Raw genomic sequence first — 72,089 nt, forward strand, 5'->3', positions numbered from 1 at the left:
TATGTAGTCATACAGTTTGTACAAAACTGTATGACTACTTTTTCTAAATTTGCATGGTTCAAATTAAATTTTCAATGTAATTTTTCATAATGATAATTTACACTTATCATCCAAGCACTTAACTACATTTAACTTTAAACATGTTAAATCATGTTTCTGGGCATCAGCAACTTACCACCATTTGGGCGAACGGTATCAAGACGTTTCGTGGCTAAGGCGCTTCGGAACAAAACGTAATTTGACACTTGCACGTTTCCAGACCTGTCATGATTCTAAATCAGTGGCGTAGCTACCATGAATTCTTATGTGCCTGAGCATGCACATCATTTGGGAAAAAAAGAAATTCAGTAAAACAAGAGGCCCAGGGGCCACATCGCTCACCTGAGCAACAATTGCCTTAATTCTGATCAAATTAGCATTACAGTATCAAAATATCTTGACAACTAAGTACAGTAGATCTTGCTAAAAAAAATTGAAAATCTGCCAATTTTTATCCACCTCTTCTTTTTTGGTAAATACCAAGCCCCTTTTGTTGTGGTACCTGTAAGAAGATTTTTCTCTATTCCTATATATCCCCCCCCCCATTTCGTGGCCCCACTTTTCTCTAGGGAATCATGGTTTCATCAAACTTAAATCTGCATAACCTGTGCTTTCACACTAAGTACCGAGTTTTGGACCGAAAACTTTCCGAGAAGATTTTTAAAGATTTTCTCTATATATAAAAAAAAATTTATCCCCCATTGTGGCCCCACCCTACTCCCAGGGACCATGATTTGAACAAACTTGAATCTACATTATCTAAGGATGGTTACACGCCGATTTGAGCTTTTTTGGCCGAATAGGTTTTAAAAGAATTTTTTTTTAAAGATTTTCTCTATATATTCCTATGTAAAACTTGATCCCCCAATTGTGGCCCCACCCTACCCCCGGGGACCATGATTTGAACAAACTTGAATCTACACAATCTGAGGATGCTTCCATTTTAATTTGAGCTTTTCTGACCTAATAGTTTTTGAGATGAAGATTTTTAAAAAATTTTCTTTATATATTCCTATGTAAAATATGATCCCCCTATTGTGGTCCCATCCTACCCCCGAGGACCATGATTTGAACAAACTTGAATCTACACAACCTGAGGATGCTTCCATATTAATTTGAGCATTTCTGGCCTAATAGTTTTTTAGAAGATTTTTAAAGATTTTCTCTGTATATTCCTATGTAAAATATGATCCCCCTATTGTGGCCTCATCCTACCCCCGAGGACCATGATTTGAACAAACTTGAATCTACACTACCTGAGGATACCTCCACACAAGTTTAAGCTTTTCAGGCCGAATAGGTTTTGAGAAGAAGATTTTTGAAAAATATCAACAAATTTTCAACAATTCTCAATTATCTCCCCTTTAAAGAGGGCGTGGCCCTTCATTTGAACAAACTTGAATCCCCTTCACCTACTGGTGCTTTGTGCCAAATATGGTTGAAATCTGCCCAGTGGTTCTTGAGAAGAAGATGAAAATGTGAAAAGTTTACAACGACGACGACGACGACAACGACAGACAACGGACAAATTGTGATCAGAAAAGCTCACTTGAGCCTTTTGCTCAGGTGAGCTAAAATTAATTAAGAAAAAAATAAAGAAAAAAAGAATTCAAGTATAAAGATCCATCCTTAGTTATTCCATCAACCCGTTTCCGTCACCCAGTTCTACTTTATCCGGAATCAATCCTAAACAAAGTCGTCTTAAGTACCAAATATAGGCACGCAATATGGTCTTACAGTACCATATTAAAGAAACAGTATACAGTTGTTGACTGGGGTCGAGGGCAACAGTTGATCTGTCGGACCGGCTCGCAAACTGTTGCCCGACTGTTGCTGTTGCCGGTCCGACAGATCAACTGTTGCCCAAGACACAGTCAACAACTGTTTTGCTATACCCCTTCTAATCAATAACACGTTTTTGCGAAATGTGACGTCACCGTCAACAGTCTTTTTTAACAGTCAATTTTAACAGTTCCAATCTAACATTTCCAGTCAAACAGTCAAAATGCTGGACTTTTTTTTCGTATAGAGTTATATAGTAACTGTTTTACAGGGGTATAATAATACACAATGCATGTACCTAATAAGGCAAAGATTTATTTTGTATTTGACATTAGTTTTACACATCATTTTAACCCCCCCCCCCCCCCCCCCCAAATAGAATATCACAGTTTTATTGAGTTATTCATTACCATAAACTAGGTGAAAATGAACTTAAGAATAAAATCTTTGAGTGGGTCAAAATCAAGCGTCAAAAGTTTTTTCTTCTTTTAGCTTTTAAGAGGTTTTGTGATTTTATTTTATGCCTAAACTATAACCAAAACAATTTTAACTGCCTAAAAAAGGTTTAAATAGCGAGCATTCCTTTCAATTTCTGCGATGATTTTTAGTTTTAAAAATCGTCAGAATCCATGAGCTTCCGGGGCCTTCACCCCCTGGGCCCCATCAGGCTTTCGCCCTGGACCCACTGGGGGCATTATGGCGGCCCCCACACCCCCTGCCATTTTAAGTATGCACTTTGTTTCTGGTCTAGTTACGCCACTGTAAATAGTTTAAATCTAATAATATTTATTACATAATGGTACCATTTCTAATCATTTGGAAATATTGTTCAAATATAAACTATTAATTTATTGCTCTTTGCTGATAGAAGTCCAATCGTTGAATAAATAATTTTCCCCCCAACATTTTATTACAAATATGATGAGTTATAATCAAATCGATATGCGAATTTATACTGGTATAAAATGTATTATTATTTGCATAACATATCTGTAAATACTTTACAAATATAAATATGATAATAAGTTTATTGTACCTTTTTGATAGCAGTTTGCAATTGACAGTACTGAACCCCCCCCCCCCCCAAAAAAAAAAAACAAACAAACAAAAAACAAAAAACAAAACAAAAAAAAAACAAAACAAAACAAAAACAAAAACAAAAAACAAAAACAACAACAAAAACAAAAAACAGATAACACATGTACTGTGGAAGTAATCATTCATTTCATAACATGAAGTATATTTCAACAAAATTTCATGTCAGCTAAAATTTTTAGGTCAACTCGTTTATGATCATTTGTTTCCTATTTCTGCGTAACAATTGATATTGTTATACTTTCATGTCATATACTGAAATCTGATTGGTTTAGACGCAGTTCATAATCCGTTCTATTACCCTCAGCGTTAGCAACGCACTTAGCAACGGGTAACATTACAAATTGTTACATGCGCAAAAATTATGCGCGTACGGTTCGCCGAAGAATTCACGTTATTCCTATGTAAAAGCAGTAAAGTTTTCTTCAAAATTAAGACATTCAGTATAATGAAATAAATAGTGCCTGTTTGGGAGGATAACAGTTGAAACTGACACCCCTCGAAAACCATTGTCAACCTCCGCTTCGCGTCGGTTGACAATGGTTTTCTCGGGGTGTCAATTTATATAATGGTGTTATTTCATTTTTTTTTCAACCTATTTCACGACGGAGTATGATAAAAGGCAAACATAGTCATCTAATTTGACTCAGAACAATGTATGTTTTGCATACAAATTTCAGGTCATCTAAAATTATTTTCTGGTCAATTCCAATTTAAAAGTCTTTCGCACTTCTGCGTAAATAACCGATAATGATGCTACTAAATGATATATTTCAACACGTATATACTTGGACATTAAAATTGAAGCATAACATAAAAATGTATTAATAAACGTTAATTAAATATATAAAATTTCAGGTCAGTTCAAAATTTCAGGTCAGTTCAAATTTTCAGGTCAATTCAAATTTCCCGGTCTTTTGCATTCCTGCGTAAATAACTGATAAGTATGATATATTTTAACACATATCTACCTGGGAATATAATAAAACTCACAAATAGACATTAAAATTGACGCATAACATAGAAATGTATCATTATATAAAATTTTCAGGTCAATTCAAATTTTCATGTCTTTTGTATTCCTGCGTAAATAACTGATCAATATGATATATTTTAAACATATTTACTTATAAATTTAACCAACAAAGTCATTTCATTTGACCAAAATCTTAGAAAAGTACGTACATGATGTATCATTTATATAAAATAAACAATAATAAAATAATAGGAAGATGGTGGAGATATCTTAAAGACACGCATATTAAAGCTGACATGAATTCATAAAAGTGTTTGCATGGTCGCCATATTAGTTTCGATCGCTCCTCTACTGCCACTGGGGTATATATACTGATCGAGAAAGTTACGGTCGGTTGCTTTTCGATCGAGGAATTCAGGTTGCACGGACTTCTAAATGCATCTACTACACATTGCAGTAAAATGTTTGCAATAGAGAATAAAGGAAACAACAATCAATAAAATACAAAATATATTTATTCTTTGATAGAATTTCCAAGGTACTAGTATCCGTTCATTTTGCACAGACAATGCTGCCTTACTTCACATGCACATCGAACACGTGTGTCGTCGATACAGATTGCACAACGTCTGCATCTTTTTGAAACCCCGGCGGCACTACATCCAACCCAGTAGCTAAATGATAATAAATCCAAGAAAGTAACAATGTAACAGCGACTCTTTTCCATCGGTTCTATAAAAACGCTCCGTTTCCATGCGATCATTGAAAACGTCTTTTCGTCCAAGGTAACGTGTTCCGGTGTATGAAATACCTGAATGCGGTGAAGCATGAATAGTGCTCTCGGTCTTATATAGGGGGTGTGTAGCGATGAGCAGAACAATGGAAATCGACAACTAATATGGCGGTAGTCGGAGATAAAAGGGAAATAATGCGTATTTATGAATTCATGTCAGCTTTAACTCATGTTTACCACTTTTGAAAGACATGAGAGATAGTGCATGGAGTTCTTGATTTGTCTTATGCTATCCAAAAAGAATGTCTGAGACTCTCATTCATGTCATCCACAATGCCCTAGAAAGAGTTATGGACACATTGAATTATCATAGAATTGGAAAACAAACACACTTTGTCCATCTAGTCGTTCATCCTTTTTATCATGTCCATTTCTAGTAATGAATGCTATATGTCATCAGGATAAAGAGGAATTCCAATATTTGTTTTGTTAATAAGGATTCCGTGCTCATTGAAATAAGTGCGAAACAGGAGATGAATCCCAGTTCATTCTTAGCTGTAACTCGTTGCAGCAAGAACGCATTCAATGTTTATCAAATGATGGTAAGTAGAAACGTTATCGCACTACTTAATATTCACCCTGAACCCTTCTAATTCTTAAACATCAACATTTAACACAACGCCCCGACGATTATATTTCATTTGCTGCGCACGCAATATTTTCCAATGGCGACTTTAAGGGTAGGTGATTTGGTTCTACCAAGCTTTCCACCCTATGTGAAAGACGCCCGCAAACACATTAGTGACATCGAGAACTTTCCTACAAGAAAAGATGACATTTTATTATTTAATTACCCAAAATCAGGTAAGTTTTGTTCACAGGAAAACTCCTGTTTCCAAATTCGACCTCTGTGTGATAGTAGATTTAAGCTTAGACGTTGATTTCTTTTTATTTTTCTCCTTTCATATTTAAAATACAAGTTTTGTAATAATATTTGAAATACCTGACGTTCGTATGGGTAAAAATTCAGTCGGTCACTGCATTCATTCTGGTTTTGTTTACATACCATATGGGTCGTGTTTGTACATAGAACCTAAGACAACTTTTGTGAAAAGGAAATAAAATGCATCAACTAGGTATTATACAACTGTATAAAAATATGTTTTGTGATATAATTATTCTTTTGTATTCTTATAGTTTTGTTATTTTTTGTTTAGAAATACCTTTGTCATTGATGGATAGAATTACATGATATTCATGCTTCGTTGCTAATATCTAGCAGAATTTAAAATCCTGCACTTACAAGCAGATATTTATAAAATCACATATTTTCGATTAACAACTTTAAAATATCAAAGTAAGCAAATATCTTTATTTATGTATTTAATCGTAAGGTCAAGATACAAAGCCGTAAGTACAAATTATCTATCAATTTCGAGACAATACATATGTATGTATATCGGTATATACGGAATACCTCGTAAGAACAACTCGTGCAGGATAGTTCGTGACTACGAGATGGCGAGCCGTACGAACAATATGACCCAAGGCGCACAAACAACAAAACAAGTTGATGTTATAACGCGATTATAAGTTTTAATATTTGCATTTTTCAGTGTCTTTGCCTGTGACAACACTACGTACTTTCGGTCAGGGCTTTATTGGATTTGATCACGCCCCGACCGAATTTACCATCATATAATACTCAAAGAATGATTCTTAATTCCTTAAATAATGCAATATGTAAGTACTAAATACTAAGTCGTGAGAATGAGACTAGGTTGTACCTAAGAGACACAGATCGCACAAACGATCAAGTCAAATTTACGATAATGAATCATACAAAGAATAATCGAAGTACTGAAGAACTGAAAGCCGGGCTCTTTTGGCATGTCTTTATGCATACTTTGTAGTAAAGACTGAAAATCTCTCTCTCTCTCTCTCTCTCTCTCTCTCTCTCTCTCTCATGCTTTTAATATTGGCAAAGCGTCAGTTAGCAACCAAATTTTGTAATCGGCCATTAACAAAAATATGTTCAAGGCAGTTGCTGCCTTTAATTTAAAACAAGCGTTATATATTCAATCCCCATTTCTCCTACGGTCAGCAAAGTAGTTCATGGAAATTCATGCGCATTGTATATGTCCAAAATGCATAGTCTTGTTTTTAAAACACGTTATTAATAAGAAAACTAAAAAAGATAGACAATTCTCTCAAAATTAAAAAAAAGAAACAAATGCCAACACTTTTGACAAAACTTGGCTCTTTGTGTAACTATTTGGTATGGCGGAAGCTTTTACTTTGACGCTGTTTGATTATTTGTTTACTTTTGAAGTTTTGCTATTTATAGTAACATTTGCCTGCCTACAGCCAGGACTCTGCTTTCAGCAGAGCCCGGCTAAAACTTTGTCATACTAACGACATAGTAAAAAAATATGACGAGAAAATGAATCGTAACAACGGAAATTTGTCACTAAGTCTTTGTTTTAAAAAAAGTACTAAGAAATGCATGCGAGAAATATCTAGCGGTTACGTTGATGAATGTCGCTTGAATGAGACACTAGGTATACAAACAGCCTATGATTTGTAGTAAAACGATACTAAAATTAATCTAGTCACTGTATCCCCCCTTCAAAAAAAAAGTCTTAATAACAAGATAAATGTCGTATCTCATGCGTAAAGTATATCGTATCTCGTTTGAAGGTCTTAATACCGGTATGTCGTACATACAAATTAGTTTATTTCGTTCGTAATATTTACTTTTTATGTTCATACATATAACTTCTATATGTATTTTTTGTGCCACTGAACATTATGCATGTTCAACTTTGCATCAAGTAATCTTGAAATAGTATCTCTACATACGGCTAGTTAAACAAGAGGCCCACTGGCCATGATGGTCACCTGAGATGGACCTGTCAGGGAGTCTCATAATTTAAGTCTTATTTAATAGCTGAAGACTCCTCAGACAGTAATATCCGCTTTTGCATGTATTATTTGATGTTTGCAAGCATCAATTCATTGATGAGGATGGAAGTGGGGGCAAGGGTGGGGGGGGGGGCAAGAGTAGGAGGAATCTGGGATTATCGATATCCTCGATCCATGGGCCAACTATTGTAAAATTTAGGTAAAAATGGCCTACAGGCCTTAAATGGTCGTTTTATATAACATTCACAGTTTCATTACTGGTAATAAATAATAATTACAACATGAATACAGTTTATTGCTACAAGTATACGATGCACATGAAATTAAAGTTTCAAAAAGAAAAATGTAAAATCGGACCGCACACGACCAACGGCAAAAGGTTAAACTAAAGTGACCTAAATATATGTTCAATTCATATCTAGAAATTAAGCTGCAACTTCATAATTTTTCCATGACTATCACAGGGAACCATTGGTTAAACGAGATCATACCCCGACTTCTACACAACAAACTGGATTCAGACCACATGCTGGATAAGAGCTTACTGGACTATGTGGAAGATCTAGAAAGCATGGACTCGATTCCCTCCCCAAGAGTTATGACGTCACACCTTCCTCCTCGACATCTTCCAAAGGATCACATAAAAAATGGTGGGAAAATTATCCATATTATTAGGAACCCCAAGGACGTGGCACTTGCGGCTTTCCACCACTATAAACAGGATCCTTTCGCGGCTGAGGTCCTTGGCGTCTCCAAAGATCTATCTGCATTCCTGGACTTGTTTCTGAAAGGAGGTACATGTACTACACCAACAATTACTTGATTAACATTAAGTGTAACTGCATATGGAAATTTAAAATTGTGATATAAAATTGTACGACTGCTATCAACTAATTATAGTATGACAGGTAGAACCTCAAAGTGGCATTGGTTCAACGTATCGTAAACAATTTTTTTTAGCTGATTTTTTTTATCTGGTGATTAGGTTTGAACATTGATAATTAGATCCTAGCATTTGTCACATTTATTTGATGTCGTCTAAACCTGAAAAATGTAACAAAAAACATGACCCGAGCTTTGTTTATATAAAAAAGCATTTTGGGCTCTGTGACTCACTTATACGCGCTAAAATTTTATGAGAAATGCCTTAATGAAGCATTGAAACATTAAATACGGAAAAAAGAATTCTATCAAAAGTAAAAGTATGATAAAATCGATTTGACGTGTTTGGTATATTACTGTTATCACATGTACATGTATCATAAACTTGAGGTGAATTAGTTACTTCCATTGAAGCTTTGATAATACTTTGCATGATAAATGGATTAATAACAGTGCATCTTGTTTTCATTGTTAAAATGTTATAAACATGATATATGTATATTACAGCGTAGTTGGATATTTGATAACAAACTATCAACGGTGTTTGTTCGTCCACATTTATTAGACTAGTGCAATGTAAGAAAAATATCCGGTATTTTATTTCATTTTATTTTCTTTTATATATGTGCGTAAACAGAGACTCTCTATGGCAGCTGGTTTGATCGAGAAAGAGAGTGGGAAGAAGCAGCAAAGAAAAATCCAGATAACTTGCTTGTTATATACTATGAGGACCTGAAACAGGTACATCCTAGCATTAACCCTAGCCCTGCCCACCCTAACCATAGCACTGCTAAATATACCCCTATACTTAGCCCTAACCCTAGCACTGCTAGCCCTCAACATAATGTTGGATACAACTACTAGATGGTTTGGATTAGGTCGTTGTTAGCTTTCGAATAGGATAATAATTTACTTTGTAAACACTGTTACTGGATATACTTTAAGGATAGGAACAGCGAATATCAAGTTCATATAAAATCGTAACTAGTTAAGGTTTGAAAAATGTGCCTAATATATAGGGTTGATATGAGAAATAGTAGGCTTATACAGGCATACTATGTCTAGGTAAGACAAGATTTACTAAATGTATAGGATTGTAGAGGCTTAGAAAGATATTGCCGAGTGCATGCTTCTTGTACATACATGTAGGATTTTAGAGATTAAACTTGCGCAAAAAGCATTTAACGTTAATAAAGATAATGCTTTGTTAAGAAAAGAAACTTATGTGCCGGTTTATCAAGCACTTTTTTTAATTATACGGTATATAGATATTCAATAAGACGAAATGTGTGCTGTTAATTAAGATCCGTATTCCGGTATTCTAGACATTTGTGAAAAATGTATAATGATTTGAAATTATAGAATGGAATGGAGAGCATGAAGAAATTAGCCACTTTCTTGGGTACAAGTATAGACACCGACTTTCTACAATCTGTTTACGATACATGCACTATCGAAGAGGTTAAAAAGAGAAAAACTACTCCCTTTGACAATATTTTCCACAGAAAAGGTAATCTAGAACTGATAAAAATTTATTGAATTTAGTTTAAATGATCGGTTAAATTTCGGTACATACAATGTACAATCATTGACAATATCTTCCAGAAAAAAAGAATTAAAAACGGATGGGTTTATTCTGATATGTTTACAATGCAATGCATGGTGTGTGAAATTTTTCTTTTTTGAAATTGATATCGATGAATAATGTAGAGGCGCAAACACGCGTTAAAGACATTATGACGCCTTTTCAAAGATGTTATTACACGAAAAGGCGTTATAACGCAAACAGGTATGAAAACGCTATTCTAAAAGGAAATCTTAAAACTTTCTTTAAGGTGTCATAACGCCTTTTTTTCGATGCCTTTCTTTGGTGATACATGCAGGATATGAAGGGGGTGACATTGCAGAGAAATGCCTAACCCGCGTTATAACGCCTTTTATCGCACTGTCATATTTTCCAAGTGTTGAGAATAAAAACTACAAATATCAAGACATGGATGAATTGCATCCTGTTTTTGTAATAGTGAAATATTTAACACATTTATTAAAATATTTACACTCTTAATTGATAGTTCAATAATGGCGCCTAAATTATAAATTGTAAGAAAAAAGTGTATTTTTGTTTCATATTTTTATATCCTTGATCACTGATTGAGAAAAGGTGTTGATTTAAACATTTCATACTAATATCATTTGAAAAATATAAAAACGTAAAAATAATTTTTAAAATAATATAAATAAATTTTTTCAACTTGCCTATTCTCAGTTCAGGGCCTAGTTTTTTTTATTTCAATTCCAATATTCAATATTTCAATATTTCCAGGTGTTGTGGGTGACTGGAGATCAAACTTCACAGAAAGTGACAACGAGAAATTTGATCAGGTTTACAAGGAGAAAATGAAAGATTCAAACCTTAAAATACGATTTGTTTAATATTGATAAACTATACACAATCATTTATACCAGATGGTGACTATAATTTTTATTGTGACTGTAAGATAATCGTCTGTTACAGTTTTTTAGTTTGGATCCCCTAACTCACCAAAGGGACGTTCTATTGGCGACCGTTTTCATTATTTGTTGTACGTATCACCATTTTGTATATAACAACTCGGATTATCTTGATCAAACGAATGTAGGATGTGCAAGAGGAATAAAGCAAATGAATCAATTAATGTAAAGAACGTACAAATGAATGCAACATATATGAATATTCATTATTACTTGACACGTAATTCACAAACCACTATTATATACCTGACCATGATAAAATCCCTATTTTGTCTGAAACAACTCTGATTATCTTGATAAAACGAATGTAGCATGTGTAGGTGGAATAAAACAAAAAGAACAAATAAGTGTGAAGTACGTAAAAATAAAGGCAATTTTTAAGAAAATTCATTATTACTTGATATATTATACACAAACGACTTGTATACACCTGGCCATGATAAGCAGTACTGCATTTACTATGATTCTGAAAATTACTAATGAAGAGAAACGGATTCTGTTGTTAAGATGGGATCATGAGTTGCTAGTAAATTCTTTCATTTGTGACCGTAAAGCCATTTGGGCCCTTTTTTTCTGTTTGATTGCCTCTACAGTGATGTTTAACTTTGTTGTTGTTTTTTTATTTCTTTAATGTATAAAGCTGTTGTAGAATTATTATTGATTACTTGATAAACGATTTTTGTCAACTATTACTCCGAAACAATTTGAGGAATTGTGATAATGTGATAATTGTAAAAGTTTGCTTGAAGTGAGAATATAGAAAGCTGCGAGAACTTGTGTTCAAATACATTCTATCTTACATGATAAAATGTGTCAAACATGTGGCAACATATGTATCATATGTGGTTGACCTAAAATTATTCACTTCTTTAAAATAAGGATAGACGATGAGGCATTTACCTTAAAGATATAAGAAATACAAATTGTAACATTTTAGGAAGTCTTAACGGATCTTCTCTAATTCCACAGTAGTTGGAGATGAACTGAAGGCATAGTAAAAATGTTCATGAAGCCCTCTTTACCAAATTGAGAAATTGATAGCTCCTTGTCAGTGGTTCAGACCATTTGGCGCGGCCAATATGGTCATATACTGAAGATGAAATTAATCTTAGAAAATATTCTAATTATAATAACTCCAAAACATAATACTGCAAGACAGATTCATCTGCAGACTGTCGGCCTTTTGTTGATTTAGAAATCTTGTCATATACTGTATATACCGAACAGGACTCGTTTTACATAAGAGCTCAGGGCGAAATCGTAAAAATTTACAGCCTCATGGAATTATTTTTTATTAAATAAAAATCATGTAAAATCTTTTCTTATAAAAAATCATATGAAACCATTTTTATTTATCTTGCAATTAAAATAATTTTTAAATCTTTAGTTCTTAAAGCTTAATCGCTCAATTAAATGGAAATACTGATCAGAAGACCTAAATAATCAAGTTTGATGAAATACACAAAGTTGCAAATGCTCGTTAGTTTGGATTTAACTCAATGTTGGAACATTTGTAGATGTTTTATAAAACAAACACTAGCCTATTGAATCGAAGTTGAAATCATTAATAAGGATCGTCAGGATGAGCTCCTTGATAGCTAACGTGATTTTCAGTTTTATAAACTAGACAGGTATATGTTTTCCTTTATTTTGTTATTTAAATCTGTAAGTTTATTTTAAAAAAATTCATGTCAGCTCAAATTTTCAGGTCAACTGATATATGTTCATGAATTTGTTTCATATTCCTGCATAACAATTGATAGTGATGATATGTCATAGTTTTTTTTTCAACTTATTGCACGACGGAGTATGATAAAAGCCAGACAATATCATCTAATTTGACTCAGAACAATGTATCTTTTGCATACAAATTTCAGGTCATCTAAAATTTTCAGGTCAATTCCAATTTTAAAGTCTTTCGCACTTCTGCGTAAATAACCGAAACTGACGCTATTTAATGATAGATTTCAACACGTATATACCTAGATATATGATTAAAAACTCACCAATAGACATTAAAATTGATGCATAACATAAAATTTATTTATTAACGTTAACTAAATGTATAAAATTTCAGGTCAGTTCGAATTTTCAGGTCAATTCAAATTTTCAGGTCTTTTGCATTCCTGCTTAGATAACTGATCAGTATGATATATTTTAAAACATATATACCTGGTAATATAATAAAAACTCACAAATAGACATTAATATTGACGCCTAACATAGAAATGTATCAATTATATAAAATTTCAGGTCAGTTCAAATTTTCAGGTCTATTCAAATTTTCATGTCTTTTGTATTCCTGCTTAAATAACTGATCAGTATGATATATTTTAACACATATTTACTTATGAATTTAATTAAAAACCAAACGAAGTCATTTCATTTGACCAAAATCTAAGACAATTATCATTTATATAAAATAGACAATAAAAGAATAGAAATATAGTTGAGATATCTTAAAGAAACGTATATTAACTCATGTTTACATGAGAGATAGCTGAGTTCTTGATTTGTCTGATCCTATCCATGTAGAATGTCTGATACTTTCATTCATGTCATCCATAATGACTAGAAAGAGTGATGGCCACATTGAATAATCATAGAATTAGAAAACAAACACACTTTGTCCATCGAGTCGTCCATCCTTTTTATACAGCAACCCAGAAGTATTTGGCTGTTACGATATAAAAAGGATGTAGACATAAACATTCTTAATATGTCTGAAAATATTCAGCCAACCGAAAATGATTTTGTAATGGGTTCATCTATCGAATTAATTTTCTGAAATTGCCTTATAGAGAGAATGCTGCCTCCACATCTATTGCTCCCAAGCACGTTACACGAGGCTATGGAACTTTTTTGGAACTTTATAACGTTTTTTTAAAATTTAACGAAGTTACACATTTTCTGCAAGAATAAAATCAGGAATGTTAAACACACAACACTACACTTTAGAGTTTTAATTTAATCTGCTCACACCAAGGTGGTAAAAAACACTTTTTAAAAGTCATGGGTAGTAATGGCGGTTATCACCTATAATTCTCAGCGCAAATTCTTTGCAGCAAGTTGAACATGGGGATACTATAAAAAATATCGCGTACAGAGCAATGCAAATCAGGATTTCAAATAACAACAAAAACAGTTTAATAAAACTAACGTGTAATCAAATTAACCTCTTTCAATCATAGCATATATAATGTTGTTTGTTATCATAATTATCACATTTCTGATATACTGAGATATCGGCTGATTAAATAATGTTGACATAACACACGACCCGTTTCTTAACAAGATTGGAATATAGTCAGAAACATTAATTAATAAAGCATTTCGCAGTAAGCAGTCGACAGTAAGCAGTTATCATAAAAGCTGACATGAATTCATATATACGCATTATTCCCCTTTTTTCTCCGACTACCGCCATATTAGTTGTCGATTTCTATTGTTCTGCTCATCGCTAAACACTCCCTATATAAGGCTGAGAGCACTATTCATGCTTCACCGCATTCAGGTATTTCATACACCCGAACACGTTACCTTGGACGAAAAGACGTGCCGAGACGCGTTTTGAACAAAAATGATATGACAACCACAGCACTGGCAAGGAATATCCAATGAACTACAAAATAAGACAGACTGAAATCCAGGCACAGATACTTCAAAATGTAGACCGTTTTCCTGTGTATGTTATAACATCGCACATGCGCAAACCACACACTGTGGCAGATCGAGCTATGCCACATGGATTTTAGATACGTTTTTGTAGAAACCGATGGAAACGATGCTTGGTTGTTACTTTCTTGGGTTTTTATTATTTAGCTACTGTGTTGGATGTAGTGCCGCCGTTTTTTTTAAAGATGCAGCCGCTATGCACTCTGAATGAACGAGACACGTGTTCGATGTGCATGCGAAGTACTTGGTAAGACAGTACTATCTGTGCATAAGTATACGGATACCTTGGAAATTCCCTCTACAAATAAATATATTTTGAGTTTTATTTATTGTTGTTTTCTTTATTCTTTATTACAAACATTTTGCTGCAATGTGTAGTCCATGCATTTAGAAGTCCGTGCAACCTGAATGCCTCGATCGGAAAGCAACCCACCGTATCTTTCTCAACCGGTATATATACCCCAATGGCAGTAGAGGTGCGATCGAAACTAATATGGCGACCAAATGCTTTTATGAATTCATGTCAGCAGTAAGCAAGTTGGTTATAGGCAGCAAGCAGTTGGCAGTTGACAGTTGACAGTTAGCTATTGTGTATGGAATTCCATAGTATAAAAATATGGGTAACTGTTAAATTTTAAAGCTAAAATTTACGTTTGAGACAGATCTGATGGTTAATCCACCAGCCTCCTTTAGAACCCTCTGTAATGTATCACACTAAAACTTCAGTCCGTTCCTACACAGTGATCACAGATGCACCGTATTTACTTTAAATTGAAATTAAAAAAAAAACCTGCATAGCTGGATATTTAGAAAAGGGATGAACATTTGAAACTGAATTAGATGATATATGCATGAACATGGCCTTACTTCTTTTTGTTGCTGCTGAGTGGAAAATGATTACAATAATGTTTTAAACCAGTGAGTGGGTATTTAGGACGTCATATGTCGATATTTTGTTCTTTAGGTCAAATTTCACTGATATTCTAATCGCTATTTCGATCTTGTTTATCGAAAATGAAAGTAGGTTTTTGATTAATTACACTGTAATAACTTATCAGTTAAATACAATTATACCATACGGACATCATCACGCATGTGTTGAAATACCAAAGGTGTAAGCAAGTCCTCTCGTGCAGGCATTTTGTAGTTTATTTACAAAATGCCTTAATTTATAAGTATAGATATATAAGTCAGCCTGAAAGTTTGGTATGGCTTGTCCTGAAAGCTTTTTATATGAATTGAGAACACTGTCGGGGAAAGTTGTAGTGTTTCAAATGAATAGTTGTGATTAAAAGTTCCGTGGTAAAAGAAAGTTGCGGAAGTTGTTATACAATGAGCATTTTAAAATAAAGTGTTCTTCAGTTTTAGTTTCGTTTAAGTCACAAAAGATTTGGATTCTATCGTTAAGAATGTCAGTACGAAACTGCCCAGTCTCCACGCCAAGGGGGAGTATCCCACATCAAATTTGCGCCAAAGTGGTTCTCGTGTTTTTTTTCTGTAATGTCTATAAGCACATAATTTTAAGAGAAAAAGTGTTGTTTTATTGGTATTCTAAGTTTCGCAGAGTTTTCGAGATTTGATAGCCATGTGTTTTCCAGTATTGATCAAATGTTGAAGGACAATAAATTGTTGGATGTCGCGGATCGTTGCGTTTTGGTATACATGTATATTAATCATATTCGTCGATTATAAGATAGATTTCATCTGATAGCCCCAACTTCTCTCGTTATCTAAATTTGTTTCCCAAGTGGAAACTTGTTTTATAATTCTGTTGTTATCCAATTTTATTAACTTATTCCAAAGACGAATCATACTTGTTTGTGTCGAGAACAGGCAGGTGCCACTCCACATTCACCTCGTATTGCTGATAACTGTGCGAATCTATGAGCTCCATGGGAGTACCGAATAGCGCGACCCTTATCTTGGTCCAGTGAGTGAAAAATTCTGATAACCCCCACACCTCACTACATTGATCGAGGACTGGCGCAACACAGCTGATATGAAATTTTCAAGAGAAAAATCTCATATCTTTCGAGTTATGAATTCTTTTATATTGACGATCTTAAAGCTCGCTCTCCTTATTTGGATAAATTTTCAGCGTTACTTTTGAAATCACTGTTTTAGTTCAATAAAACAACAAGATATTTGTAAACTTAAACATATTCTAAGCTGGTGTTACCCACTTGGAATGTAAATGTACTTCTTCTCATATTTCTCTTTCGGAAATGTATAAATTTTGACTTGGACAAATTGATTTGTAGATGCCAATTTGTACACCACTTAGTCACGACATTAAGAATTTCCTGCATATCTTGTTCATTTCTAGTAATTAATGCTATATGCCATCAGCATGAAGAAGAATTCCAATATTTGTTTTGTTAATAGAGATTCCATCATTAAGCAATTAAACTTCACCAGCAAGGCCATTAATGAATAAAGCTTATAAGTTCACATAAGACATGGGCATGATTACTTGAAAATGTAATCGATTGATAATCGATTACGAAGTGGATTTTTGTGTAATCGATTATTAATCGATTACACTCATTTTTGTCTTGTAATCGATTGTAATTGAATACTTTAAAACAAGTTATCGATTAATAATCGATTACTTCGATTACTTTTCACTAAAATGTAAATTACACATCTTCTGAACATAGTGTATAAACTCTTCAAGTTGATTTGGATTTAGAGTTATATAGGAATTTTCATTAAGAATGATATAAAAATTTGAGACTTCAATTTCAATCTATTAAGATAACATCTTATACTTTCTACTGCTTATTCAAATTCAAATGTCAAAGTATAATCAATACGGAAAGATCAGTCTGTTGAATTAAATTAATAAGGTTTTTTGGTATGGTTTAGGTAGAAACTTGACCTTGCACCTTTAACCATCATAATTCTGTTATTGGTTTCTTGATAATTAGAATTTGATTGAAATTTGATGATTAAAATATTATTGATAATATGCAAAAATAATTGAAGGAACCTTGTTTCTTGATTTAAATTAAATGTTTTTAGAGCTTGTAATTGTTCTAATTAAAATCTAAATTCTTATCGGGGCCCAAGTTTAATTGTTATCCAAACATGTAGATGGTCACACCTCATTATCTACATTGTGGATTCTTTAACTGACCAGGACAAACACCCTTATAGTGGAACTTATACACCCTTTGTCTCTTTCTCCGGCAAAATAGACACAAAATACATGTATACCCCCTTTTCCTCTCCGTTTCTCTCCCAATAATGGTCATTCAAAAAGCAGTTCTACTGAGCAATCTCTCTGTCTGTCTGTCTGTCTGTCTGTCTGTCTGTCTGTCTGTCTGTCTGTCTCTCTCTCTCTCTCTCTAATGGTTAATCAAAAGGTATATAGCTTTAGTGATTTATCTAAGACACATTAGGTTAAATAATGAAAAAATTTGCAAGGCGGAAAGGACACATACTGAACAACTGATTATATACTCAAGTTAACCAATATTTGTATTTTAAGTGAAAGAGGACATTCATACTAACTACATGAATATAATCAATTTTATTCTAATTATAATATTTTAAATAACTCTTGTGAAGTATTTTTTTCTATTAATATGTGCATTACAAAATATTCATGTGAAGAATAATTAAAAGTAATCGAAAAAGTAAATATAATTACACCGAAATTTTTAGCTGTAATCGATTAAATTACGATTACAAGTAATCGAAAATCTCTTCGATTACAGATTACTGGCGATTACTAGAAAAAGAGTAATCACTAAAATCGATTACGATTACTCGATTACGATTACCCCATGCCTGGTTCACATGACATAACATGATTAAAAAACATTTTTCACCAAAGATGAAATCAAAAAGTATTCATATTGTTCCTACGCTACCTGCATCATCGGTCAATTTTTCGAAAATAAATGTCATTCTTCGGTTGACATTTTTTCACCAATGAATATTGCTTATATTATTACTACAATAATATCACTTTCAAGATTATTGTTCGTTTATTACCACACAATCTCATCTGAGAGAGAATGCTAATTATTCATTGTGTATGATTGTATTTCTTTTCTTTTACTTTTTCTGAATTACAGAGTATTTATTCAACACCTGCACAGATATCTGATCACACCCGTGTAGACCTGGGCTGCAGCTGCTGCAAATGTAAAACCGCGACAAAATATAGTTCAGTAAGTTGTGCATAAATTGTGTAAATCAAATATCGTTTTCAAATACCTGATACATTTTAAAGCTAAAACTTTAGATTTTTTTTTATTAAATGTATTATACGGACAAGCATATCCCATGTTAAAATTTAAGGTAGATCTGACAGTTAATTTGTTGGATACCCAACCTCTTTAGGACTCTTGTGTTGTATTTACTTTTGCATAAAATTGAAATTGAAACTGATTATAAGAATATATTCTATGATGTGAATTCCTTAATTTTTTTTACCCTACAAACACTAGTAATTTTTTTAAAAGATACATTTGATCAGTGCTTACTGTTTTTTTTTTTTATTCAAGATATATTACTATAATTGTTAGGTACTCTACACACTCTACACTCTACACACAATTGCTCTGAGAAAAATATAGTCCATTCTTCGATTGCATTTTTTTCATCAATGAATGTTGCATGTATTATTATAAAGATTATATTTCTTTCTGTAACTTTGATGACAATTATTGTTTGTTATTACACAATCTCTTTTGACAGATAATATTAATCATTCATAGGGATTGAATGTTTTACTTTTCTTTTCTTTTAATTAAACACAATGGTTATGCTATACTTGCGCAGATTTTGGATCGCACTCCATTAGTGCATTTAAACATTAATTTGATACACTGTCAAAAAAGATTTAATTACTTTTTGTAGATTTCGAAAATGTGATTACCATCTACCCATTGAAACTGGACGTTGGGCGAAACAGGAGATGAATTCCATACCATTCTTAGCTGTCACAGCAAGAATGCATTCAATGTCTATCAAATGACGTAAGCAGAAACGTTAACGCACTACTTAAGGTGGATCTCTACACCAAATAAGTGTAGGAGATTTTCGTTGCATGCATTTGTTACAATACTAGGCACAGTATTCAACAATAATAGACCTCAAATACAATACACTATTTTCTAGAGAATTTTTAAAATATCAGTCTGGTTCCAGATAACCCCTTATTTATCAAATTTTTCAACATTTCTGTTTTAAAATTCTTATGAAAGTGAAATGTTATTAAGTATAGAAATGAAAAACAAAAAAAAATCATGAATGAAGTTTGTATGGTTTTTATTGGAATCCACATAAATATGAAACTAAAATATAAAAAAATTCTTTTAAGGCAAACTGCTGGGCAAAATCCCACAAAAACCTGAAAATATAAACAATATTCGTTGGTTAATGGGATGAAGAAAAGAAATTGAATGAAATTGAAAAATTAAAGGAAATACTCAATTATTGCAAAAATCTTGGTATGAAAGATCCTGTTTAAGAGTTGTCTTTCTTTATTTTACATGGTCTCAAATATCATGGGATCAATTTTTTAATTAATAAAAATCACGAAGAATGTTTAATGTCAAAGTTTCAATGAAAGTCTTTTACTGCAAATGTTTTTTTTTTAATTTGGAAAGTTAGGATCAATTCAAGAGATCGTACTACGGTACTTTCGTTTTATATTCATCATACAGATATAGTTTAAATGAAACTTTGACATCTGCTTACCTATATCGATAATCCGCCACATATGTATGATCGTCTGTTGCAGATGACATGACAAAAATGTATTGCCAATAGCAGCAGAGCAGGGAAACGGTATATTATTTAGATTCCACGTTTTCCGTACAAAACAGCTGATAATCAATGTTAGTTTTTTTTTTTTTTTTTTCTAAGTCATAATTTAATACAATTTACGAATAAACATGTAATAGGAATTGACAATTGTGAATATAGAGAATATAAAATGCTCAATTTTATCACTTATATATAAAAAGGGTTCTCTAGAAAAAATAGAAAACTACAGACCGATCAGTTTAACTAATATAGATTACAAGATCATAGCTTGTGTCTTTGCTAAAAGACTACAAAAAGTAATGGATAATATAATAAATGAAAACCAAACAGGGTATATCAAAGGTAGATTTATAGGTAATAATTCTAGACTTATATTAGATATTCTAGAGTACTGTGAAAATAATAACAAAGATGGCATATTACTTTTCGCTGATTTTCAAAAAGCCTTCGATTCGGTTGAATGGAACTTCCTATTTAAAACACTACAAAAATTCAATTTCGGGCCGAACTTTATAAAATGGATACAAATACTTTATAAAAACCCATGTTTTTATGTAAAAAATAATGGCTGGCTGTCACGGAAATGTAGAATGGAACGTGGAATAAGACAGGGTTGTCCAGTATCAGCCTTATTATTTTTATTCGTAATGGAAATATTGAATCTAAAAATACAGAATTGTGGAGATATAAAAGGGTTCAAAATTAGTTCGTTAGAAAAAGAAATTAAATGTATACAACATGCTGATGATAGTACATTTACATTGGAAGATCAATTATCATTGGAAAATGCGCTAAACATTTTAAAAAAATTTGGCAAAATGTCGGGCACAAATTTAAATATGACTAAAACGGAATGCATCATTTTAGGACCTCTTAGAGAAAGATTAGATCGCCAAACACACGTATATCAAGTAAGAATAAATAAAGATACTTTAAAATGCTTAGGTATATATGCTGTAAATTGTAAAATATGAAATAGTAATAACAATAATGTTGTATTATTAGTAATAGAATATAATGAACTAGAGGGCGACCTGGCTCTCGTACTTTTATGCGGTATAGGACAAAAAGAACTGTGACTGTAGAAGCAAGTCCTACCGCATAGTAATCAATGTTAGTTAAAAGCTTTAAACAGGAAGAAAATTGACATATTTTCTAAGCGTTTTGGTGATTTCATTCCTATCTCACCTCCTTAGTTAGAAGAGTTCAATTAAACGGTGCATAGCTATTTTGTACCACGACATAATGTTATCAATCCGGAACACAATGGCGTTTCGAACGGAAGTCAGACATGTTGTGACGATGTAGCCTTCCACCTTAATCTTCACCCTGAACCCTTATGATTCTTCAAATCAACATTTAACACAACGCACCGACGGGAATATTTTCCAATGGCGACTTTAAGGGTAGATGATTTGGTTCTACCCAGCTTTCCACCCTTTGTGAAAGACGCCCGCAAACACATTAGTGACATCGAGAACTTTCCTACAAGAAAAGATGACATTTTATTATTTAATTATCCCAAATCAGGTAAGTTTTGTTCACAGGAAAACTCCTTTTCCAAATTCGACCTCTGTGTGATAGTAGATTTGAATTTTGAAGTTGATTTCTAATAATTTTCCTCCTTTCATATTTAAAATACAAGTTTTGTGATAATATTTGAAATACGTGACGTTCGTATGAGTTAAAATTCAGTAGGTCACTGCATTCATTCTGGTTTTGTGTACATACTAAGTGGGTCGTTTTTGTGGAAAGAACCCAAGACAACTTTTGTGATAAGGAAATAAAATGCATCACTAGCTAATATACAGCTGTATTTGTCATTGAGTTATTCAATTTTTCATATTTATTATGATGATATCCGGCGATATTGAAGTCAACCCTGGACCAATGACTGACAATGTCCTTGACATAGTTCCTCTAAATATTAAAAGTATCACACCCTAATACTGACATTTTATGCTTTACGAAAACTCATCTCGACGTCACTGTGTCGAACGAAAGTCTTTCACTTGACGGTTTTGATACTATTTATAGAAAAGACAGGGGTTATGATATATGTTTCAAACATCTTTCAGATATAGGCGCTCAGAATACGAACCAGTCGGGATAGAATGTTTGTGGATAGAAATCGTAAACCATACCTGTTACTTTTTCCTCTGTTGCATACAGTTCCGATCAGACCCAACCTAACACCAGAGGAAACCCCAACTAAACCCCGGGTGTACCTTTGGGGTTTACTTTGGGTTTACTAAAGGTTTACGTTTTGAAAATGTGGGTCCACTCGGGGTTTACTTTGAGTTTACTCGGGGTTTACTTTGGGTTTACTCGGAAATTTCTTTCAAGGTCAACTGAAGACACTGAAGTGTGAAGTAGACCCATCTAACTTACCATCCTACTGCCTGTAATTCCTACCCCTTGTGTATTCTGAATACACAGTAAGCTTCTGCTTTCAGGGGATACTTCTGACCGGGTTTACTCTCTGTGTCGACTCTGGGTTTACTTTGGGTTTACTATAGTAAATCGGGAGTAAACCCAGAGTAAACACAGAAAGTAAACCCAGGGTTTAGTTGGGGTTTACTTTCTGTTATGTTGTGTCTGATCAGTACTGTATATCGTCCGCCTCACGTTGACAATAGATTTTGGACAAATTTTTTTTGGTCTTTTGATAAAGTTCGGGAAATATCTAACAAAATAGTAATAGTTGGATATTTAAATGTTGACTTTTCTAAATATTCCACAGTCACATCCAATTGTTGATGTTTTACGCGATCTATAGTTTAATTCACGCGAAGCAGGCACTATTGAAATTGACTCTACTCTTACTCTTACTCGACCATAAAGCTACACATATTTCGCTTGTTCTGAAGTATAATTTAAAGCGGGCGTACAGACGTAACGTTTGGGATTATAAAAGCGCTGACTTTGATAGGTTAAATCTTTTGATTAAGGATAGTAACTGGTCAACTCTTATATCTAAAGCCAGCAACGTCTCTGTCGCTGCTGAAAATTTTACCATTCATTTCCTCAAATGCGTACGTGAGTGCATTCAAGAAAAAACTTTTACTGTTCGATCTAGGGATAAGCCATGATTCGATTCTACTCTACGTAAAACAATTAGGGTAAGAGATCGTCTACGTAACATTGCAATGAAAACTGTTAAAAGCTGTGACTAGTCAAAGTATACAAAAGTTAGAAATCACGTCAACAACATGAAAAAGCAAGCATTCTCTAACTACTACGACAACATTGAAAATTTTATTGATGACTCCAGTAAGAGCAATAACAAATTATACTGGAAACTTCTTAAAGACGTTTTCCAAATAAAAAAACCCAGTGAAATTCCACCTGTACAATACACAGATGATAAAAATAATGTTAAAACAGCGTTTTCTGATGTTGATAAGACAAAAGTGCTTAACAGATATTTTTCATCTATATCGAATATTCTGATTACCGGAAAGGTTTTACCAGAATTGTACTTAAAATGTGATAAAACTTTAGAAAACATTTTTATTGAAGAGTTTGAAGTGACTGACATTATATCCGTTTTACCAGTCAACAACGCTATTGGACCTGATTGTATTAGTCACAAAATGTTAAAATTAACTATGTTTACAATATGCAAGACTTTATGTTTACTTTTTAATAAGTATCTTTTAGAACTGTTGGAAAATGGCCCATGTTCTACATGTACCTCGTTTTAAAAAAAGAACCCATCACTCTCATGTAATTTAGACCTGTTTCTTTACTAAGCTGTGTAAGTAAAATAATAGAGAGAACTGTTTTCAAACACGTTTATAATTATTTCCATAATAACAAATTATTTTATAAATACCAAGCAGGTTTTTTTTACCCGGTCACTGAACAGTGTACCAGTTAATTGAGACATATCATAGTATTGTTAAGAATATTGATGAGGGTAAAACATGTTGCATTGTTTTAAGTGATCTATCAAAAGCCTTTGACAGAGTTTGGCATGAAGGGATTCTTTTTAAATTACAAAGTTACGGCATTTGTGGCAATCCTTTTTCAATGGTTTAGCAGCTATTTGTGTAACAGATCTCAAAAAGTGATAAAGATGTATTATCATCCAGCTTAAGTGTAAATGCTGGAGTGCCACAAGGATCTGTACTTGGGCCCCTTTTGTTTTTAATTTATGTCAATGATGTTGCACAAAGTATGTTGTCCTTTTGTAGATTATACGCAGATGATGATTCAATCCATTATGCGGATAAAAACTTAAGAAATGTAGAAAATATGTTAAATCATGACCTTAGAATATTTGAAAATTGGTCCAAATATTGGTTACTAAACTTTTATCCTAATAAAACCAAAGTTGTATTTTTTAGCTAATCAAAACATAATGTAACCCCAGAACTGTTTTTTCAAGATTGTCAGTTAGATATTGTTTCTTGTCAAGTGGTGTGTGTACATTAATGATGTCGTGAACATCGCTTGTAAAAAGTTAGGACTACTCAAGAAACTTAAATTTACTTTAGGCAGAGACAAACTATCATAATTTTATATAACTTTTGTAAGGCCATTATTAAAATATGTTTCTGTTTTATGGAGTTGTTGTTCTTCCGCAGAAATTGAAAAGTTAAAAAAAGTACAGCTACACGCTGCAAGAATTGTAACGGGACCTCCAATTTTGGTCTCAATGGAATCATTGTATTTTAAAACGGGTTGGGAATCTCTATCTAAAAGAAGGGAAATAGCTAAACTAACGATTATGTACAAAATTCATTACAATCTTGTACCACAATATTTTAGTGATATTACTAACATTTATCGGAAAGATAATTCTCGGTACAATACTCGTTATGAAGAAAATTATATACCTCCTAGAGTTAAGTATGATACATATAAAAAATTATTTACTCCAGATGCTATAGGCAAATGGAACTCACTAAATTCGGAAATAAAAAAATCAACATCCATCCGCCAGTTTCAAAGAAGAATCTCTAATAATAGCAGTGATTTAAAAGTTCCTAAATATTTTCTTCATGGTAAAAGAGTAGCTAACATCATTCATACAAAATTAAGACACCATTGTTTACTAAATTTTGATTTACACAGAAGAAGTATTGTTGATTCTCCAAATTGCATATGTGGAAAGAAAGAAGATGCATATCATTTTTTATTTGTTTGCAAACTATTTTCTAATGCAAGGAATACCTTCTTTAATGAACAGGTATTATAGATTCGCATACTTTACTATGGGGCAATGACAACCTAGATTATAAAACTAATGTTAGAATGTTCACAGCTAGGCAGAACTTTATAATCAATTCTTGCTGATTTATATAAGCATACTATTTTGTACTTAACCATTTTTTGTCATTATATAAGTATATACCATGTTTTATGACAATTGCAAATTACTTGTATTAGGGTGAGAGCCTAGTAAGTTGCAAGAACTTGTGTTCGAACCCTTTGTATATTATATATACAATAAAATAAATTCAAACCAACCCAAGACAACTTTTGTGATAAGGGAATAAAATGCATCAACTAGCTTATATACAACTGTAAAAAATATGTTTTGTAACATAATTATTCTTTTGTATTCTTAAAACTTTGTTATTGGGTGTTGATTTTAATCAACTCTCCTATGCAGTTACTCTAGAAAACCGAAAGTGAAACAGTGTTTGGACCTAAGCACAAATCATCACCTCTGACAAGTTCTTAAAACTAATAGAAAAAAATTCGATGTAATGTATGCTGAAGCATTGTTTTTCTAGGAAACTTATCTATATATACTTTGAAAGTAGTCAAATTTTATATACTACGAACAATTTAGATACTTTTGTAGTCTCATGTATTCCTACGCCAGAGTTTATATAGTCTCGTTCAACCAAACGCTCGGCTGTCTTCGTAAATCTGCGACAAGCAGAGAGGTGGCAGTTTGATTTTAAATTTTGCACCAAAGCATGAATATTATGAAATTCTACCCATCAATAACAAAGGTATTTCTAAACAAAAAATCAAAGTACTGAGGTAATGACGGGAGTTGAGTAATATATCAATTTGACAACCGAGCGTCTAGTTAAACAAGACTAGAGTTCAATATCAATAAAGCTTAAATCCATACAATTTTAGATTTGTTTCGATAACTAATAATACTAGTAGTGAAATCTTTCTTTAAATATTACACAACATGATTCACATGGGGTTTCTTGAATTCTTGTCGGAAAAGTCTAAAAATTCATATTATAAGAAAGCGCGTAATTCAAATACAAACTAAAAATTAATTTCCATGTCAGATAAACTGATTTTAAGGACGTTGGATCCTGCGATCAAAAGTCTTTCAGTTTTTTCCTAAAGTTTTTTTTTAAATATCTACACACATATCTAAACCAAAATTCAAAACAAAATTTTGGGGTCTATATGCTCCTTTCGGTGCTACGATGTATTTAATATGACCTCTCTGCACTGAGAATGCAAATTGCACATAAATCGCTTTTCCCTCTTACATTTTTTATCGAAATGAACCATGATTTCAAATACAAATTTATATTATTTAGAATTAATAAAATTAAAATTATCATAACGAAAAAGTTTGCAATTTTTTCACCTTATTGATATTTTGACCTTTTTGCACTGAAATAATACTATTTTTATTCATAAACGATTAAACATGTAATTAAATAATTTAAAAGTCTCAAACTTTTTCTCAAATTATGACAGACTTGTCAAAAGAAACTTAAATATTCAGAAAATAAAACCAAAATTATGGGTCTATAATGTAAATTTTGAGATATGGCATGAAATAAGCTAATTTTAGGAGAAAATTGGAGTTAATTTTTTCTTTACTTTTATGAAATATCACTTAAACATGCTAATATATGTCGATAGAAATATTGAGATATTGTTGAAATATGTTCTTTAAACAATACGAAGATATCCCAGTGCATAAACTATCTGAAAATTTGGTCTGCACGGAAAATAAGAAAGCTAAAATTACGGTGCTCTAAAACAACCGAGTTATGAAAAATGTTCATTTTCTTCTTAAAAACCTTCCGCCACAAAATATAGTCCCTTATTACACTCTCTAACTATGGAATTTTTTCTTCACTATTTTATTCAATAGAGTTTATTTGGCATTGTAAAAAAGGAATTTACGAGTAGAATTCATATATGACACAGAATTTCCAGACAAGAGGTGACACAAAATGGCTACCCAAAATCAGAGGATCGAACCTCTTTAAAATAAATGATAATTGATAAAATCAACTCCCGTCAGTACTTCAGTACTTTGATTTTCTGTTTAGAAATACCTTTGTTATTGATGGGTAGAATTTCATAATATTCATGCTTTGGTGCAGAATTTAAGATCAAACACTTACGAGCAGATAATGGTAAAATTACATATTTTTGATTAACAACTTAATGTCAAAGTAAGCAAATATCTTTATTTTTTTTGATAATCGTAAGAAAAAGATACAAAGCCGTAAGCACAAATTATCTATTACTTACGAGACAATACATACATTTATATCGATATACCGATATACGAAATACTCGTAAGAAGGACACGCGCAGGATAAATCGTGACTACGATATGGCGAGCCGCACAAACAAGGCGCAATAACAACATGAGAATGAAAAAATGACAATAGCAAACCGTCAACCACCTCAAATATCCATAAATCGAAATACAAATTCAAAGCAGAGCAAAACGGACCTTCACAAAGACAGAGGTAGGATCAGATGCCTAGGAGGAGCATCCTCTGCTGACCGGTCACACCCGCCGAGTGCTCTTTGTCGTAATCGGGAAAAATTGATGTTATAACGCGATAAGTTTTAATGATGCATAACGTATGTACGAGATTCTAAGTCGTAACTACCAATAGCACGAACGATCAGGTCAAATTTACGATAATGAATAATACAAAAGATATAAACTTTGTCGTGCTGACGACATGGTAAAATGTTATAACGAGAAAATGAAACGTGATTACGGGAAATTGACACTTAATCTTTGTTACTAAGAAGTGCATGCGAGAAATATCTAGCAGTGTTGTTTGAACGAGACACTTGGTATACAAACAACCTAATGATTTTGTAGTAAAAAGATACTAACAGTAACCTAGTCACTGTACCCCTCCACTCCAAAAAAGTCCTATTTACGAGATTAATGTCGTATCTCATGCGTATAGTACACTGTATGTTGTTTGAAGTCTTAATATGTCGTACATACGACATAGTTTATTTTGTTTGTGATGTTTAGTTTTTGTGTTCATGCATGTAACTTCCGTATGTATTTTTTTGTATCACTTAACATTATGCATGTACAACTTTTCATGAAGTAATCTTGAAATAGTATCTCGACAATCGACATACGACTAGTTAAACAAGAGGCCCACTGGCAATGATGGTCACTTGAGTACCACAGCCCTACGATGGACCTGTCAGGTAGTCTCATATTTTAAGTCTTATTTTTTAGCTGAAGACTCCTCAGACAGTTATATTCGCTTTTGCAGGTATAATTTGATGTTTGCAAACATCAATTCATTGAAGAAGATGGAAGTGGGGGCAAGGAGGGGGGGGGGGAGGGGGGCAAGAGTAGGAGGAATCTCGGATTATCGATATCCTCGATCCAGGGGCCAACGATTGTAAAATTTAGGTAAAAATGACCTGTAGACCTTAAATAGTCAATTTATATAACATTCACAGTTTCATTACTGGTAATAAATAATGATTACAACATGGATACAGTTTATTGCTACAAGTATACAATGCACATGAAATTAAAGTTTTCAAAAGAAAAGTGAAAAATCGGACGGCACACGACCAAAGGCAATAGGTCAGACTTAAGTGACGTAAATATATGTTCAATTCATCTGTAGAAATTAAGCTGTAACTTCATAATTTTTCAATGACTATCACAGGAAACCATTGGTTAAACGAGATCATACCCCGACTTCTACATAACAAACTGGATTCAGACCACTTGCTGATAGAGCACTTTCTGGACTATGTGGAAGATCTAGAAAGCATGAACTCGATTCCCTCCCCTAGAGTTATGATGTCACATCTTCCCCCTCGACATCTTCCAAAGGATCACATTAAAAATGGCGGTAAGATTGTCCATATCATTAGGAATCCCAAGGACGTGGCGCTTGCGGCTTTCCACCACTATAAACAGGATCCTTTCGCGGCTGAGGTCCTTGGCGTCTCTAAAGATCTATCTGCATTCCTGGACTTGTTTCTGAAAGGAGGTACATGTACTACACCAACAATTACTTGATTAACATTAAGTGTAGCTGCATATGGAAATTTAAAATTGTGATATAAAGTTGTACGACTGCTAACAACTAATTATACAATGTAGTATGACAGTCAAAACTTCAAAGGGGCGTTGGTTCAATGTACCGCAAACAGTTTTTTCTAACTGAATTTTTCCATCTGTGGATTAGTTTTGAACATTAATTAACAGTTCCGAGCATGTCAGATTCATTTTAGATCTAAACCTGAAAAAATCAGCATTATGGGCTCTTTAAATCACTTATAACTCGACAACTGACCTCAAATTATACGAAAATGCCTTACGTAAGCTTTTTTAACATTGTAAAGACGGGAAAATGAATTTTAATCAAAAGTAAAAGTATGAAAAGGATGATTTGACGTATTTGGTATGTTACTGTCATCACATGTACATATATCATAAACTTGAGGTGAATTTTATTATCTCAATGAAAGCTTTGAAAACACTTCTAATAATAAATGGATTAATAACAATGCATCGTGTATTTCATTGTTAAAATGTAATAAACATGATTTATAAATATTACAGCGTAGAGAGATATTTGATAACAAACTTGTTTATTAAACTATTAATGGTTTTCGTCCACATGTATAAGACTAGTGCAATGTAAGAAAAATACCCGGTATTTTATTTTCTTTTATACATGTGCGTAAACAGAGACTCTCTATGGCAGCTGGTTTGATCGAGAAAGAGAGTGGGAAGAAGCAGCAAAGAAAAATCCAGATAACTTGCTTGTTATATACTACGAGGACCTGAAACAGGTACATCCTAGCATTAATCCTAGCCGTAGCCCATCTAACCGTAACCCTATTCCCAACCCTAGCTCTGCTTCATCTACCCTTACCCTAACCCTAGCCCTGCTAACCCTCAACATAACGTTGGCTACAGCTACTAAAAGGGTAAGAGATTATTTGGATTAGGTCGTGGTTTGCTTTAGAATAGATTATAGATTTACGTAGTTTACACTTGGTACTGAATTAACGTCAAGGCTAGAAACGGCGTACATGAAGTACATGCTTATAGGCTAGAAAAATTGTAACCAGCTAAGGTTTGATAAATGTACCTAAAATGTAGGATAAATGTGAGAAATAGGAGATATTAGGCTCATACAGACATACATGTACTATGTCTAGGATAGACAAGATTTACTAAATATATAGGCTTGTAGAGGCTAAGAAAGATATTGCTGAGTCCATGCTTCTTGTATATAGATGTAAGATTTTTGCGATTAAACTTGCTCAAAAAGACGTTTTTTGTGTTAATTAATGTAAATAAAGATAATGCTTACGTTTCAAACTTCATGTGCCGGTATATCAAGAATTTATTTATTATCAATTAAATATATATTATGCAGATTTTTAGTAAGACATAATGTGTTTTGTCGTAAGATCCGTTTTCCGGTATTGTAGATATTTGTCATAAAAGTGCAATGATTTGTATTTATAGAATGGAATGGAAAGCATGATGGAACTCGCCACTTTCCTGGGTACAAGTAGTGACCCCGACTTTCTACAATCTGTTTATGATACATGCACTATCGGAGAGGTTAAAAAGAGAAAAAATACTCCCTTTGACTATATTGTCCTTAGAAAAGGTAATCTTAACTGATAAAAATGTTCTAAATTTACGTTAAATGAGCGCTTAAATCGCAAAACATACAATGTATCTTCCAGAAAAAAGGTAAATTTAAAACCTGATGAGTTTATTCGGATTTGTTTACACTGCAATGCATGGTGGTTACCATTTTTCTTCTGTGAAATTGGTATCGATGGTATAAAAGTATATAAGTATCATTTATGTACATGTTATTGACAAAAAAAATAATGAAAGGCGTAAAAACGCGATGATGGCATTATAACGCCTTTTCAAAGACAAAAAATACAAACACAAAAAGGGCGTTTTAACACAAAAAGGCATGAAAACGCTATTCCTCATTACAATATAAAGCCTTTCTTAATAACGTTTTTTTTCGAAGGCGTATTCGAGCCTTTCCTATCATGTTATAATGCATTCAAAGAATAAAATGCTTTTTTTAGTAATACATGCAGGATATGAGGGTGTTGACATTGCAGAAAAATACATATCCCGCGTTAAAACGCCTTTTTTGCATTAATTATATTAATATACTATCCAAGTATTGAGAATAAAAACTACATAAAATATCAAGACATGGATAAATTGTATCCTGTTTATGTACTAGTGAAATATTTAAAACATTTATAAAATATTTACACTCTACATTAATAGTTCAATAATGGCGCCTAAATCATAAACTGTAAGAGAAAACTTAGGACCAAGGTGTATTTTGTTTCGTCTTTTTATATCCTTGATCATTGGTTGAAAAAAGATGTAATGTAAACATTTCATACTACTTTTGTTTGAAAATATCAAAACGTGAAAATCATTTTTGAAATAATTTAAATAAAATTTTTTAACTTTCCTATTCTCGGTTGAAGGTCTAGGGATAGTATTTTTGATTTCCATTATATTTTCAGGTGTTGTGGGTGACTGGAGAACAAACTTCACAGAAAGTGATAACGAGATATTTGATCAGGTTTACAAGGAGAAAATGAAAGATTCAAACCTTAAAATACGATTTGTTTAACATTGATAAACTATACACTAACATTCATACCAGATGGTGACTATAATTTTGACTGTAAGATAATCGTCTGTTATAGTTTCTTATTTTAACATCGCCTAACCCACCAAAGTGACGAAGTATTGGCGACCATTTTAATCATTCGTTGTACGTATCACCATTTTGTCTGAAACACCTCGGATTATCTTTATCAAACGAATGTAGCATGTGCAAGAGGAATAAAACAAAAAGAATGAATTAGTGTAAAAAACGTAAAAATGAAGGCAATGTGTATAAATTATTATTATTACTCGACACATAATACACAAACCACTAGTATATACCTGACCATGATAAGTATTACTGTATTTAATTAGATTTTGAAAATAACTAATCAAAAGAAATAGGTTCTATTGTTAAGATGGGATCATGAGTTCCTAGTAAATTGTTGCATTTTTGACAGTAAAGCCATTTGGGCCCTTTTTTGTTCTGTTTGATTGCTTCTACAGTGATTTTTAACTTTGTTTTTGTTTTTTTTATTTCCTTATTGTATAAGAATTTTGTAGAATTATTTTTTATTACTTGATAAACGATTTTTGTCAACTATTACTCCGAAACAATTTGAGGAGTTGTTATAATGTGCTTGTAAACGTTCTCTGGTGAGAATATAGAAAGCTGTGAGAACTTGTGTTCAAATACATTCTATCTTACATGATAAAATATTTCAAACATGCGGCAATATATATGTATCATATGTGGTTGACATAAGATTATTCACTTCTTTAAAATAAGGATAGACGATGAAGCATTTACCATAAAAATATGAGAAAAACAAATTGAAACATTTAAGGAAGTCTTCAGGGATCTTCTCTTCTTCCACAGTATTGGGAGATAAACTGAAGGTATTGTAAAGATGTTCATGAAGCCCTCTTTACCAAATTGAGAAATTGATAGCTCCTTCTCAGTGGTTCAGACCATTGGGTGCTATTGGTGCGGCCAATATGGTCATATACTGAACTTGTGATTAATCATAGAAGTTATCCCTCTGTGGTAACACATATAAATTGTTTTATGCAAAGATCAAAAAATAAGGGTAAGGATAACAGTCAGAAGGGTCTCGGGGAAGAGCTTAAAACTCAAAAACATAATACTCCATGACAGATTCATCTGCAGACTGTTGACCTCTTGGAAATAATTTTTTTATCTCTAGTTTTTAGAGCTTAATCGCTTAATTAAATAAAAATATTGATCAGAAGACCTGAATAATTAAGTTTGTTGACAAACACAAAGTTGCAAATGCTCGTTAGTTTGAATTGACTCAATTTTGGAACATTTGTTGCTGCTTTATAAAACAAACAGTAGCCTATTGATTTGAAGTTGAAAATATTAAATCAGGATGCATACTAGTGGTGAAATAAAAGTCTTGGGAGATATTATTTGGTAAGTTCTTATATAAAAACACAAGAAAACCTTTCTGTTTTAATTTCATCGCATCGTCGATCAGGATGAGCTCTTTGATAGCTCCTTGATAGCTAACGTGATTTTTAATTTTATAAACTAAATAGTTTGACTTGACGCAGCTGACGTCGGGTACCTCATCCGACTGGGACCCCCACACAACATCGTCTTGTCGGTTCGGAACATGAAACAGATATTTTGAAGATTCGTCACTGAAGATGTAGTTCTCCCAGTCTTCAGCTGTCAAGTGCTTGTGATCACGAGCAAATTTCAATTTTTTTTGTCGTTGTGTTTTCGTCAGAAGCTGATTTCTTGATCATTTTTTTTACTTTCCGTAAATAATTAAACACAGTCACATGACTTACATTAAAGCCCGAGTTTTTGAGTTCCTTGCTGCATTTTCTTGTTGATTTTCCTCTTTTGTATTTTATGTTCTCGACTTTCCTTTTAACTACGCCTACTATTTTCGACGGTCGGCCCGATCTCGGTTGGTCAGTGAGCTGTTTATTTTGCTCTCGTCTGCGTCTCCACTTTGTTACCCATCGCTCACTTTTACACAGTTGTTTAGCCAAATCCTTCACACCGATTCCTGCATCTGATAAAGCCAAAGCCTGGGCTCGTTCGTTGACAGTATCGACACTTGAGCAAGACGTCTGCTTTTTCACCGAACTCGTCATTTTGTTTGATGACGTAATAGACATAAATGTTTACATCACTCTATGACACCACCAGAGAGTGCACACAGGGGAGGATAACTGATGATATGTTGAGAGAAAATTCTCTAGTATAACCAGTGTGAATTTGAAACAGAAATATTGCTTTTATTAATTTATTTTTGTCAATGTACAACCAGAACGAACTTTCTTAACACCCTTTATGATATAGAAGATATAGTTATGTGGAAAACTATAAAATATTTGAAAATATGTCACTGAAACTTTGAAGCGAGAGGCTGTGTCAGAAATAGTTCAGACCGGAAGTATTTAAAACATCGCCCGTAAAGCAAAGGTTTATCACACAGGTAGTATACACCACACTTATGAAATAAAATATAGTATACAATACAGTTCTATAGATCAACACACTTACCAAAAAACCGTATGCAGATTGCAGACCCAAATATTCCGATAAGCTATATGTAACAACTACTGCACCAGTAATAAACCAGTACAGGAATATCTACAATTCTCTAGAATTCAATGTTCAGTTTCCAATCCAAATGTTCTTTTGGATGATAGTAGTATCATATGCGTCGGAACCGGGGGGGGGGGCTAGGGGGGCTTAGCTTTTTTTGCAAAGTTAGACCTAACCATTAGGCACATAGCATCATAGAGGGTTCAGCCCCCTCCCCCCCCCCCCCGCACTTTTTCTCGCACCAAAGATAATTGTTTTAAATTTACCTTGAAAAGATGGAAATAATGAGAAGTTGGAGAGGCATAGGTATACCCCCCCCACGGATTAGGATTTTCATGATTTTGGGAATAGCAGCTTATCCCCATATACCCCCCCCCCCCCCTCAAAAAATAAAAACAAAAAACTTACATACACTTTACCCCATGGAGGAATACTCCCAATCGTTTTTTGTTCAGGACTAGAAAAAAAATTATGGAAAGCCATTTGTGATTAGAATCCGTTTTGCATGAACCTGCATAGAACATTTGTTTGTACATTTACGGTGTGTTTGTTTAAATAAATGGTTTCATCTTACCAAGGAGTAACAAATCCGGAGATCTTAATTAGCGATGTAAAAGGTATGAAATTTATGCAGTCACATGCAAAAGTAAATTTGTTTTTACTTTGAATGTTAAAAAATTATCATTAGAAATCTAAATGACATGATTTATAAATCAATATACATGTCTGTACCTCTCTTTAAATACATGTACTTGTTATACACTATAGTATACAGCTATCTGAGCCAACAGGAATCGTTCGCGCCAAATTTAATGAAATTTTGAACAAGAGAAAAATGTAGCCGAGTACTCCAAAAAAGATGAATTACCAAAGCCCCAAAGTAAAAAAAAAGGTATACTTCTTTTAAGCTTAACATCATTCATCATACAAAATAGGCACCGTCACACAAGAATATACTTTTAAACCCCCGTTGGTTATATTACAATACACCCGACTGCAAACCTAAAACTCCTGACCGACGTGTAATTTTCCTTTTGTGGACAAATATTTTGTGCTCTTCTTTCTTGTTTATTTGAATATTCTGTTAATCTCTCAATGAAATCTAAACAGAAAGTCATATTTTTTTTAAAAAAACAAAGAATTGTTTGACTGACGATTATACGTATATTAAAGTTTATTGATCCTTTCATTAATTTGAACAATAGAGTGTAAATTAAGAATTAGTAAAAGCATTATTATTCCCATCCAAAGCATCGCCAGACGAACATAGATCAGAGAGAGAGAGAGAGAGAGAGAGAGAGAGAGAGAGAGAGAGAGAGAGAGAGAGAGAGAGAGAGAAAGAAAGAGAGAGAGAGAGAGAGAGAGAGAGAGAGAGAGCAGAATCGAATTTGAATGCATTGATTGATTTAAAGGATACATAATTTAAATATTCTCAGAGCGTTAATTGTAAGGTAGTTTGAACCCAAAGATTCGTTTTGCAATGTTAAATGTATGCGAGAAGTGTTGGCACGATAAAAAAAAAACCTCGATGATTCATGTTGTTTGCCAGGGGGTGTTCAAGTCCTACATGTATATTTAATTAGTAATTTTACTAGGTCAATTTAATATGTTTGTTTGAATCTTTGAGTTACCCATCCGCCCCTCTAGATCCGTGCATGGACGTCAACCAGTGCTAAACATCTTAGAAAATTTGGACTTTTATTAAGATATGTCCAGGATCAGTGTACAAACTACATTTACATAGATACATTGTGAACACATATTTTCAAAGAACTAGGTACATTTTCAGTCATATTTTGCCCTGATTTAGAGTGATTTTTAAAAATTTCATAAAAAAATTAAATGTAACATTTATCTACACAAAAATACCCATAAACTAGGAATCTATAAATAGTTACCCGATTAGACTTTCACAAGGGTAATTGTGACGTCACAATCATTGCATTTTTCCGTATTTTCATAAAACTGAGTAGAAGACAGCAATTCCTCGGTGATTTTTTAAAATAGAAAACTATGTCCGCAGCCGTCGCCCTTATGAAACTCACATTATAACTTTTTCATGTGATAACAGATAAAATATATTAATTTTGTTGTGGGCAACGGCTGTGGACACATTTTACTCTTCAAACAACTATGAGAAACTGTGCCAATTTTCATCATTTTTGACTAAATCTTAGAAATGTGCAAAAATGTTGAAGTCATAATTATTTCAGGAAACAAGATAAAAGTGTATAACTTGGTACTTTACATATACACATGTTCAAGATAATACATGTTTATTTTCATGAGATTTCAACAACTTCTGAATTCTAAGGCTTATATTAAAAGAAACTGTACCTATCAGATTTTGATTGGCAATTGATACTTTCTGAAAACACAAATGCAGCATTATGTATAAATACATGTAACTATGCAAAAATACGTTTATCTAGGTCATTTGTAACTCGGGTATTTGTGGACAAGACAGTTGGCTTATCCCCCATCTTAAGTGACAATGAGTACCAATCATAATTCATGGTCATGATATTTACTTATATACAAATATAACTAGGGTCAATAGTGTGACATTACTTTGAATCAACCCTTGTACATAGATGTATAACTAGGGCCAACGTCCCACTCTGATCACCGTATAATGATAAATATGCTTACTTTTCCATAAATATAATTTCTCTGCAGTTGAGTTTGTCTACATTTAGTTTACTTACACGTACTCCTAATTCTTTATTCACTGGGTGCATTTGGATATAGTGTGTAGTGACCTTAAACCAAGTTTCTTAGTAAAATTTTCCAATGGCAACTTTAAGAATAGATGATTTGATTCTACCCAGCTTTCCACCCTTTATGAAAGATGCCCGCAAACTCATTAGTGACATTGAGAACTTTCCTACAAGAAAAGATGTCATTTTGTTATTCAGTTATCCCAAATCATATAAGTTTTATCTACAAGAAAACTCCTGTTTCCATACTCGACTTCTGTGCGGTTATAGGTTTGAACTTCGACGTTGAGTTTTAATTATTTCCGTCCTTCCATATTTATAATACAAGTTTTGTAATAATTATTTAAAATTTGACGGGGTAAAAGTCAGTAGATCTCTACCTTCATTCTAGTTTTGTTTGGATAATACGTAGATCAACAGTCCCAGTCTTCGGTTGATAGAGTTTATTTTAATACAATCATATCAACCTACTTTATTAGGTTTGTGCATTGAACTCAAGACGACTTTTGTGATCAGGAAATAAATACATCAACTAGCAAATAGAGATTTGTATAAAACATGTTGTGTAATATATGCCCTGGCGTTCTTTTAACTTCACACTATTTTTTTGTCACGGATAGGTAAACTGTTTTCATGTTTCAGTGCTTTTATCTAGTAGAATTAACAATCTTGCACGAACAAGAAGATTTGTTTCGACAATTTCTATCTGCATTTGAAATCATGTTCTTACAAAAATGATTGGGTAAACGTTAGTGCACCCCGTTCGTTTCTGTACAGTAATTTAGTGTCAATACAAACAAACACAGACACAAACACAAAACAAACAAGATATATATATAATAACCCCCCCCCCCCAAAAAAAAAACCCCTCAACACCCCCAAAACATACAAATCAGTTGTCTATGGGTTTTTTTAAAAAGGAATTTTTTGAAATAACATATTTTTGATTACTACGAGGGTAAATAAAAAAAACCCACAGACTTTTGCCGTAGCTTTTTTACTTAAAGTCATACCATCACAAAGCCCATTAGACCTAATTCAGTAATACTAGCCATCAATTTAAGTTAAAAAATTGAATTTATATCTTTATATCTAAATTTAATTCAAAATTAAAATTAGCAAAAGTATGATGAGGCCATAGCGCACGGTGAGATATTGTGTTATGCAAACAATAAACCAGAATTTTCTTTGTACCAAATAATGATCGGATAAATTATTTGATAAAACAGAAATCGTTCATTAAAGACGAGATGTCCTTATTAAAAAAGTTTTTAAAAAATGACGTCGCCGTACGTCACGGAAAGTGATAAAAGGTATGAGTTTAACTCTAAAAATAACCGTGATAATGTATGTTGATACAAATAATACGTAAAAAGTTATTCGCGCATTTTTAATGGTGCACAATTTTTAGGTGGTGTAAACTGTGATTATGACATCACAAGAGCCCGAGATAATTAGATTATCAGTAAGTGTTTTGTTGAGTAGTTGATAGCGTTATCTTACGTTTCTTTATTGTGAACGAAGAGTAACAGTTAAAAAAATTAAAACATCAAAGAAATGCCTTCTGATTATCCATCAACTGTGAGCAAAAAAGATACGAAGTCTTATAGAGTCGTTTTAAAATACAGCAGAAAAGACACTAGACATTTAAGTATGAAGTAAAGATTGGTTTAATTTAATAAACTTTTATATTCTTCGACATGACGCCAATTTTACACATAACATTGCTTCGTGGTGACAAACTATGATGCTTTTAAAATAAGGTTACAAAATTACTTTCTCAACAAATGTAATAAAATTTCACATATCAATGAAACAAATATTTGGGCATAAATTGACGTGTTAGTTGTGACTTTCATGAAAACTGTGTGACAGACAGCGACATTGTCTTCGTATTTTTTGATTGACGCTCGCATTAGCCACTTTATGTCAAAGGAAGCAGATATGTGCAAATATCTACAAAAAACACATTTTTTCAAGTTCAAGATACTAAACCCTAAGTACAAACTATCTATTAATTATGAGATACATGTAATACATGTTTATCGATGTATACGAAATACCTTGTAAGAATGACAGGACGCACTGTGACTACGAGATGGTGAGCCGTACAAACAGTATGACCCAAGACGCACGAACAAAATAAATCGACACTTATCGCGATTAAAAGTTTTTATAATGCAAAAATGCATGTTCCATGCATATAATACGTCGTGAGAATGAGACTAAGTCGTACCTAAGAGACAAAAATAGCACAAACGATCAAGTCAAATTTACGATAATGAATCATACAAAGAATTAAAACTTTGTCATACTAACGACATGGTAAAAAGATATGACGAGACAATGAATCGTAATTACGGAAATTTGTCACTAAGTCTTTGTTTTAAAATTGTTCTCAGAAGTATAGAAACAACCTAATGCTTTGTAGCATTAAAATACTAACATAAACCCAGCCATTAGACCCCCCTCCCTAAGAAAAAACCATAACTACGTGATATCTCATGCGTATAGTACATTGCATCTCGCTTGAAGGTCTGAATATGTCGTACATACGATTTAGTTTATGTCGTTCGTACAATATCGTTTTTTTGTTCATACATGTGACTTAATTATGTATTTTTCGTCCTACTGAGCATTTTGTATTAACGACTTTTCATAAAGCAATCTTAAAATAGTATCTTGACATTTGACTTATTGAACAAGGCATTAACGGTCACCTGAGTACAACAACCTTTAGATCGACCTGGCAAAGGATCTCATGTTTAAGGCTTTTGTCTCGTTTTCAGTCTCAAAATTCCGCTTTCACATGTATTATTTGATGTTTGCAAACATCAATTCATTAGAGAAAGAGGAAGTTGGGGTTGGAGACCTGCAGGCCTAAATGGTCAATTTTTGAATTATATTTACTGTCATTACCGATAAAAGTTAATAATCACAACATGCATACAGTTTATTGCTACTAAGTATACAATTCACTGAAATTAAAGTTTAAAAAAGAAAAAAAAATGTAAATTCGAACGGCACACTACCAATGCAATATGTTTGACTGGGGTGACATAAAACATATGTTCAATTAATGTTTAGAAATAAAGCTGTATAATAATTTTTCCATGATTATCACAGGGAACCATTGGTTAAACGAGATCATACCCCGACTTCTACACAACAAGCTGGTATCAGACTCTCTAGTTATGAAAAAGGGAAATATGAGAAGAGAATTATTTCGACTCAACATTGCACTGTATATAGAGGTCTTTATATGACTTGTAAGCCATTGACCGTGCAACATGAATTTCAAGTGTAATCGTTCTACCTTTACCCTAGACCTCAATGTAGGTCTTTGAATTGTTTTGTCATTTAATGTGTAAAATTATAAAATTCACTGTTAATAAATGCGTTCATGCATTCATCTAACAGTATTATTAATTTCATAACTACGCAAGTTTGATCAATTTTTATAAAGGCTTTTTCAAGATTCGGTGAAGTCCTAGTTTTAGCCGAAGTTGGTGGGATACACTTATCTGTTAAAAAAGTAGTAGGAGTTCTTAGTTTACCGCGTCTTTGTCTTTTTTTTTTAAATCAGAGACCAACCAGCGTTCTGCATCGTTGATTGGATTTGATACATGTATGAGACACATACAGATTTCGTGACTGATCAAAGTTTGTTGTTCTCAGTGCTTAACGTCTCCAGTTGACAAATACATAATAAGCAAAATACAATTATATGTTTGGTGTATATAATTACCTGTATGTTAATTAGGTTTCTAAACATCTATCTGTTTATCAAAAATGCTATTTAAGAGTTTTATATTAAAAAAACTCAGAAAAAATAGCATCAAGGGTTTTTTTCTTGACTACCACAGGGAACCATTGGTTGAACGAGATCGTACCCCGCCTTCTCCGGAACACCCTGGGCTCGGACCACATGCATACTGACCAGATGGTAGAGTATGCAGAAGATCTAGAGTCCATTAAGTTCATGCCCTCTCCCAGAGTGATGACGTCACATCTTCCTCCTCGAAATCTTCCAAAGGATCACATTGCGAAAGATGGGAACATAATTCACATCATTAGAAATCCTAAAGATGTTGCTCTATCGACTTTTCACCATTACAATCGGGATCCACACGTGACCGAGGTCCATGGGGTCAGTAAAGACCTGTCCGCATTTCTGGACTCTTTCCTGAAAGGAGGTACAGTCACATAGCATAGATAAGACATATAAACTAGAGCCGAGCTCGTTGCAAGCGACGAGGAGGTCTTCCGTTACAGCTTCAAGTCAAGAAAGGATTGTCAATCAATCTGAATAAAACCATTCCCACCTTTCTCCTTACACTTGTCAGGGCATGACATATATTGACAGGTAATTTTTACACTACCTTCACTTCTGATCAATCAGGGCTGTAGAAAATCAATTTAAACCCTTGAAAATTTGTTCATGCCTATTTTCTGTGTATTAAATAAATGTAACCCCGGACTACAGAGTATATAAGATTTATACCTATCGTAAAACAGATAAAGGCATGTCTGTGATAAGTTGGGGATATATTTAGACAAGAAAAGTATTGACTGCGACTTTAAAACACTATTAGCACAGGGGGCTATTCCCTATAAACAAAATGAAAGCGGGTATGCATGTCATCACGTGAAGCTTTTAACTATCATATAACGCAATATCCAAACAATACTATACTACAATTAGATTGATGAAATAATGAAAAACAACTTTTTCAGCAAAAGCAATATCGTAGCATGTATCGTTTTTAGTTATACAGCAAAGACTTTCCGGGCGGTTAGACCCCTTATTTAAGGGGCCAGCCCCTTTTTCCTGGTCTCCCATGAAAGCCCTTTAATTTATGCACAACTTTTGTTGTATATGCATTTAAAAAATATTTCAAACTAAAAAAAATACGAAGCAAAAACATGAGTAAAAATTAGCAATTTTTAAAACATAGATTTCAATTATATAATTCAAGTGGTACAATTGGAAAAATCTAAAATACAAAAATCAGAGGACAACATTCAAAGTGTCAAATTTAAAGATTTCTAACTTTGGGTCATTTGCAACGGACCATTTTGGAGCCTTTGTCCTGAAACGAATGCCCATAAAAAAATTTTTAAAAGGGGAATAACTCGAACGCAGAAGTTACGATTTCTCATTTTTTTTGTTACCTTAAAAACTTCATCTAATTTACAATACACCCTGAAAATTTGAATGAAATCGGATGATAAACAACAAAAAAGTTATTAAGGTCTAAAAAAACGTCTAGAAGAAGAATAACAATAATGAAGTATTACCATCAGAATCAGTACAAGGTCGTCCGTTGGAAACGGAAAACCTTAATTATTGTGGTTTCATAGGAAATTCATTTCACTTGTGGGTCAAATACCAGTAATTAACGACTGTGAAGCACAACTATCATATAAAAAAATGATGTCTCGTGAGTGAAATAATTTCCATTTTAACGACGTTGATATTTCTAACAATATTATATGTCTCCTTTTTAAAACTAAAAATAAAAAATGAAAAAGGATTCCAGATCGCTGTTGGAAACACAATGGATAAATTACAGTACTATCCTGATTAAACATTCAAAGTCTTATCCTGATTAAATATTTTGAAATGTGTTTGTTAAAAAGGATTTCTTAAAGTGTTATAAAACAATTTTGTTTATTCTCTGTGTAAAAGAACATTTGAAGGACAAAGTTTAGATACACCTACATTAAAATTAACCTTATCTAAATGGATTTTCATGTATTCAAACAAAAAATTTACAAATTAAGGTTGATGCAGGATATGAAATTAAATAACGGTATGCAAAAAGCAATGTGACTTTCGAACAGTTACTATAAGTATGTAAGAGAAAAAGGAAAAGTTTTATTTATTTCAATTTTACATGTATATAACTTGATTCTTTAACAGTAACCATGTTTAAAAGCCATACCACACACGGAGTTTTGGAATCTTAATTGAAACAGAATATCAATATCATCTTTAATTTTGAAAAGGAAAACACAAACCTGTACGCATTCATTTCATCTCTTTTTCATGTTGTAAGACAGTGTGTATGAGAGTTGGTTGTTCGAGAAAGAGAGTGGGAAGAAGCAGCGAAGAAAAACCCAGAGAGCTTCCATGTTATGTACTACGAGGACCTGAAACAGGTAATGCTAAGAATATTGCATGTAATGATCAATATATGGATAAGAACTGGAGGGGTATTTCCCGCCATAATCCAATTTTCAAAATGTTGGATGTTGCGAAAATATATCCGCAGGACAACTAGCTGCAGGTCTGTAGCTCCCGGTCTGAAAAAATTCGGTTGGACGAAGTGGGAGCTACAGTGCCTCCCATAATAAAAATTTGCAATTTACGGCGCACAAAAAAGTGCGCTAGCTTTGGACTGATTAACCTTATTTCCAAACACAATCTGTACAAATATTTGATTCCTAAAAATATTGGAGCAGTTTGTTTACACGTAAAAATGGCGACTCTCGATCTCGAGGTAAATTAATATACTTCGTTTTCCGAGGTCGGTTAGCATGTTTAATAGAACGTCTGAGGCAAGTAAAGTGATGATATCAGTAGTGAATTTCCTGAAAAAATGAATGGGGCTAACTGTTTTCACAGAATGTGTGTGCAAATAAGGTTAATCAGTCCAAATATAGCGCAATTTTTTGTGCGCCGTAAATTGCAGATTTTTATTATGGGAGGCACTGTAGCTCCCAGGTCGTCCATCCGAATTTTTTTCAGACCGGGAGCTACAGACCTGCAGCTACAGGACAACATGGTCAATTTACATAAGTTAGGGAGAAAACAAAGGTTCTGTCATATTATATCGAATGAATTAAGCGTACCACCCGTGTCCCTATTATGTTATGAATTTATGTTGTGAACTTTAGGAGAAAGAATTTCAAGTTTTTAATTATTTTTTAAATCTCACCAGTCGCTCTGTTTCAGTGTGTTTTACATTAACATACGTGATTTTTGAAAGATACTGACTACTTGGGTAACTTATACTCTGTACATTTATAGCCATTTAATATAAGGTGATCAAGCGGGAATTAACAGAATTTTAGCTTAGGAAGAACCTTGAACAGAAAGGGAAGGAGTTAAACATGTATTTTCTGTGTCATTTTTCCGAATTAGCATGTGATACCTTGTATGAATCGCTTTGTTCTATACAGTTTCACACGGAGATATGTATAATTTGTATTACCTACAAGTTATACTCTTTTCCAATTTCATTCCGGACCATCTAAAGATCAGCTCAAATAAAACATGTTCATAATTAAACAAATTTCCAAAATTAATGCATGGCGTACAAACTTATGGATAAAAAAATTACCTTTAAAAAAGATAGATGACGTTTACTGATGGGAAGATGCTCCATGTCTAAATTTTAGGCCTACATTGAACATATTGATTTCATCAGGACTACTAAAAGATTTCTCGACATTTGATAAAAATTGCAACATTTCTCTCGATGTAGAATGGAATGGAAATCATGAAAAAACTATCTGCCTTCCTGGTAACCAGTACAGACCCTAATTTTCTACAAGATGTCTATAATACATGTTTAATTGAAGAGGTTAAAAACGATTAAAAAGTCCCATTGACACGATCTTCCACAGGAAAGCTGCTAGATGTGATTTCCTTAATATAATTTAAAATTATTCGACAGTTTTATTTAAAATTTGTATTTGTAGGTATTGTAGGTGACTGGAAATCAAGCTTTACTGCTGCAGACAATGAAAAATTTGATCTGGTTTTCAAAGAAAAAAATGAAAGATTCTAAACTCAAAATACTGTTCTCTTAAAATCCCTGACGGTTATTTCATAACAAAAACAGATAAAAGATACTTACATTAAAAGAGTTTTTAAAGGAACATTTATGTTAATTCTAAACCGATGTAAACGTTAAGAAAGGATCAAAACAACAGACGGTAAACGTAAAATGGTATCTGATGTACAACTGATATCATAATTTTTTTTTTTACATAAAAGTTGCTGAGTTATGAAACCTAATTATGGTTGCAAAAAGTGACAATTTTTCCAGTTTCAACGAGTTTTGGGATTACTATATTTGAACAATTTTATTTATGATATGCAAGTATTCTCTTGTATGTAAATCAATATAAATCAATTTAAATGAAGATTTCATGGATACAATTTTTAGTTTATTAAGGTCTTCCGTTTCCAACGGAAGACCTTATAGAGATTGTAATGTTTTTAAGGTCTTCCGTTTCCAACGGAAGACCTTATAGTGATTGTAATGTTTCTTTTTATTAGGGTCTTCCGTTTCCAACGGAAGACCCTCTTGTTATTCTACGGTTTCTTTTTCTTTATTAGGGTCTTCCGTTTCCAACGGAAGACCCTCTTGTTATTCTACGGTTTCTTTTTCTTTATTAGGGTCTTCCGTTTCCAACGGAAGACCCTCTTGTTATTGTATTGTTTCTTTTCTTTATTATTATTTTTTTTTTTATTTTTTTTCTGACTTTTTTCGAACGCTATTTCTCGTGAACTACTCAACCGATTTGCATGAAATTTTCAGGACGTATTGAGCATCAAACGCACTTGATATTATAAAATTTCTAGCTGATGACGTCACTTCCGGTTTGAGATTTTGAGGATTTAGTGAATTTTTAAGGCCCATTTTGTCCACGTAACTTCTCAAAAACTAATTGAGATAGAAACGTGAAACTTTCAGGGATAGTAGATGAATATCTGTAGATGATCCTATTTATTTGATTGTTTGAAAAATGCGCAAGGCGGCGAAGCTCGCCCGAGCTCAAAAATTGGCACCAATTTCTTTCACAAATATTTCGCACATTTTCGGCCCTAGCTTTTAATGTGTAAATATTTTGTTAAGACATGTAATGCAAAAGTTGTTCAAATTAACTAGGACTATCGTTTGTTTTAAAGAAAAAGGGGCTGGCCCCTCAAATTAGGGGCCAAAAGGGCTCTAATGTATTTTTGCAATAACTATTTACTGAAAAATAATTTGTTATCAATTATAGAAGCAAAAATGTTTATTGTACAGCTGGTTATCTATGCAGTACCATATCTAAGTCATATGTTACGTAATTACGGGTTTCAAGGGGCCAGAAGTCCAAAACTTTGATCTTTAATATCTAGAAAAGGAGAAATATTTTGATAAGAATTATAGAACAAAAATTGCTTAGAATAATGTTCTTAACAATATACTACCTAAATAATTTTTGTTGGTGGTCCCAGTAAGGATTTAAAGGGTCGGCCCCTAAAACACATTTGTTCAGATATATTTAGAACGGTCAACAATTTCTGAACACTTGTTGAACAAAATGTGTTTATATTTACAAGACCTTTTATTTGATATCAAGAAATAAGGATTAGCCCCTTAAATAAGGGGCCAAGAGGGCTCTAAAGTCTTTTTATAATAACTCTTTACTGAAAAATAATTTGTCATCAATTAAAGATTTTATCTATACGGTACCATACCTAAGTCAAACGATACGTAATTAGGGGTTTGATCCTCAAATTAGGGACCAAAAGGGCTCTACAGTCTTTTTATAACAAATCTACATTGAAAAATAATTCGTTATCAAATTAGTAGTTTGCTATGTCACATAGCTGAAAGTGGACCAATTTGAGAAAAACAAATCGCTTTAGAACATTTGATAAAACCTATAGTTAACAAAACCTGTCATATATAATAATTCTGCTGAATCATATATATATATATGTATGTATATATGTTAGGATGGTTTGCATCGCAGAAGGACGCATTGGTCATTCGACCTTTTTTCGTACGACTTAACAATTTTTTTCCATGAAAGGTGAAGGTCAAAAAGAGCTATAGGAAAATTACTGAACTGGCGAACACTGTTTGACTGGAAGATTGAATCGTCCTTTTGATTTCTATCAAAGAAGAACACCGAAGAGTGAACGTAAAATATCCAGATTACGAAAGTGGGGCCTTTTCAGTCGTGCATGTGCTGTTTTCATTATCAGCGTAAGTTTGAGATGTTTTTTGGCCCTGGGCAGACATTTTCTCCGCAGCGAAGTATAAAAGAGTTCACAATTTTCGATTTTGTTTGAAATTATTTACATTAACTACCAATGCAATAGCTTCTGGTATCTAACTCTTAGGTTGGACACTTTGTTAAGATTTTCGGCCATCAACAATGTTTTGTGTACGCGCTATCGTTTATGTTTTCATTTTTGTATTACGAGTTATCGTTCTTGACATACTTTTTTTGAGAACAGGAAAATTGTTTTTTGAAAGCTGAAAGATCCACCAAAAAATAGCAGCCAGCTACAGGGCTGGCTACTTTTAAAAGTTACCAGCCCTGCTCAAAATCTACCAGTCATTTACATTTACACATAACTTTAATTATTCACAACAATTTGAAAGAATGAAAAGTTACAACAATGGACAAGAAGGGAATGGAAAAAAAAACCCAACAGTCTGACTTAAATGTGATTTATTTATATGTTCAGATGCACTCCTTTTAACTGCTAATTGTGTATTAGGTGGTCGCACAACTCTATAATTTTCTGAAGGTTCAAAATATGGCTGAGGCATAGGGGTTTAGTTTTGCCAGTGGCAGGGGCTGTATTTTTTATGTGATATATATATAGTTGATTTTCAAGCACATGTGTAACTTGAAGTAAACAAACTCTCTGCCTTTGTGGATGGCTGTGTTTTTTTGCTTCTAAATTGTTCAAGAATTATTGTTTTAAAAGTTGTAAAGTGGGATTTCCCAAGAAGTCTGTTCAAAATTAACTACCCACATCTAAACTTGCATAATTCTGGAAAGAATAAATAGTAGGTTGTAAAAATGGTGTACTTCCATTTCATACCTGACAATGTTTACAATACGGCTTCTCATGTGTTTTGTCTCTTATCAGCCATTTAAATTCTACTTTCCATCCCGGAACTATTTTTCGGTGTCTTTCATTTTGGTCGTAGACTTAGTCTTCGTTTCCAGTTGGCGTCAATCAAGGGACGCTTTTTGGGGGTTGACAACATATTTAACTCTGCATATCATCTAGAACGTTGCTTCATTTGTAATATTGCCAAACAAAATTTTATTGCAAATGCTGGTTGGCTATAACAATCATTCACTACAATGAGCAAATAGATTACAATTTCTAGATCTTACCTAATTCTCAGTGATACCAAACAATGTGACAGCATCTGTACTTTTTGGAATGAGGTAAATAACTTAGAAATAAAAAATTGTCGGTTTAAAGATAGGAACTGGCTATTAAAAATAGCCCGACTGCTGGGCTGTGTTTTGAAGTTTCACCCCGCCTGCCTAAGAAACAACTCATATACTGGCATATAGGGCGGGCTATTATTTCCAACCCTGATTAGATATCTGTCCTCTTATACTTTATTAATTTGAAAATCAAGGATAAGAAACTTCATAATGGTTTTTTTAATTTAGCTGCCTTGAGATGAAATATAGGCCTAATTAAAATTACAAAGAACTAAAAAATTTACTGGTCAAATGCAGTGTTTCAAACTCGTCAGAAAACTAGCTAGACACTCAGGGCTTGCAGCTAGTATAAGTTATCAGCCCTGTTAAAGGTGCAACGATACACTTGCCTCACGATTCGTATCATGATACAGACTTTATGATACGATATGTATCGTGATACTTTTGATGCGCTTTTAAAAAATAACAAAAAAACAATTACGCATATTTTGGTATTATTTAATCTCCAACTTTAGTTACATAATTTTTTTCCACATATTTTTCCTAATCAGCTGTATAAATATCAGAATGTCAACATGATCTGCATAAGGTAAAAATCTAAAGTTGACATCAACATCGTTATTTAACACTGGCAACTATGAAATTATTTATGCTTTTTTTTTTTATAGATGTAATGAATTTTCTGAAATCAAAATATTTGATGACTAAGGTGACCTTTAATTTTAATTACATTCAAATTAATGTGGCATTAATTTCTTGTGACAACAGACAAATGCATTCATGGATAATCCTGTTTTATATGAGGTGCAATACGCATGTTGTTTGTCAGTTGGAAAACGTCCGCAAAAAAGTGCTTGCACGTAGAAACACTCAATTTGGGAACTTTGTTAACCAATTTTGTTAATATTACAAAACCGAAAATGTTACCGTATCGAAGATTTATGGGATGCACTGTAGCACGGGGCAAAATTAAATAATGCGAAGCATGTTTTTCAGCACCGGAAGCCATTTTGAAAATATAATTTTCAAACTGAATCGGACGGATAAAAATTTTCTGGATTGAAATACCGAACGGTATCATGACATTGAACCGTAGCATATTTTTACCGTGATATACCGTCTCAGGGTTTATCGTTGCACCCTTAAGCCCTGTTAAAATTCAGCCAGCCCACAGAAAACAGTTGACATTTGTTTAATTTTATTTGCATGCCTAACATACAGGAATTATTATTATTTTTCTTTTAATTTGTGTTTTCATTCATGACTTTCACAGATTTCTTACAAACTACATTTCTTTTGGAATCTCAACATTTTTTTGCATACAATATATATGCAAGAATAGGTATATGATAATTCACAATGGTGTGAAAGTTTGTTTTTATGTTTTTTAGTGGGGGTGAGAAAGGACAGAACACACTGAGTGAAATAATATGCATATAAACACAAAAATGAAAAGCAAATAAAAAATATAACATGCACAATAACTTATAAATTGACAGCTATAAATTCAAAGATTTTCCAATATGTGATTATATTATACACAAACAACGGCATGAACATAATACTTAGCACATACATGTACATACTTTTATTTATGAGAGAGAGGAAAGGGGAGATAAAAAAGCTGATGGGGCAATGGTTGCTTTGTTGCATAGCTGTTTATCAGGATTTGCTTATTTAAAAGATTTATTTACATATTTAAAAAGCATCATGCATTCTGTTAACAAATAGTTGGGGATATAGTAAAGACTTGCTAGATTAATTCAATAATATTCTCTAAGTGTCTCTCGAATTTTTCAAATTCACAGTTCTTTAAAAGTAAATATTTTTCCACTAGAAGCCTGTTTTCAATTTTCCTTTTGAGTTCGAACACATTTAAAGTTGGTATGTTTCAAGTCTACAAGTGAATATATACTGTTTTACAATATAACTTCACAGGTTTTGTATTCTATACATATTGTAGTTTTTATGGCTTACGGCCATCTAGTTGCCGGATAATCTTTACGGCAAAGAGTTCAGTTATCTGAACATGCGCGACAAAATAGTTCCATTCGAATGTTGCAAAGTTAACTGTTTGTTGTTCATAATAAATATCTTAAAGCAAGATTATATTTTCCATATGTTATTATCACTTATGTTATTGTAACCAATATGAATTGCCTTTATTTAAATAAACTCGAAATCTAACGCGAATGAATATTAACTGCAGTGTTTTCCCTAAGCCGTTTTTGCATAGAGGTATAGGCCCCCGCCATGCATCACACAGTGCCGCCATGCTTTCCGCTCTGCATATTTACATGTATTATAAGCAAAAAATCTTTTCCCAATTATTTCAAATCCTAACAGTGATAAGTAAATGTAAAGTTGTCGTTATTTCGTTCAATCTTCATAAAAACGTTTGCACCCGCAGAGAGCGTCGCTAACTTCGATCGACATCGATCTCAGCAAGGGGTCAAGTGTTTAACTGTTAAAGAACTGAACTTATGATTGAGATATATTGAAATTGGAATTATAAATCGGTAATAAATGCATAAATAAAGGGGCAATTACTACTTGTTTTAATATAATGTGCCTTCTTCGACACCTCCGCCATTATCGAATGTTGGGTATTTTCCAAGATCTAAAAATAGCACAATGTTCCCTCGATGGAGTTACCTTGGTTGTGCTATGATTGAATTGTTTATTTGTCATAAAAATATTGGAAACTTGAGACCAAATGTACTCAAATAAGAAAACAATATGCAGTTAAGCTTGATTGCAAGTCATATACGGAATGTCAGATTACTATAACATAGAGACATCGTATAGTATGCCTCTGAAAATGACTGTGTACACATGTCATGTAAAAAGAGACTGACTGCAAAGTTATAGTGCAGTATTTAATTTTAATTAAATTTGGTGTCAAAACAAGTTTGTTGTAATCGCATATTTCTGCCTGTTTCTTAAATTGCCCCCTCCCCCCTCCAAAGGGTTTATCTCTGTACAAAGGGAAAAAAATAAAACAGGTGTTAGAACTGCCTTGTGAATCTATAATTCTTATAAAAGCTTGTGAAGGTCAGCCTCTCAAAAAAGTAGAAAAACCCAATGTATATATATATGAATGTATATATATGAATAAATATACATTTATGAAATACAAATAAAATGGAATAATACTTGTTGGTGTAGATTTCATGAGAATTCATTAATTATAGTACATAACATGCAGTACATTTCATCATTTGGTTATATTATTTTTACGCGCAGTGATTTCGTGCTGGCTGTGGCGCTGTTACGTCGCACCGTGCACCAACTCTCGCGCAAGTTCATAGTGCGTAGGAATACAAGGTATACTGATATTTGAGAGCATGTTGGTTTTAAGTGTTTTTGTGTCCTAAATAGTTGAATGAATTTATATTTAATGTACTTCAGTCGTTGGATAAAAGAAAGAAAAAAATTGCCTCATATTGGAGTTTGAGTCTGACATCATCATTATTATTTTATGCAGTCTATGATTTTCCTAAAAGCAATGGTGGTTTCAACCAATTGATAAAAGAGGCGTCTAGATTTCAATCCTGTCTGTTTCGGTCACTAACGTTCGACCAATCAACAAATGGGGCATGTTGATATCGGTCCTGTTAGTTTCTATTGATCTATGAATTACATGTAGCTAGTTACTTTCTATAGAGCTATAAATAAACTAAAGTTTCAGTAAGAAACAGAGGGAATCATACTCGATCCATGTAAATATAGACATACCAAACCCGTAAGCCATTATGGCCCTTCAGGCCTTTGATTTATATTTACAAAGAAGTATACTTTGCTTATGGAACATTAGGGAGACCCTGTAGTTTCTTAAAAGAAACTCTTCAATGTCACTCCATAGTTCTTTTACAAATGAGCATTCTACAAAAAGATGACTGATTGTTTCAGAATCTTGGGTACAAAAAGAGCATTTAGGGGATTCAATAATTTTAAGCTTATGTAAGTAATAATTTGTAGGTAATATCCTGTGTAAAATTTGGAATTGTAACCAATGGAATTTAGATTCTTTAGTTGTGTTAAAAGGAAGTTCAAATCTTTTATATCAATCATTTATTTTTAATTATTTTTGCATGTAAAACATTCACAAATGTGACGTTCCTTTTCATAAACTTGGGTTTTTTCTTCAGTTATGTTGTTATCGTATACCCTTTTTTCAAGGCTGATAGTCCTAAATTATTCCGTAGCATGTCTGGGGACTCTACCTCACCATGTTCACATGTTGCTTCAGAGAATAGTCTATGTAAATTAAATGCTTATATGGACTGCTGTTAAATGACCATACAAGAAAAGCAATAATGTGACTAGGATTGAATCAGTTAAAAAATCTTAAAATCCTCATATTATGTACACTTTACTCAAAAAAAATCCCCACTTCCAGTTGGGCGCTCATAGAAACAAACTTGTTTGTCCCTGCCAAAAGTTATGCGTCTAAGGTGGTCAGGCGGACAGTTATTTCAAACACTGGTCAAGTGGACCGGTGACGTCATGAAATTTACTGGTCTGAACAAATATTCACAGGTCAATATTTGACTTTCAAATAAAATAAATAAAACAAAAACAATCAAAAATACAGAATATTTATATTTAAAAGTAGAATAAACTTTCCTGAATCTCCACTACTTTTTAAAAAAAATTTGCATATGGTAAAGATAAGTATAAGTTTCATAATAGCCTTAATAGATATAGAAAGCGGCCAATGCTTGATGCGCAGGATATTTCATCAAGTTACTTGCATTTTTTTTTTCCTTGAAAATTTGAAGTGATTTCTTCAAATTCTGTTTAAAAGCATAAAAGCAGGCGCTCCACAATATCTTTTGAACCTAATTATATTATAACTTGGCTATTTTTTTAAACATATACTAGGAATATATATTAGGAGAAAAAGATGATGGCTATATTTTGTTTTTATTGTAGCAACCAGTTTATTTCTGGTTATGCTAGAAAGTGGGCATGCGCAAATGAAAATTTCTGGTTTTGATAAAATTGTTTTTGAAAGTTATTATCATTATATTGTAAAACTGTTCAATATCATACATGTATTGATATCACCTTCATGAAAGTTTTTTATATTTTCTCAATATTTATAAGTTCAGTATATAAATGCTCATCTGGAGAGGAATGTATAAGATGTTAAAGTAATTAAGTCATTATGAATATAGGTAGATGTCTGCCTGGTAATGCACCAAGTCAAACAATACGCTGAGTGTATCGAGTTACCAAGAGCCACTGAGACAATTTCTATTAAACTATGCGCAAAACAATATATTGCAAAGGGAAATCCAGTTTTAAATAGAATTCAAATCCACTATTTAGGAAAGATAATAAAGAGTTATTGAAATATTTTTATTAAATACTTTGTCTCATTTCGACTTAAAAGTTAAATGTTGTGCAGAAGCATGTTCTGGTGGCAAAGGTTCAGGTTTGTTCTAATCTTGATCTCTGGTATGTAAGGTAGGGCTAAAGTCTCTGAAACGTTTTTCCGTGCACTTACAGTGCATTCACCATGCATTCACTTGCACTCTTTGTTCTGCTTCGATCCTGCTCACCGTTTACAAAGCGATCATCTTTCATTCAGCGTTCACTTATCGTTCAGTCAGATTATATTACATTTAGGTTGTTGCTGATAACAATACATACATGTAGTTTATTTGTTATTTTTTTCTGATTATAGACAAAACACAATGTAAGAATAACTCCCGAGGCTCTCGGAATAAATTTTTCATCTTACGTTCACAGATCATTTACTGTGTTCATTGTCTTTTTGCACTTTGTTTGCACTCTGAGTTTGCTCATTGTTCATAAGCACTCATCAAATTCTATGCAGCTTGCCTCACCCTCTGCTCAGAGTGCAGTCTCTGTTAGCTCCACATGTGCTCAACGTTTACTCACTGTTTTGGAAATTGGAAAGTAGAGCATTTCAGGGACTGTGCAGGAGGGATAAAAATTTTAAAAAGATTATCTTTTTTTAGATTATTTCACTGAAAAAATGTTGACATTCATTTTGTCAAAGCAATCTGCGGTAGTATTGGTTCAAGTTTGTTCACATCATGACAGTTGGGGATTGGATGGATCCACAATTGGGAGGACAAATTTTTACAAAGATATTTTTACTGAAAAATCTTCCTTTTTTTGAAAGGTGTATATATACACACATGATGGACAAATCTTTTATCTCAATCTTCAATGCTTTTATTTTTAAAACTACATTTCAAGCATCAGAATAATGAAGACTTTGATATAAGGTAGGAATTAATGCATGTGTATTTTGGAAGTGCAGTGTTATGACATGTAAAATTTAACTTATTATCCATTTACATGTATACTTATATAATAATTGTGATTCTAATATGTTCAAACTCTGACCATTGAGCTAATAATGGGGTTAAAAAGAAGGGATCACAATTTTATATCAGTATAATTTGCATTTTATCCCATTCTAAACTTGGCCCATCAAGTGACTTAATGGGTTTTTTAGACAGGTTAAAAATCAACATAGGATTGTGTAAGTTAATTATTCCCAAAAATCATATGTTCAAGACATCCTATGATCCAGTTTATAACAATTTATTACATGTGTTAAATCAGAATAAATAACTTTTAATATGTTTTGGTTTCAAATTGTTGAACGACGATCAGTGGGGCAAAAAACCTCAATGTTAAGCTAAAAAGTTTAATCATCTTTGTATTTACTTTACTTAATTGGCCATAATTTTTTTAAATGTATAAAGCTTGTTTAATCAGAATTGTGGTTATGTTGGTCAGATGTGAGGTGTTAGATGTGAGGCTCTTGCATTAATCCGATTACCAAACAACAACATTGTCAATTGGTGCATTGTAGTGTTTAGCTCAGCTGAGCTGTGAGCTTCAAGTGAGCTTTTCTGATCATTTTTTGTCCGGTGTCCATCTGTCTGTCCGTCCGTTTGTAAACTTTTTACATTTTCAACATCTTCTTGAGAACCACTGGGCCAATTTCAGCTAAATTTTCAATGAAAATTAGAATATATTTAAAAAAATTAATACTTATATACAATAATCAATGCAGTCTATATTATTTGTTTTCTTAAATTCCATTGCATTATGTTGTTAATCAAAGAAACAGAGAGAGAGAGAGAATTCAAATGCTTTTTATTTACTTTAATTAAAATACTTTGATATAGTCATAAATTTCCATTATATATGAATAAGGTTCAAATGAGCTTTTCTGATCATCTGTTTTCTACCTGTTTATCTGTCAATCTGTAAACTTTTCACATGTTTTACTTCTCTAGAACCACCAGGCCAAATTTAACCAACCAAACTTGGTACTAAACATCCTTATGGAATTAATTAATCAGTTTGTAATGGATTCCCATTTTCAAAGAAAAGGACAAAACCTTACTCAGTGGGAGTTTAATGTATCAGTGGAAATAAAGCTTATGTCTTAAACTTATTTCTCTCAAGAACCATTACACCAGAAATGTCATTATTTATCCAATTTGTTAAAATCATGTCTCTGGGACCAATATTAAGTGTCCCAAAAGGGTTTCAAAGTTTGACGTATCACATAAATATATAAGGGAAATTGTTTAAAAAACTTTTAAAACAACTACAAAGCTACAACTTGTGAGATTACTCTAATATTAGCACCCTCTGTATGAAGATTTTAAATTGTTCAAATGGAGGACTTTGGCCAATACCAAGTTCCAAGAGGGGTTCTTAGTTCAACATAGAAATATATACTAGTATAGGTCAAACATTTTAAAAATCTACAATACTACAATACTTAAATTTGTGAGATAACTATGCAAGCATTGTGTGATAATGTAGAATGAAAATAATACAAACCGTGACCCCCTGGCTAATACTGGGGCCCTATATTATTATGCCCCCTTCGAAGAAGGGAGGGCATATTGCTTTGCTGCTGTCTGTTTGTCAGTAAGTCGGTTCACCAACAGTTTCCGTTCCTTTTGTTCGCAAGGGATGCACATATTGAAATGAAATTTGGTATACAGGTTTATCATATTAATATCTAGGTCAAGTTTGATTTATGGTGCGATCGAGCAATTTTCGATAGAGTTATGCCCCTTGGACGTAGAAAAATTCCAAATATTTGCAGTTTCCGTTCATTTTCTTCGCATAGGATGCACATATTGAAATAGAATTTGGTATACAGGTTTATCATAATAATATCTAGATCAAGTTTAATTTTTGGTATGTTCTAGCATTTTATGACTGAGTTATGTGCCTTGGACTTGGAAAAATTTCAATTATTGTAGTTTCCGTTCATTTTCTTTCCAAGGGGGGGGGGGGGGGGGGGGGGGCATAGGTGTTTTACAAATATCTCTTGTATTTTTAATTTTATAATTACAGATGCCTAAGAGAGTGAGAAGTAACAGCAAGCTGAAACGCCAGAGAGATAAGATAAGAAAAAGGGAAAGTAGACAACAGGAAATCCTTAATGTACCACCACCAAATGAAGTCGAGTCTATTGACCCTTGCGGGTCAGTGGATGGAGCTTTTACAGCTCCTCCCGGTAATCTTCCGGGGTCTGGTTTGATGGGGTTCCCACCTAAAGAGGAAAAACCCCTGGCCAGGATGCAGGCCTCGCCTCGAGTGAAAATGCATCCACCTGCCTCGAGGTTTCCATCTCCTCGGGGAAGTCGTCTGTTTGTCAAAAACGTGACAAAGGCACCGTCCCCTGACTCCCCAGCGTGGGTTTGTACTCCTGCGAGAGTACCTGGGCATGATGAAGGCTCTGAGCCTAGTCCAGCAGGTCAGGCGCAGCTGGACACCTCCATGCTAAGAGGGTCCAGCAGTATATCAAAAGATGAGGAAATAAAGACAGTATTCAAAACGGCTTCTGATTGTAAAAACAGTACTGACTCGGTCACAGTGAATCTTGTATGTTCTGAACGGAAATACAACACTTGTGTAAATCTTAACACAACTCAAAACAAAGCTTGCAATACATTTGAAAATGAGATTGACAATAAGGAGAAAAATTCAGATTTACAAAACGAAAATTGTGAAAAAGTCGCTGAATGTAATGTACTGAACAACTGTATTCAGGGTTCATTTCATCAGGCAAATCCAATGTTTGGCGACAATGCAGGAACTCAATGTGTTGCTAATTGTTTAGCAGGGCTAGCTTTCGAACATGTTAAAAAAAGCATTCACTGGACAACACATGACATGAACAAAATTTTAGCTACAGGTAATGAGTTGTACACTTTTTTGCAACGGAGCTCACTGATTCAAAGCAGATATTTGTTAGTAGATGAGTTACCACAGTACTTTGAATGTTTTGAAAGATCATTTGAATTTACAACAAATTCAACATTAGCTAGCATGATCTGCTTTTCAAATGAGGAACCCTGCTATGCAGACTTTGATGCATACCCATTGTATGAAGCTTTACAAATGGCTTTGACAGAAACAGAAGGATGTTTCGTATGTTTTGCAGGAAACACATTTTTGATTGGAAAAACAAATGATGTATACTTTACATTTGACTCCCATTCAAGGACTACACGAGGCCTGTTTAGCCCAAACGGAAAGAGTACAAGACTTCTGTTTAAAAGTGTAGATGATCTTTTCATGCATATACAGACACTTGCCAGATCAATGGGATTTTCAGATGTTGTTGAGTGCAATTTAACTGGTGTAAACTGCTGTTCAGTTTCAATGGAAATAGTAAACAAAGTTCCGAAAACTGATGAAAATCTAACCGAAAATAATCAACAACTCAATGAAGAAAATAGAGGTGATGAGGTTCTTTACCTTCATAGCGAAAAAGAAACATATAGGTTTCACTGTTTGCCAGAGAGTACTAGACAGCAACTATGCAATGTTCTAGGTATAAAATATTCTGATGTTGAAACCATTAAAAATTGTGAAATGTCTGAAAAAGAATTAGGAAAACCATGTGTATGCGAAGAGATTATGGCAGATGGAAACTGCTTTTTTAGAGCAATCTCTTACTCTTTAAGTCATTCACAAGAGTATCATCACACTTTACGCATAGCAATTTGCAATCACATATTGAGAAATAAAAATGTATTCAAGACATTTTTGAGATCAACTGAAACGTCCATAGAAAGCCATGTGTTGTCTATGATGCGGACAGGAAAGTGGGCTACAGAGTTGGAAATTTTGGCATGCGCTCATTTATTAGGTTTGGATATTTTCACATTCTCTGGTAGTCGCTGGATAAGATTTTCAGGAAAAAATGTGTGTCAATCTTTCATACCAAAAAAGGTTGCTTGTATTTGAACCATAAGGACGAAAATCACTACAATGTTGTTCTCGATGTTGGTGATTCAAATGCAAGTGTGGGAGATGGTTTGAAAATCGAATCGGTCAATGTGAAAACAGATACTCATTCAACACAGCGCTTCCTTGATAAAAAAGAAAAGAGCCTTCAGTACAAAAGAGAAACGTTTAATAGAAAATACAAAGAAAATGCAGAGTTCCGAAATCAGAAATTGAAAAAAGCTTTTCTAAGGTATACAATGGATGATGAATTCAGAATGTCCTTGAAAGAGAAAAATCAAAAACGGTATCAAAATTATGCTTCATACAAAACACATGCAAAGTTAAGAAGTCGGACCAAATACAGAGAGAATGCTTATAGAGACAGAGTGCTTACTCGAGCAGCAGTAAGATATAAAACTGATTCTATACACAGGGACAATATCAAGCAGAAGATGGCGAAAAAGTACAGGACAAACCGTGTACATAGAGAAACATGCAGAAAACAGAGTTTACAAAAATACAAAACCGACACTTTGTATAGAGAGAATGTTAAGACTAGAAGCAAAATGAGTTACAAAAATAATGATGAGCACAGGCAAAGAATGAAAACACGAAGTGTAACAAAATATGAAATGAACGAAAAGCACAGAGAAGATGTAAAGAAAAGAAGTACTGAAAAGTACCACTTAAACAAAGCTCACAAGAAGAAAGTAAAAGACACAAGTATTCTGAAATATAACTCCGATGAAAACTTTCGAAGAACGTTACTTCAAACAAGGGCAATGAGGTACAAAACTGATGAAGCATTCCGATTGAAAGCAAAGGAGAAAAGTAAACAAAACTATTTCTTTAATCCCTGTGTGAAAGAAATGAAAAAGGAAAATTCCAAACAATCAAGGCTGAGTAAAAAATTAAAACTTGAACACGAGGAACAGGTTGTCAATCTGTTCAAAAGAAGTACTGCTCGAGGACCAGACTTTGCATGCTGCTGTTGTCATCGATTGCTGTTCGAAAATCAAGTACAACGATGTGATAAAAACATGTACGCTAAAAGCGAAAAAGCTGCTAATGTAGCTGAAGTTTGCATAACGGATGCGTTTTTACATAAATGCACTGATCAATGCTCAGAAAACTGTTCAAAGTCTTCACTTTGGATATGTTATACATGTCATCGTAAAGTACTTAGTGGTGATATGCCGCCAGAAGCAGCAGCAAATAAAATGCATCTTGACCCTGTACCTGAAGAACTCTCTTGCCTAAACAGTTTGGAACAGCATCTGATCTCGTTGCATATACCGTTCATGAAAGTCATGGCTCTGCCAAAAGGTGGGCAAAAAAATATACATGGTCCAGTAGTTTGTGTACCCTCTGATGTTAAAAAAACGAGTATGCTACCTTTGAAACCAAACGAAAATCTTTTGCTGCGAGTAAAATTAAAGAGAAAGCTGAACTACAAAGGTTATTATGAGTATCAGTTCATAAACCCTGCTAACCTTACCAGTGCGCTTGAGTACTTAAAACAAAACAACCAATGGTATGAAGGAGTTGCAATCAATAGAGAAATGGACAGTTTTGATGGTAATGAAGATTTGCCACAAGAACAAACCGAACCATGTGATGAAGATAGTGAACCACAACAGGTAGCTATCGACTCGTGCTTACAACCTGTAGATATAGCGCAAGAGGTTTTAGATCATTTTTTTGATGATGTTTTTAACATTGCTCCAGCTGAAGGAAAGAATCCAGTTCGAATGCTACAGGAATCTGGAAATGAGGCAAAATCTTTTCCATGTCAATTCCCAAGTGGCAGGTTTTCGTATGATGAATAAAGAGAAAAAAGAATAACACTTGCTCGATATTTCAATAACAGATTAATGAATGCAGATAACAGATTTGCCAAAGACACGAATTACATATTCTTTAGCCAATACATGTCTGAACTTAATCAAGTTATTGAAAAAACACAAATTTCAATTCGCAAGACTGTTGCTAAGGTTGACAAAAGGAACGATGTAAGCCCCGACATGATACGAAATCCTGAAACCCTCTCAAAATTGTTAAGAAACGACGAAGCTATACGGTTTATGCAACCGATTAGAGGTACTCCTGCATACTGGTCAGCAATACAAAAAGACCTCTTTGCTATGCTTAGACAACTTGGGATTCCCACTTGGTTTTGCTCATTCTCTTCTGCAGAGTATAGGTGGAATGATGCAGTCAGTTCTTTGCTCAAACAACAAAATGATCACAGAGAACCGGAAATGCTAGACTGGGCTGAAAAAAATGAGATTTTAAAAAGCAATCCTGTTACTGTGGCGAGAATGTTTGAACATAGATTTCGTATGTTTCAACGGGATGTTATCAATTCTCCATTAGAACCTATCGGGAAAATAATCGATTTCTTTCAGAGAGTTGAATTCCAACAAAGAGGCTCACCACACATGCATTGTTTATTTTGGGTTGAAAATGCTCCAAGAATAGATGTCCATGGCAAGCAAGCAGTAGCTGATTTTATTGACAAGTATGTTACATGTTCAATACCACAGGAGAGTGAAGATTCAGAACTGAGAAATATCGTACTTGATGTTCAACAACACAGTAAAAAACACTCGAAATCTTGCAAGAAAAATGGAACAGAATGCAGATTTAACTTTCCTAGACCACCATCACAGCGAACATTCATAACAGAAGTTAATGAGGATGAGAATGTTGATGAAACAGAAACAGAATCTTCTCTCGAAACGGACACAATTGATTCGAAATCAGAGCTTAGCAAATCCCAAGCTAAAGACGTACTATTAAGTGTATGGAATAAGATTCAGTCCGATTCAGACGAATTCAAAACAACAGAAGAAGTTTTCAATGAATTGTCTTTGACTCAAGAAGTATACGAGAATGCCCTGAATATTTTGTCAAAAAAATTGACTGTTGTTCTCAGGAGACAACCAAATGAGGTATGGACAAATCAGTATAACCCGTGTCTCCTAAAATGTTGGAATGCAAATATGGATATCCAATTTGTTCTGGACCCTTTCAGTTGCATTGTATACATTGTGTCATACATTTCCAAATCTGAGAGAGAAATGGGCATGCTTTTAAGACAAACTAAAATTGAAGCACAAGAAGGTAATCTTGATGCAAAACATACCTTAAAGAAAATAGGGTCTGCATACTTAACTCATAGAGAAGTAACAGCCCAAGAAGCTGTATACAGAGTTTGCAACTTAAGAATGAAAGAAGCCTCCAGAAAAGTCATTTTTATTCCAGTCGGAGAGAACCCCACTCGTATGACAAAACCACTGTCTCAAATGAAAAAGACACGTCATTGTGCAGAAAATAGCGAAGGTGGTGACGAAGATGACGACATCTGGATGACAAATATTGTGGAAAGGTATGAAAATCGTCCAAACAGCAATGACTTTAACAATATGTGTCTAGCTGAGTTCTGTTCTGGTTTCCGCATTCTTGCCAAATCTCAGGTACCAAAAGGAAGGAACGAGAATGTTTTCGAACTTCAAAACTCAAAAGGTTTTGTCCAAAAGAGAACAAGAACAAAAGAGGCAGTCGTTAGATATCCGAGGTTCAATGCAGAGAAATCATCGGAGAAGTATTATCAATCTCAGTTGCAACTCTTCCTGCCATATCGCAATCAAACACAATTGAAACCAGAAGGTTTTGAAACATACGAATCATTTTATGATGATGGGTTTGTCAAATTGCACAACAAACGATCAGTACAATCTGTTAAACAGATAGTGGAATCAAATCACACTCGCTATGCAGAAAATGAGAATTCAATGGACAGAGCTCAAGAAATGTATGAACATTTAGGAGAGCCGGAAGATGCATGGGCGAATTTGTGTCCTGAAACAGAAATAAGTAGGGATGAGTGTATCATGGAAAGGAATTCAGACCTAAATACAGACGATGTTGCAGACACTATTCCAGATATTGAACACGAATCGACTAAAGCGGATATTATATATCACGTTCAACAAAGTAATGTCTCAAATGAAGAAATGTTACGCATCATGCAAAGCTTAAATGAAACACAACAAAGAGTTTTCTACTATGTGCGAGATTGGTGTCTAAGAAAAACAGTGAATGACAATCCGAAACCAAAGGCATTCCACATTTTCATAACTGGAGGTGCAGGCACAGGGAAAAGTCAACTTATTAAGGCAATCAATTTTGAAGCCTCTCGCTTATTCGCTAGGACTATGTCATCACCAGATGCTTTATCAGTTTTGCTTACAGCATTCACTGGCACAGCGTCCTTCAACATTGGTGGCTGTACAATTCATAGTGTATTTTCATTGACAAAATATTTGCCTATTCCATACCAACCACTGAAGGAACAAACTTTAAGCGAAATTAGAGTGAAACTTGCAGACTTACAAATTCTGGTCATTGATGAAGTTTCGATGGTTTATAAACGACTTCTGTACTATATCCATGAACGATTAGTCCAAATTAAGAAATGCAAAGAACCGTTTGGTGGTGTCAGCATCATTGCAGTAGGCGACTTTTTCCAACTACCTCCGGTAAAACAAAGAAAAGACGAAAGACTTTATAAAGACAATGCTCTTTATCCAACAGACTACTGGCAGGATTTCCATCAAGTCGAATTGACTGAAATAATGCGCCAACGCGACGACGTGCCTTTTGCAACAGCGTTAAATCTGCTCCGCACTCGAACTTTGGAAGAACCTCTCGCAAATGAAACAATTGATTTAGTACATGAATGTATTAGAGAAGGTCCAGAAGATGTTCTCCATGTGTACTCAACAAACAATGAAGTTAATGCATACAATTTGAGGATGCTATACCACAAATGCGAAGATTTCAAAGAGATAATTGCAAAAGATTATAAAAAGGATAGGACCACCGGCAAACTCTGTCTAACAGATAAAACTGTTCAAAGCAAAAATGACAGTCTATCGAGCTCGTTGCTTTTTGCGGTAAATGCTCGAGTAATGCTCACCAGAAATTGTGATGTCAAAGATGGTCTTGTTAACGGAGTCATGGGCTACATTTCCCATTTCGTATATGGAGATGTACAAAAAACAAATGTTACAGCTATAGCCGTCGTCTTTGACAGCAAAGATGTGGGGAAAACATCTGGAAAACAAACAAAAAATGGAAACCTGGTATTAATTGAGAGAGTTCAGGAAGAGATTGTTTTAAGAAAATCAATCACATGCGTTAGACACCAGTTTCCGTTAAAACTATCGTGGGCCTGCACAGCTCATAAGGTCCAAGGAATGACTGTAGATAAAGTCGTTGTCAATCTAGATAAGACATTTGCCCCAGGCCAGGCTTATGTGGCATTAACAAGAGTTACATCAAAAAATGGATTATACATCGAAACAGACAACAGAGAAAAATTAACAAGAAAATTATATGCAGATTCTGATGTAAAGTTAGCCATGGGTGATATGCGAAAACTAGTTTTTGAGGATCAACAAAGCACATCTGTTCACGAAAGAAAAGTAATCCTTCACAACATCCAAAGCTTGAATAGAAACTTTAGTCACATGAAAAACGACAGACGTTTTCTTGACGCTGACGTCATATGCTTAAATGAGACTTGGTTGTGGCCAGATCAAAATGCAGGTCATCTAACAATTGATGGCTTTCAACTTCACCATCTAGTAAGAAGAGAAGCATATAATAGTGATGGTCAACATACCAAATTGTTGCATGAATCAAAGGGAGGGGGTGTCGCTATGTATATAAAGGAAAATGAAGATGAAAAAAAAATTGTTCAATGTTCAGTTCAAAATATAGAGAGCATTGCTGTCAAGTTTTTGAAAGAAAACTTCATCATTGTTACTGTTTATCGGCCGCCAACATTGAAAATTTCTGTGTTTCTGCAAGCCCTTCAATCACTCATAGACGAGATAACCTTACAATGCAACACATGTATCTTCATAGGAGATTTCAATGAAGATGCGAAGTCAAATGGACCAATACAAACCTTTATGATAAACCATGGGTTCTCTCAGATTGTCCATTATTTCACAACAGAAGGTGGAACTGCTTTAGATCATGTTTACATATCTAATTCGGTAAACGCGTACACTAAAAAACTTTCTACATTTTACAGTTATCATGACGCTGTATGTATCTTTCTTAGCGTTTAATCACAGCGTACACGAATGACAGCAACAGTGGGACAATTTCAATGTCTAGTTTGATAGATATTCTATATCTCCGACATTTACTTCCTCGTAAAACGAAACATGATACTAGTAAACTCAATTTCAAATTCACCTGGTCGTAAAATTGTGCTAATCTTTATTCTTTATAAGTATTCATTAATGCATAACTTTTGATTTCCAATCAGTAGATACAAATGATATTAAAAAATCCCCATTGTACATAGTAGTCATATAGTTGTATAGTTTTAGTTAGCCTTCTAATGACTAGGTCATCAGCATAGTTTGATTGACACAGAGCCTGATTTATCCACGAGAATCTTTAAACAATTCTCTTTATCAATGCAATTTAGTTGAATAATGGTTATTTTATGTTTAGATATAAAGTACATACAATAGTTTTCATGTTCAATAGCAAGAAAAGATGAGATTCGAATCAAGTCCGTAAAGATCTTGAATATATTTACCAACATTTTGGGATTAATAGAAAAGCCGCGTTAGATATTATTGTTTTGCCTTGGACAAGAATGTTTCGACGTCATTGGATGAACCGCACCACGTGATTGCCTTATTAATTTCTTAACTCGGCGAGGGTCAAAATTCATACGGCAACATGGCGTACGTAATGTTATTCAACCATACCTTTAATTATTAATCTAAAACATTTCGAGTGATCCACCCCCCCCCCCCTCCTCTTGCCAGTGACGTAATATTACGATCCTGCAATGGCACCCAGGTGCAATTTTGGTGTTTTTGCCATTTATTATAGCCGAAATGACGAGTTGGAACTCAAATCTATTGTAGAGACAAAATATTTATTTTGTTATACCCAAACATAGCATTGTTTTTAAAACAAAAAATAAATTGAAAAACATTTCATTGATGTTATATGACCCGATTAAATGTAATTATTTTACATATTCCTACTGCAGTTTACCAAAGTATGTGAAATCAATGTCACGTAATTTAATCAACTTAATTTGTCATCAATCTGTCATCAAATTATAGCTCATAAAAGTAGATTTTAGATAATGAATGTTACAGCATTCATCATTCAAAATATATAAATTTATGATTAAAGATACAACGATCCAAATTCTCTGAAAGCCCTTTCAATACACAGACAAAGCAATTCCAATGCTTACAAATATAAACGTACACTTTAATGTTAAAGGCAACCTAATTTTAGTGTTTCATATATCAATGCACGCATGCAATTGTAAAAATTTATATCAAAGAAGTTGTACAAGATAGAATAGAAAGCAGTCTACCATTTTTAAAAGCAGCTGACAATGCAGCTGAAAACATGTGTGTTTCACTTCAGATTTTCCTATTGTATTCTTACGAAATAAAAATAAAATTACGTTGACTGTGACAATCGGAAGTACACACAAAACTCTTTCACATACCAGATAAATATAACTCTGAGCTTCCGATAATTGGAGGGCCTTACAAACCGGATTTATGTTGTATCGCTTATTTGTACCACGAGGAATTTATTTGACAGCAATTACAAGTGCTGAAAAATACAAGATAATGGTTTCACTACAATATCATCGAATACGATTAAAACGGACTCTCTAAACTGAACACATCCTCACTTTTTAGATGATTTAAAAATGGTTTACCAATACCAGTTCATTTTAAAATGAACGGACATAAATATGTCAAATAACCTATCAAGAGGCCTCACTCAAAAATGAATATAGGTTGTAGCAACTCATGGGATAAAACGCAGAATACATCCTTATATAATAATTCTGGTCATTGAACAATTCACCCCGTTTTTTGTATCGTTGTTAAGAATGTAATAAATCCAGAGGTGCTCGAATGAAAGTTCACGAGACTTCACCGAAATTTGTTCAGTTCCAGTAAAATTTCGATCGAAAGTAAAAGTGTTCGGGAAATATTCTCAAATTACGTACGTACTGGTCATTTTTCATATCATATCCTACTTTGATTCATGTTAAAACATGAAAATCTAACATATATATGTCTTATTTCATCATCTTGAGGTTATTTAAACTAAACGATGTTATTCCGAACAGAGTTAGTGTTCGTGTTCAACCACAATACACGTGGTTAAAAGTATAAACATTGGGTTGCTCAATAAAATCATAGTCATGTTTGAGGCTTTTGGCGCAATACCATGCTTTTAAAAAAAGAATGTGTGTCTGTTTTGTATAAAAACTTAGAATATCGAGCTATTTTCAAGAACATTCTGCATAAAATACCATAGTCTGTTTCACTATTGATGCTATTACTAGGTCAGACGCGGATCAAAAATAAAATTTAAAGGGAGTCCGCTTCTAAGCATGTTAATTGTTGCAATTGCAGAAAAAACCTATAATTTTTATTGTCATATGCATTTGTAGAGCTCATTTTATCCACCAATTAATGAAGATAAAGTTTTAAATCAATGAACGACTGTATCTTATGTTTGACTACAAGTACCTATTGATTATATGAAATAGACTATAAACACGAGGCACGATTTTGCTGCAAACTAAAATGGTCTAATAAAAAGGTCTTAATTTAAATGCCAATAACATTCGCAGTGGTTCAATTATTACCTGGGAGAAGTAAAAAAAAAATTGTTCTATCAACAAACCCGAGCATGATAATCTTCTCGAGCCCAGCATGTGTTTTTTAAGTAAATGCGCATGCGTAATAGTATAGAAAGCGAAAAGATGTGTCATACTGCAACTTTAAATAAAAATTGTAAGATCAATAGAAATTTGTATTTTTTCACTTTCTAAGCAATTAAAAATGCCAAAAATGCAATCAAAATGTTCTCTGACCATACATAATAGAAACAGGTCAATAAAGAGTATACTTATATATGCCCCTTATATACATAATATATAAGATTATACAAAGATGATTTTTAAAAAGATACATCAGGTGGCGTATCAGAACAGCAGATTTTAATCATGTTGTGTTTTCTTTTTAATCTTTAACAATAATTTTTTTTTTCCACAAACGGCTGTGTTTAAACAAATTTATGTCTTTAAAACTAAAAACTGTTTTAAAATCGGACTATGCATTATGGATATTGGGGTAAAATGTTGTTTTTTCTGGAAATTTTGATTCCACATTCTTGGCTAAGAAAATAGTGTTATGATCAAATTTATATTAACTCATGTCTAAAATAATGCAATAATTGTTCAATCGCACTTGAACACATTCGGATTTTTATGTCATTCTTAAATTTAATTACATTTTTGTTAATATCATACTCAGAATCATACGTATTTTGTTAACTCTTAGTATGAATAATCAATCCATTTTTTATCTTTTTTGTTTCAGTTTATCATGTTCTTGGTTAAAATACTCTGCTTCTTAGAGGAAATTCCAGCTTTACTTTCAACATTAATGGAAGACCCACTCGTTGCTTTGCAACGAGCTTTGCTCTAGTTATTCTTTTTTTTCTTTTTCTGACTTTTTTGGAGCGCTATTTCTCAAAAACTATACAACCGATTCGCACAAAATTTTCAGGACGGATAAAGCATGATCGGCGCTACATATTATAAAATTTTTAAAGGATGACGTCACTTCCGGTTTCAGATATTGACAATTTTGTAAATTTTTAAGGGTCATTTTGTCCACGCATCTCCTCCGAAACTAATCAAGATAGAAGATTGAAATTTTCAGGGATTGTAGATGAATGTATGTAGATGTACCCCCATGCTTCCAATGATGAAAATTGCTCAAGGCCTCAAAGCTCGCCTGAACCTGAAAATTAGCACCAAATTTTTTCACGAAATTTTTGCACATTTTCTGTGATATCTTTTGATGTATAAATATTTTGTTAAAACATATAATGCAAAAGTTGTTTCAAATTACACGGGCTTTCGTTTAATATCAAGAAAAAGGGGCTGGCCCCTCAAATTAGGGGCCAAGAGGGCTGTAAAGTCTTCTTACAATAACTCTTTACTGAATAATAATTTGTTATTAATTATAGAAGCAAAAATGTTCATTGTTGGGCTGTTTATCTATACAACACCATATTAAAGTCATATGTTACGTAATTAGGGGTTTCAAGGGGCCAGAAATTCAAAAATTTGATCATTAATATCTGAAAAAGGAGAAATATTTTTAAAAGCAATGTAGAACAAAAGTTGCTCAAAATAATGTTTTGAACAGTATGCTACCTTAAATGTTTTTGTTTATGACCCCATTTAGGAGTTAAAGGGTCGGCCCCTAAAACACATTTGTACATATATCTCAAGAATGGTTAACATTTCTTGAACACTTGTAGAACAAAATATGTTTGTATTTGCAAGACCTTTCAAGAAAAAGGGGCTGGCCCCTCAAATTAGGGGCCAAGAGGGCTCTAATGTCTTCTTACAATAACTCTTTACTGAACAATAATTTGTTATTAAATATAGAAGCAAAAATGTTGTTTGTACATCTGTTCATCTATACAGTACCATACCTAAGTCATAAATAATGTAATTAGGGGTTTCAAGGGGCTATAATTCAATATTTTGATCATTAATATCTGAAAAAGGAGAAATATTTTGAAAAGCAATGTAGTACAAAAGTGGTTAGAAATAATGTTTTTTACAATATGATACCAAATATTTTGTTGTTAGTGGCCCCGGTAAGGGGTTAAAGGGTCGGCCCCTAAAATACAGTTGTTTAGATATCTCGAGAACGGTTGATAATTCATGAACACTTCTAGAACAAAATATGTTTATATTAGCAAGACCTTTTTTTGATATCAAGAAAAAGGGGCTGACCCTTCAAATTAAGGGCCTGAAGGGCTACTAAGTCTTTTTATAATAACTCTTTTCTGATCAATAATTTGATATAAATCATAAAGCAACAAAGGGGCTTTTATAAAGCTTAATTTAAACTGATATCCGTTTCAAAATTGGACGATGCATTACAGAGATATTGGGATTTAAAAATTGAGTTTTCCGGAAATTTTGATTCCACGGTCTTGGTTAAGGCAATAGTGTTGTGTTCAAAGATTAATTAACTCGTACCTAAAATAATTCGGAAATTGTTAATTCGTACTTAAACATAATCGGATTTTTTTTGTTAAGTCGTTCTTGAAATCAGAAAGGTTTTTGTTAAGTCGTACTTAAAATAATTCGTATTTTGTTAAGTCGTACGAGGACTAATTCGATTTTTTTCATCTTTTTATTTTAGTTTTTCTTACTATTGGTATAAGAGCTCTGCTTCTTACAGGAACTTACAGCTTTACTTCCAACATTAACGGAAGACCCACTCGTTGCTTTGCAACGAGCTTTGCTCTAGTTATTCTTTTTTTTCTTTTTCTGACTTTTTTGGAACGCTATTTCTCAAAAACTATCCAACCGATTCGCACAAAATTTTCAGGAAGGATAAAGCATGATCGGCGCTACATATTATAAAATATTCAAATGATGACGTCACTTCCGGTTTCAGATATTGACGATTTTGTAAATTTTTAAGGGTCATTTTGTCCACGCATCTCCTCCGAAACTAATCAAGATAGAAGCTTGAAATTTTTAGGGATTGTAAACGAATGTATGTAGATGTTCCCCCATGCGTCCAATGATGAAAATTGCTAAAGGCCTCAAAGCTCGCCTGAACCTGAAAATTGGCACCAAATTTTTTCACGAAATTTTTGCACATTTTCTGTGATATCTTTTGATGTATAAATATTTAGTTCAAACATATCATGCAAAAGTTGTTTCAAATTACACGGGCTTTCGTTTAATATCAAGAAAAAGGGGCTGGCCCCTCAAATTAGGGGCCAAAATGGCTGTAAAGTCTTCTAACAATAACTCTTTACTGAATAATAATTTGTTATTAATTATAGAAGCAAAAATGTTCATTGTTAAGCTGTTTATCTATACAGTACCATACTTAAGTCATATGTTACGTAATTAGGGGTTTCAAGGGGCCAGAAATTCAAAACTTTGATCATTAATATCTGAAAAAAGAGAAATATTTTTAAAAGCAATGTAGAACAAAAGTTGCTCAAAATAATGTTTTGTACAGTATGCTACCTTAAATGTTTTTGTTTATGACCCCATTTAGGAGTTAAAGGGTCGGCCCCTAAAACATATTTGTACATATATCTCAAGAACGGTTAACATTTCTTGAACACTTGTAAAACAAAATATGTTTGTATTTGCAAGACCTTTCATTTGATATCAAGAAAAAGGGGCTGGCCCCTCAAATTAGGGGCCAAGAGGGCTCTTATGTCTTCTTACAATAACTCTTTACTGAACAATAATTTGTTATTAAATATAGAAGCAAAAATGTTGTTTGTACATCTGTTCATCTAAACAGTACCATACCTAAGTCATAAATTATGTAATTAGGGGTTTCAAGGGGCCATAATTCAATATTTTGATCGTTAATATCTGAAAAAGGATAAATATTTTGAAAAGCAATGTAGAACAAAAGTGGTTAAAAATAATGTTTTTAACAATATGATACCAAACATTTTGTTGTTAGTGGCCCCAGTAAGTGGTTAAAGGGTCGGCCCCTAAAATACAGTTGTTTAGATATCTCGAAAACGGTTGACAATTCATGAACACTTCTAGAACAAAATATGTTTATATTAGCGAGACCTTTTATTTGATATCAAGAAAAAGGGGCTGTCCCTTCAAATTAAGGGCCTGAAGGGCTACTAAGTCTTTTTATAATAACTCTTTTCTGATCAAGAATTTGATATAAATCATAAAGCAACAAAGGAGCTTTTATTAAGCTTAATTTAAACTGAAATCTGTTTTAAAATCGGACGATGCATTACAGAGATATTGGGATTTAAAAATTGAGTTTTCCGGAAATTTTGATTCCACGTTCTTGGTTGAGGAAATAGTGTTGTGTTCAAAGATAAATTAACTCGTACCTAAAATAATTCGGAAATTGTTAATTCGTACTTAAACA

At 33.3% G+C, this 72,089-nt stretch overlaps 2 protein-coding genes, 1 long non-coding RNA gene and 1 pseudogene across 3 annotated transcripts; all 4 read left to right on the forward strand.

The window, feature by feature from the left end:
* The first annotated feature begins 5,328 nt into the window (after nucleotides 1–5,328).
* Nucleotides 5,329–13,236, forward strand: LOC128169167 (sulfotransferase 1B1-like). Its single transcript, XM_052835331.1, has 5 exons — nucleotides 5,329–5,489; nucleotides 8,015–8,344; nucleotides 9,070–9,173; nucleotides 9,795–9,942; nucleotides 10,756–13,236. Exons 1-5 carry the CDS (start codon nucleotides 5,351–5,353, stop codon nucleotides 10,863–10,865), a joined length of 831 nt encoding a protein of 276 aa, XP_052691291.1. The 5' UTR covers nucleotides 5,329–5,350; the 3' UTR covers nucleotides 10,866–13,236.
* Nucleotides 13,237–17,979: 4,743 nt separating this feature from the next.
* Nucleotides 17,980–20,472, forward strand: LOC128165742 (uncharacterized). Its single transcript, XR_008241086.1, has 3 exons — nucleotides 17,980–18,799; nucleotides 19,491–19,609; nucleotides 20,377–20,472. It is a non-coding gene; the product is annotated as an uncharacterized LOC128165742 (long non-coding RNA).
* Nucleotides 20,473–21,546: 1,074 nt separating this feature from the next.
* Nucleotides 21,547–32,990, forward strand: LOC128164711 (sulfotransferase 1A1-like). Its single transcript, XM_052828707.1, has 5 exons — nucleotides 21,547–21,932; nucleotides 29,300–29,629; nucleotides 30,334–30,437; nucleotides 31,123–31,270; nucleotides 32,172–32,990. The coding sequence occupies exons 1-5, from the start codon at nucleotides 21,794–21,796 to the stop codon at nucleotides 32,279–32,281; spliced, it is 831 nt and encodes a 276-aa protein (XP_052684667.1). The 5' UTR covers nucleotides 21,547–21,793; the 3' UTR covers nucleotides 32,282–32,990.
* Nucleotides 32,991–37,642: 4,652 nt separating this feature from the next.
* Nucleotides 37,643–45,390, forward strand: LOC128166826 (sulfotransferase 1B1-like; annotated as a pseudogene).
* Nucleotides 45,391–72,089: the final 26,699 nt, after the last annotated feature.

The sequence above is a fragment of the Crassostrea angulata genome, chromosome 1 (assembly GCF_025612915.1).
Source record: "Crassostrea angulata isolate pt1a10 chromosome 1, ASM2561291v2, whole genome shotgun sequence".
In the NCBI taxonomy this organism is placed as follows: Eukaryota; Metazoa; Mollusca; class Bivalvia; order Ostreida; family Ostreidae; genus Magallana; species Magallana angulata.

Excerpts from the sequence above, each read along its gene's own strand:
- LOC128164711 (XM_052828707.1), top strand. The coding sequence starts at position 21,794 with ATGGCGACTTTAAGGGTAGATGATTTGGTTCTACCCAGCTTTCCACCC. Across the intron at positions 21,933-29,299 it reads ATTTAATTATCCCAAATCAG|GAAACCATTGGTTAAACGAG; the intron begins GTAAGTTTTGTT and ends TGACTATCACAG. Across the intron at positions 31,271-32,171 it reads CTATATTGTCCTTAGAAAAG|GTGTTGTGGGTGACTGGAGA; the intron begins GTAATCTTAACT and ends TTATATTTTCAG.
- LOC128169167 (XM_052835331.1), top strand. The coding sequence starts at position 5,351 with ATGGCGACTTTAAGGGTAGGTGATTTGGTTCTACCAAGCTTTCCACCC. Across the intron at positions 8,345-9,069 it reads GGACTTGTTTCTGAAAGGAG|AGACTCTCTATGGCAGCTGG; the intron begins GTACATGTACTA and ends GTGCGTAAACAG. Across the intron at positions 9,174-9,794 it reads ACTATGAGGACCTGAAACAG|AATGGAATGGAGAGCATGAA; the intron begins GTACATCCTAGC and ends TTGAAATTATAG.